This window comes from Spinacia oleracea, chromosome 6 (assembly GCF_020520425.1).
Source record: "Spinacia oleracea cultivar Varoflay chromosome 6, BTI_SOV_V1, whole genome shotgun sequence".
Taxonomy (NCBI): domain Eukaryota; kingdom Viridiplantae; phylum Streptophyta; class Magnoliopsida; order Caryophyllales; family Amaranthaceae; genus Spinacia; species Spinacia oleracea.
Genome location: NC_079492.1, coordinates 120,773,131 through 120,832,387, shown reverse-complemented (window position 1 = coordinate 120,832,387; position 59,257 = coordinate 120,773,131). Strand labels below are relative to the sequence as shown.

Sequence of the window (59,257 nt, the reverse complement as noted above, 5' to 3'; positions counted from 1 at the left end):
CTAGGAAGACATTTGCGCAACTCCACGTTACAACATATGTTTGTATTAACCTTGGTTAATCTCAGAACAAAATTCTTAACTGAAAAAGCTCCCGAAAATCATCATTAACGCATAGACTAAACAAGAGCAATAATAAAAGGGCTATAAAATGTATGGAATAACTTGTTTTGTCAGTTTACATAGCCGGAATAAAATTGAGGTTAACATTTTTTTTTTTTTTTTTTGACGGGGAAGAACAATTTCATTAATAATCAGCCATACGGCATCTACAATAATAAAATAGATCTGCATACCACAGATTCAAAGAAAATACATAACTGTTACAATTAAAACAATTACTATTCTGCATCTTAAAGCACATATCGTACTCCACCGCTTCTAGCTTAACGCGAGCAGTGATTTTCGATGTTTTCGCATCTTTCCAAGTAGAGCCTTTCGCAATATGCGCACGAATTGTTCTGATTGACGAGTTGATGATAAACCCTAAACCTGTATGAATCCAAATCTCCTTCCCTATTATTGAAACCCTAAAAAAATTCTCATCCATGGATGAGAATCAAGAACCTAGAAAACTCTAGGAAAAACCCAAATAAATTGGGAACAACCCAAGAATAAATAGGGAACAAATCAACGGAAAAAACAAAACAAGACAATACATAAAGAGAAAACAATGAAAAAACAAGAATAAGGGTCGGAAATAGTCTAATTTCTGAAGAAATTAGACTATTTCCGGCCTAAACGGCAAAGAAAACTGAAACCCTAAAAGATGAGAGAGAAGAGAGAAAAAGGGGAGAGAGAGAGAGGAGCGCGCGACTGTCCACCTTAGGTTAACATTGAGAATTTTCTTTAAAATAAATGACACGGAGTATATCATTATACATCCATCATAGGTCGTGACCACCAATGAATATTAAAAATCTTTAAATGCACGATGTCACGTGTCTCCCTCCCTTTGTATCTCTATTTTTGTTTTCTCTAAAAAAAAAAAAAAAAAAAAAAAAAAAAAAAACCATTTTCCTCTCATGATTACTCCGTATATTTTTATTAATCATTATGTTTTTTCATTCTTATATTAGTTTGACATTCTAATTTAAATTGAATAAATTTTAATCAACCTTTATATTCATTATTAACTGTTATTTCAATATTTTTGTATTTTATTGATGCCGTCTTTTAGTACCCAAAAAATCATGACCATTTTTTATGCCAAGCACTCGTGCCTCCTGCAATGCATGGGCTAAAAAGTACGGAGTAAAAACTACAGAGTAGTTGAAGGTAAATACGGAGTACAAAAATAAAAATAAAAAATGAAAAGATTTTCAAAGTTTTACGTGGTCAGTCATCACTCTCTCTCACACTCTGAGTCTCTGTATCTACTCGCCGCCGGCGAGAGAAGTCCCAAACCTCCTCCACCGCTTCAAGACCAGCATCTGACTCCCTTCCCACTGGACACCCTACCATCGCCGCGCCCACTCGCCCTCCACCTCTCTCGAATTCAAGTAATCTACTTTTCAAAATCGAATTTAAAATAATCTATTCCTCTTTTGCTTGTTGATGCTTCATATTCATCATTATTCCACCATTTTTGAGCTTGTTAATTGCTCTAATTTGTTGGTATTCTTATTCAATTTATCAAGTTCCGGTCTTTATGAATCATGATTTGGAGTTTGTTGGTGTTGTGTATAATTGATGATTGTTGTACACACTACAAAATTAGGGTTTCAAATTCGAGGGAAATCGAATTAATTGTGCATTTCTGATTTGTCAATTGGAATTGATATTGTTATTGGCATTGTATTGTATTGTATGCCAATTGAGAATCGAAGTATATAAAAATTTGGTAAATTTTAAAGGACTTGACCTTGACTTAAATTTTTTGGTAACTTGGGAATTGTTTCATTGTAACTGTTTGCCAATAAAATGACAGAATTGGATTGTTTAATCTAATTCAAATTGTGACTTACTTTCAAAAGGAAAGTTCATAGGTTGAGTGTCTGCAAATCCCCCTCCCCCCTACATGGAGTTATAATATTAGGGTATTTTGTCTGAAGGTATAGTTGCAGAGAGTTTGGGGGTTTGGAAGGGAGCTGGTATGGCTTATGGGTGTTTGACGGAGGTCAAGAGGAGAGATTGATAAGAGTTTTGGAGTACCATTTGTGCGTTTGTTGTTAGAGACCCTCAGTGGCAAACCCTCAGTACCATTTAAGGGTGGTGTGTCATTGCCGTCCACTGACAATTAAAAAAATAACCCTCCATGTAGAATTTGATAAACTATGTGGAATCATCTTTTATGTTGAAAAGTACGATCAGAAGGTGGAAAGGAGGAAAAGGAAATAGATTTTTGAGAAATTAAGAGTTTCTTGTTTGAATTTAGGTTGCTTCGAGTTTAAAGATAATGCAAATATATATATTGAAAGTTTAGTGACTGTAACGGCAACAATGGTAACATTTATAATACAGAATACTTGGGAATAATTACAAATTGCATATTGCTTAAAGCGGAAGGATACTTGAGAAAAATGACGAGGAATGTGGTATGTTGTGGAACAAACTACGGCCATTCTTACTGTCATAATATTTTGATTTTCTTAGCTTCTATTCAATTCTCTTTCTTTAGAGTTTCCATTCCATATCTGGTCTAGTCACCTTCTTTTCACAATTTGTGACTTGGTGTTGCTCAATAACTCAAAATTTGTCCGTCCCTTTTTGGCTTTCAGTTGCTACTAGTGTTCAAATTTTAATCAAGCAATTGAAGGACTTGTGAATCTAGTAAATTTCTTGGTTCTTTTTGTGGCCTAGCATTGAGGTGAATTTGACAATTCGTGATAGAGGAGAAGGTGGGGTGGGGGATGAGGAGAAAATATGGTTAGTCCCGGTGATTGGGAGATAGTGGCGATGCTGATGGTTGAGCTGGTGGTCAACAAGAGCATTAGAGAATTATAGGCAGGGAAGATACTACTCAATAGAGGTTATGATTGAGAAGGGAGTAATTAAAAGTGGTATATATAGGAACAAAAACTTACATTTAGTTATTTTTGGAATTTGTTTTGTCGGAATGGCTATTAAAGTAAAAAAAATCTAAACATATTGTTTTGTTTATGTGGGTCAGATAGGGAACTCATTGTTGTGATGGTGTTCTTAAAGGACATTACACCAGCTGCATCAAATAATATAGACACTAGATTCATACTTTTGGACACAGGAAAGATATCTGCAGAAGGCCAAAACAAGACATGTTTGGCACTTGTGGCAGATGAGACTGCTGCAGTTCATTTTCAGCTCTGGGGACAGGAATGTGATACTTTCCAGACAGGTGATATCATGCACCTCTCCAATGGCATATTTTCTTACCAGCGTAAAAATCTTGTGTTAAGGGCAGGCAAGAGAGGGAAGATTGAGAAGACCGGTGAATTTACATTGTCATATGTCGAAATGCCAAATATGAGTGAAATTAATTGGGTTCTTGATCCTAATAACCGAAACAAGTATATTCAGGGAACTATAATTTCTAATTACTCACGCATCTTTCCTCCGGTTCGTTAGCTTTGGTGTCCTTTTGTTAAGAGTTTGTTGTATAGTTTTCCATCTCAAGCCGTATTGCCTCTGTTACTTTGTGAAACATTCCTACTGCAAGAGTGGCATGACAGTGACTGTTCAGAACAGCTATTGGAAAACTTTGTTTCTGTCACTTGTGTGGGCTACAAATATATTATATAACGAGCTACCGTTACTTCTAGATAGACAGATGAGTCGTGTCAATTTTGTGTCTGGTACCTCGATCAGCTGTTTTTAGGAGTATTTATCATTGTACATATCTGCTATCGATGACATTTTGTGGAATGTTTTATTACTCCAGCATTGTTTATTCTTCGATGGTAAAAATTGTGTTTGCTTGATGTGAAATGGCAAGTGGTAACATCACTTATTTGGCACCAAAAGTTGTTTGTAAATATTGTTATTGCAAATTGTCATGCAATGCAATTCATGATTATACTCCTCAAGAGTCTACTACTAATTTCGTTGATTATGCAATTTTTTGTGAAGTTGAAATTTTCAAGAGTCACGAAAGCCTAAAATTTTACACAATCTTCCATCCAAAAGAATAAATTTCACGATATTTTCACTGACATTTCAATTTGATTGTCAACATTCTGTTATACCAGAAATATGTATTGTATATTTGTATCACTCTGCACATTGAACTCAACTTCATACGGAGTAATATTAAGTAAAATATGGGGATTTTTATTCGATGCCATGTTCCGTTAATAACGCCATAATTTATTACGTTAAAGTACGATTCTACCCTTTAAATTCAAATTCACCCCCCCTCCTTCATGAGCCTTCTCCTTCTCTGCTCTCTCCCTTCCTCCTACCGGCTATAAACATCTCCGCCGCCCTCAACGCCGCCCCATCTCCGATCCTTACCTGGCGCACGAAATTTGCATATGTTCCATGGACCTGGCGCACGGAATTTGCGCCAGTTCCATGGACCTGGCGCACAGATTTTGCGCCAGGTTCATAGAACTGGCGCAAATTTCGTGCGCCAGGTACATGTGAACGGTGCAAATCTTGTGCGCCAGAAATGAATAAAAAAAAAAAAAACACCATTTTTACCTCCTCCATTGAAGCTTACGAGCTTTCCGGGAGCGATTTTTCGGGACAACTTCCTCGACTATAAACACCGCCGCAACTCTCATACGGATTATGAAGATACTAACGTTTTCCAGAATTTCAGTTTTCCGGCGAATTATGAAGAAACAGGTATGAATATCAGTTTTACGGCGAATTATAAAAGGGGTAAAAAAATTCTCGCCGGAATTTCATTTTTCCGGCGATTTTCCGGCAGCCAGATTGGTGGGGGGGGGGGATGAGAGAGATGTGAGGTGAGAAGGGTAAAAAAGATGAAAGGGAGGGGTAAAAAATATGAGGGTAGTTCTATACTTTCGCTATAAATAGTAGGGCGATTTTAACGTGGGCGGGCGTCGAATAGCGATACACTAAAAATATTCAACGCAACTTTTTAAATCTCTTTTTCCCTAAAAGATTAGAAGTCCCTTGCAAGTTACAGGTTGAGGGAATCGGGAATCCCACCTGATTCTTGCAAGGGGTGAGAATCGAACCTTCCAGACAAGAACGGAAAGAGAGCCTCTAACAATTAGGATATGCAAAATGAAATAAATGCAAGGCATATATAACAAGCCCCATACTTAGTAATGGTATATATTCATATGGTACAAAAAACAGATTCAATCCCACACATCAATTTGCAAATAATACACTTTTAATTAATAAATTAATTACATGTAAATTTGATTTCATTTTACAATAAACAAACGCTCAAATAGAAAGCTTCTCTCAACTGCTGATGCATCTCCTTATGGCCTGGCTTTACACTACAATTCTACAAAAACAGAGAATCTATGGCTTAATGCATAAACTAACAAAAATGGAACTAACTCTTCAACAATACTGAAGCTACATGTACAGAGGATGAGGTTTATACTATCTAAAAACCTTAAATTAAAATGAGGCTTACAGCACAACACTGTAAGGTATATCACGAAGACTTGGTAATATGATGTTTTGGCGACTAAAGACTCTCGGTGTTAAGAGGGCACATAATGCTGGTGAATCATACAATCAACTTCAGATATAAGCAAGTGAATTACGGTCATGATCAGGCTGAGGCCGACCTCTAGTTGGAGTTGGCGGTCTTTGGATGTTGAGTTCCTAATCATCCAAGAAGCAATGTCAGTACAAAGCAAAGAGAATTGAGAAGAGAGAAAACTCCCAAGGGTTTTGTGGACTATACCTGCATCCACGTATCATCCATGGCACGTTCTGGAGAAGTCTCCGGTGATTGCATTGGAGGTGGCAAGGGATGAATCAATTTTGGGACCACTACCAAACCACGTCCAATAACCAATATTGCCCCAGCATTGTTGGCAGTCCCTGGAGCAACTCATAATCAGGAAAAAAGCTGAAACAGGATAATTTTGAAAACGTTTATAAAAGATGGTTGATAATTGTAGTTACCACAATAGTTCGTAGCAGAGAAGAGTGTGATCAACTGCCCTTGAGCAAATCGCTCAAAACCATCCATCACGCACTCATGGGCCCTAATAATGAGCTGCAGTTTGTTCTTTTTGCAAAACTCCGTGACTCGGTCAGGCTGTAAATGAACCAATTTGTTTTAGTAACAAATAAAATAAGAAAACTTTTCCATCTGTTGAAAGAGAAGAGAAGCATACAAACATCATAAAGGCTTGGAAGTCAGATATTACACAATCCACTCCACAGTGAAATAGAAAATGTATCCCATATCTAAGCTCAATGTGAAATTCACCCCCCCCCCCCCCCCCCCCCCCCAACCAACTTTTGATGGCTAAAACTTGTTTCAAGTTGTGTGGTCACACCATAATTTTTTTGAGAGTATTTTTTTTAATAGAAAAATATGTTCTATTGACACTTACTCGACCAAAGTACACAAGGTGTCGTCACAACGTAACAAAAATAATGCAACTACAGATTAGCCCAAATCATTCATATCCCCCACATAGAACAATATGAACCTAGCCTAAAAAGAAACTAACTAGGTGACTTCATCCTACAACAGATCACCACAAATTCGTCAACTTCTCTCTAGTTAGGTCCTCCACAAACTAACCATTGCTGCATTTCACCAAAGCAAATTCTGCTTTCTCCCCCACTGAACTTCTCAAAAGGTTTCTGCAACTGCTCCAGTATATTCGAAGGACTCACCCAAACCTCGTCATACACCACAAATCAACATTTTGAATATTTGACCAACCAGCTACTAGTTCCCAATAAATCAAATGAATTATAATATTCAATATAGCAGAAGTACATAATTAAGTCTGACAATAACTCTTTTTTTACAACCTCCGCCTGGAATTAATAGTCACGCATACTATTTTAATGTCTTCAATTTAGTGTTGTTAAACACAAGAAGTACATCATCGAGTAGTTGCAAAGCAAGTGAGAGAACAAAAGGGAGGTTCGAATATCACTCTCTACAAGGCAAGAGGTATGTGTATGATCGATCACATGTTGTTTATGATAAGACTTACCAATATGCCATTTCTATAAAGGGTGCTCTTGTAAATTCAGGCATGTACTTGTACACCTCACCGTAAAGATGCATTAATCATATTGCTTTGTACAAAACAGAATATGCCAACCATCCCTGACATATAACTCATCAATCTCTTCATCATATCTACGATCTCCCCCCCCCCCCCCCTATTCACCCACTACAATCAAAACCACCATCGTCAACTCAACTTTTCCTCAATACCTGATAGCCTAAGACCCTTCTCTATCCCAGATTTCCATTGATGTACTACCTCCGCTCCATTTTGTTCTTTACGCTTTCCACCTTAGTCCGGTTCCTTTTTGTTATTTACAGTTTTACTTTATTCCATTTTTGGCAGTGACTTTTACCCTTTTACCCTACACAATAGGGCACACTTCTTCCCACATGCTTATTTTTGCCACTTGCAAGTTGCAACCCCAGTTTTTCTCTCTCTTTCTTATTTTCTTAATTCTTGTGCAAATAATAAGCGTCAAGAACACTAAGGAAAGGGGTTAGTAAACTAGTAATTTACAAAAACATTCACCTTGTTTACCTAATAAATTTCAAAGGCTATAAAAGATAAAAGTGTCTCATAATTTTATTTCTAAACAGAACAAAACATTTAGATCCCTTATTCTCTCTTTTTAAGACAGGACTGATTACTGGTTACTTGATAAATTTTCTAAAAAGAAAACTGAGTAAAGTAAAAACTACTGTAGTAAATTTATGTAAACACATCTTAAGTAAAGAATGTAATCACCAGCAAAACCTCATCATTCTGGTCCCATTTTCTTCTGAGAATTTCACTCTGAAGACACTTTGCTCGGAAAATAAGATGGTGATATTCGTCAATTGCACATTGGAGAATAAAAATAAAGAACCAGCTCCAACGATAAGTTAAAAGGGATATCATGATCATAAGTTGTCAAAGCAATTTGCCACTTCCCACCCTCCAAATTATCAGCTATATTAGCCCTACATGTAGAGCCAAATTTGTTCAAAGATGTATTATGCGACTCTGGAACTTTGACTGATGAAAGAAGAAGACTGGGACAACAAAGGAAAATAGAGAAGAACTCAACGAGCCAACTTTTTTTCTTTTTTTGTGGGGGGGTCACATAAGAAAAAATAAAATAGATATCAGCAGGTTGTGCTGCTACCACTTAGGGGACAACCACAGAGAATGAATAAGATGGACTATATTTATCCTACACAAGAGTGACAAGACCTACGATCAAATCGTGTCTACAACCCTAGCCTATGTGGCTCTCTATCTCTCTACACCAAAAAGGAAAAAAAATAGAGATTGTCGTAGTGTACCAACACAAACGAAAACCTTAGGTTTGCTAAAGATTTCTCATTGGTGTAAACAAGATGGATTCCACTAAAGTATCTAATGACAGCGAAGACACCATGTAGCTAGTAGCACATAACTTGACTCCAGCACTTCAAGTATTGCAGATACTCAAAAAAAGAAAAGGAGTCCTCGGAGAGTAATTGTGTATCTATACTTGGTCTATATCTAGTATTTTAAAAGTCAAACCACTAGCGCCATGTGTCCGGTGTCCTTTCCCCTTTGATCTTCCATATTCTTTCCTTTTTACATTATTTTTTTTCCAAATTCCAAACAATATTGTAATATCCATAATCTATATCTATATCTAGTATTTAAAAACACAAATCACTGCACCATGTGTCCCCTCCAGCCCTTTGATTTTTCCATTTTTTTTCCTTTTAAATTTTTTAATTTTTACAAAAAATATATCGACTTCATGACTTGTCAATAATTCAACAAATGCATATGATGTTATTTCTTTCAAATTCCCCCTTACTTGATACAAGTAGTTTTATGACTTATGAGTATATTTCAATGTGCACCCCTTCTTCCTTCTTAAACTCTTCATTTTTCCCATAAAATAGGCATATGATAATGAGACAATATTTTTCCGCATGTGCATCGCACGGGCCAAAAAGCTAGTTTAATGGCAAAATTATGTTTTAAACATGACGACACGACAGTCAATTATGTGAAATGTAGCTTGCATAATACATACCCCAAATGTAACTAAACCGGGACCTCTAGCATTTGGTCTCAGACCTTCTATACTATCATTTTCCGTGGGATCAGACCTGCATAAAAGAATCTTGTGAGGCATTGGCAAAAAACAGCAGGAAAAAAAATAGAGATAATGCGTCAAACTGTATACCACAACAAATCCATTAGAACTATAGATCCGGCATCCATTGTTATGGGCCTCTCAAGTTTTTCTATTTGCTCCACCGCTTGAATTGATCTACCAATGCCGCCATGCATACAGATAATTTTCTTCTCAATAAGGGCAGCGAGTGGAAGATAGTTGAAGAGTTGATTGAACCGTGTCCATGCCCATATCCCATCATTCTCTCCCTGTCATTATTTGCAATGTTAGAACAAATCTAAAATACTATGGTAGAGCGTTTTCCGTCCCAAAATAAGTTACAGTTACACATTTTCGGGACTTGTTAAAATTTGCCTCTGTTAAAATTGTATAGTATGCCAAACAATCAATAGTTGAAGGAACATATTTGAGAATGGTTAATTAACATCACAATTTTGAAGAAGAATGTGGAACCTTTATAGGACATCCAAAATATTAATGCAGAACTTTATTTTGGTCAGATAGAATAAAATCAACCCTACCATTCTCTCAATGCATTCAAGACGAAACCCAAAGAGTGCATTGATGTCAGCAGCTTCATGATTCCCACGTATCAAGTGAACACTTTCGGGATATTCAATCTTCAAATAAATCATTATTGCAAATTCGTTAGTCCGTAGTGCACAACAAGATTTTGAAAATAAACCAAGCTAGCAAGAGAAGTGGAGAGCATGCCTTCAGAGCAAGAAGTAACGTAATAGTCTCTAAGCTATGCTGCCCTCGATCAACATAATCACCTAAGAACAGATAGTCAATATACCTGGAACAGAAAAACATCAATCTATTAACTGCCTTGTCAAAAATTTGATGCAACTACAAAAGGTTAACTTAAAAGTAAAAGTCAGGTTCACAGGATCAGTTCTATTCGAAGTAGATATTGAAAATTGTCCCTTGAAAGTGAAATGTAAAAAGGGAGAGGTGTACGAACCTATGAGGCAAACCATCCATTATTCATCTATGAGGATAGTACATATCTTATTCTTGAATTCAAACAAATCACTAAAGAGCTTTATCTACCACAACCTCAACATTGTCCTCAAATCACGCCAAAACAAAGAACGCTCCACATTTCTCTTTCAAGCTCGTATTATCTAAAGCAGCAATAACGTAGACCAACTATACTCAATAATCATGTACCACATTACCAATTAGCTCACAATGGATTCAAACATTAAAAGAAACATGAAATTCAAAGGCTAAAGATCAATAACTTAAAGGACATATCTTTTAGCAAATTCTTTCAAATTGTATGGTTGAGCTCGCACTTTCCAACCTTAAGGTTGAGAACACAATTCTCACCTTCACCAACTTCAAGGCTGGGTGGACGCCCAGTTTAAAGCAGAAGCTCATAGGGCTGGTCCTCTTGGGTCAGTAAAATAACCACACAAATAACCACTCAACGAGAAACAAAGGCAAAAAGCACCTTGATCAACATTTTTGGTATTAATACAAGAATACAGATCTCAGAAGTCAATGATTTTAGTTTTGTATAACCTCTAGTCCTCTACTATTCTCCTTCCTATAAGATGCATTGCAAATCAACACTAGAACAGTTAAGTTCATCAACTGTCATGCATAATCCAGCAACTACTTTGTATAAATTCAGACATGATTCAAACAAAAAGGAAACATGCTCAAATTTGCATTGGACAGGGAAGAAATGCTCGTTTATATCAAAATTCCTCACTTCAGTTTTACTAGGTTAAAATTACTCGAAATTAACTGTAACTTCTAATCAAAAGAAAAAACCTTTAACTTACGTAATGTCACCAGCAGTTGAAGGAAATCCATATTCATCAAACAACCGCATCAAATCTCCAAACTGTCCATGGAGGTCACCAAACACTTTGATTGGAGCTTTTAACTGAAGAACACTTGGCTCATGCATAAAGATCTGTTCTGCAGCATGGCAAATCTCACCGACTTCGTAAGAATCTAAGAAAAATTTTCTATTCACTGGAGGCTTCCAGTTACGTGGTCTGAGCAAATTAGAGATGACCTGCCAAAAATAGAAGAGCAATGAAAAAGAGAATCATGAATGACATATTTGTTCTTGTCCTTGATAAAGAAAATAAGAAAAATTATCTGTTGGTCAAACCTACTTTCTTATGCAAACCCTGAGGAGACTTGGACCTCGTGAATTTTTTGCCAAGAGTTGATTGGTCAGCAACAGGTATCATTCTCCTGCTCTCGTTTTCAAACTGATCAAGTGATAATTGCCGCACCATTCCACCTAAGTTCCCTACAGTTTCTTTCGCGACTACAACCTGTGCCAACCATAAGTTCAATACTGGAAAACCAAAAGGGCAATCAAAACACAGTGAAGTAAAAGTACATACTGCTCTGGGATGGAGGCGAACATCACCATCAGTATCACTACCATCTGAAAGAGTATCTGTGATAGGTGAGCTGCCTTGCGACAGAGGTGATTCGTCCGGGGGAGATGAAGATGCAGCCTGAGCAGCTTGCCAGACCGTTCTAACTGCTTCAACTTCAGCAGCAGAAGCCTCCACAAGTTTATCTACAGATTTCTTTTCCATGCTGGAAACAGAAAATTCGAAGTTCAAGAACATTGAGCAAGAATCCAACACAAACACTATTAAAGACAAGCTAGCAACTTTTACCTCACACCACCAGGTAGGTTTTTTTCATGTCTTCCATCAGTTACAGGTGTAGCGGAGGGCATAGTCAAACTAAGATTAATTCGTGGATCAGTTAAGCTCGAGGCTCTCTCAGATGCCAGTGGTAGGGAATTATCATCAGACTGTGACACCGTATTCTCTGCAACCAGGAAGTCATCTAACAATACATCTGCATGAAAATTGATATTATTCCACACCATGCTCATATAATCACCCTCGAGCCGAAATAAAAGCAGTATGCAATACAGAATGGTCCTCCATTCCAAAATAGGAGCCTACTTAACTATCTTTACTTACTCAACATTTCTCACTTAAAATATAATTGCACTATCACTTATCAGTTTTTATACCAACAAAATAACACAAATCAGTTTTGAAAACAATAAATAACTGATATCTCCTTAATCTACGTACGTCAGTTAAACAGAAACTCATTTTAAAAGGAACTAACTTTCAGTGAAAAGGTCAAAAAAGGCAGTAGGAATTAAATAACTGCAAATTCTCAGATAAGAAAGGTGTGTACAACAAAGCCACCAAACTAACCCCATTTATTCTGGTAATAATGATCCGATATCCCAAGTAAAGTCACCCCTCAGCGTAAAGGTAACTCATAAAATCATCGATATCATGTGAAAATCACTCATTCACTCATCTAACCCTTGAACGGCTGATTAAACCAAAGTCGTGCACTTACAATAAAGCCATTGGATTTTCAACTAGCCATTCACTAAATAGCCATTTTATAACACTGGTAAACTAACACTGCGACATCCGTCATAGACCATTTATTCATCAACCATGATAATCCGTAAAAACTTAAAACTCATACTTCAGGTCATTATAAATGTTTAGAACCTTGATTTCTTCATATATAATATAACAAGATAAGGTGCTGAATAAAGAATATTTTCAAGTATACTTTATACATCTTAAAACTTGAATTGCGATGATGAAGTAGAGTCTTTTTTAATTTGTCAATTCAAGTGGTGAAGTGCATGACACCTGTAAGACGCCACTTCCACAACTGTGAATGTTGCTGCAGTTAAGACTGCAAGTACAATATTTTTGTACGTGAGGACTGAGGAATTGTAAAGACCGTCCAAAAGAAAATAAGGCGCGAGAAGATGAGGAGAAAAGAAAGGTGTGAACCCATAATTCAATCTAAGAGACAAAATTTGTAGCAACGCAGCTCTCAGCCAAAACATATGGAAACTTCGTTCTTCGTGTGAAACTCTGCTGAAGTCAGGCAGCATTTAAATTAGGGCATATCATTCTAAAACCGTTACATTATCTGTATAAAGTTGAAATGTTTAATATCGTCGGACCCATTTGTAGAACTCCTGGCAACAGTTAGTGTTACCTGAATTAACAATTCCATAGAAGGATAACAAAAGAAGAGAAGTGGAGTAAGGAGTCTTCAAAAAACAGTAAACACCCTGCCACCTTGTCCCTACCCGTCCACAACACCACGAGCCCCCACTCACATTTACCCTGTCATTGACAAGCAGCAAACCTTCCCCTCCCTTAAAACAATTCCTAGTTTCCTACCCTCTTTTCTATAGAACATCATGTGCTCTTGGAGCCCGAAGCCTTAATGCCCTTGTTTACTCCTTCAACCCCAATTCATGTCATCCTCAGTCTCCATTGACTTCGTTTAGATACCCATTATTCCAGTGTTCCATTCCCCCGCACCTGAGCGTCCACCTCAAAACGAACATGCCAAAACAACGTAGTTGGTTCACTCTTAATATCGTCCTCAACTACATCAACTCATTTTCCATGCAAATCTTACCACTGTGAACTGTCATTCCTCGTTACCACAAATCTCTTTTCGCATACGCCTCACTGATACACTCACCTTAGTTTTTTTTTCTTGAAATCCCAAAGTGGCAACATATTATTTGTATAATACAACGGGTCTAATATAAATCCTATAAAATACTTCACTCTTAAAAGGAAAATTATGACCGCATAATTCTCCCACAGCTCCAGTCAATTTTACACCAACAAGCGTTATTATCTTGAACAAATCTATCTATACAACAAGTCAACAACCCCTGTATGATAAATCCCTCTCATTCAGTGTTACCACACTATGGTCCTTATCTTTGTTGGTACTAAATCCATACTCCATACATGTGGTTTACTTATGCTTAACCTATTACTTTGAGATTCTAACTCTTGTCTTTGTACCTCGCGAACTTAGAATTGGTACCTTGGTACCCTGCTTTAGTATATAAAACACAGTACCTCATATTCGAAAGCCCTCATTAACTCATTCGTGACAGTTAAAACAAGAAAGGGGCCAAGAACAAATCGCTGACGTATCTTTTTTATATAACTCATTAACATGTAATAGAAAATAATTTGAAAGACACCCACCCATATAGAAAAGGAAAGCTAAGGACAAAATAACCTCATGCCTTCATACCATGACAAAGAGATTAATCTGCAGAAAATATCAAGTCCACTTAGACCCAAAATTTTGACTCCAGCCAAGGCAGCTATGCAAACCTAAAAAAATGAACTTGAAAGCTTGCAAGAGGAAGTTTAACCCTACAAATTCTGTTGGTTTTCTAATTTCCAAGCGCACCTTAAAGAGGTTGTGAGATCTTTGGGGAAAAGCAAGGGAAATATAATAAAAATAGGAGCAGGATGTGTTTGCTTCTACAACCCACTCAAAAACTCCAACCAGATTAATAATAACAGGGATATCAAATTCTAATCACCATCAGTGAGCAAAAGGCTATTTATTCTGCACTGTTGGACCTTTCTTCTTACTCGCGTCATTTGAAACAAAGAATAGGTACATGTTCCCCCAACCTGCTTACAGCAGAATAATTGTCCCCATTGCATGATGTTGTTTCAACTTTTGTGGATTCATCTTCTCTTTTAGACATGACACAAAAGGAGTGATATGACAAAAGGCAGCCAATACATCTGCTTCCAAATTCGTGCAGTTACTCAAATTTGTTCTCTTCGCAATTTACTGAAAAAAAGGCCTTAAAAGGTACTGGAGCAGTAATCTTAACCTATAAAGTTTGAAGTCATGGATGTTTTACCCTTTTATCAAAAAAATATTATCAAGCAACCAGGTCCTTCCTCTTCATCCATTTGTTACCAAGGGAAAAATCATCCAGAACTTAAGGTGCCAGCCTACTAGGTTAAATTAATTCACGAGTAAGCATAAAATTTTCTTTAGCAAGCAAATTTTCACATAGATCAAGAGACCATGACATCTCACGTCTAGTTCATAAGGACCGAGAAATTCTGCACAAAGCCAGTTGCTCAATATTTTCCAATGAAACAACATTATCTCAAGCAATTCATTATTTAACTAGAAATTTCAGCATATCAAAAATCACTTAAAGATAAGCATCTGCATTTGATGATTAAAGAACATTATAGTAAGCATGTGTACATCAACTTTTTCAATGAAATTCATCTTTACCTCCTCTAAGACCACCGTACATGTATATACGAACACCAACAGATGCAGAAGCATGTCGACAACGACGCATCAACTCCAAGGAAGGATCATTTTCTGTTTGTCCCTTGTTAGCCTTTGAAGTAGTTACCAGCCCACTCCTATCCAACCATACTCCAGCAGCAGTGTCCAAAACTTGTATAAATCAAGCAAGCAGATAACACCCATTTATTATTCACAGTCCGTTTCACACATATAAATAGATAAACACAAGTCCCGGCGTTACCTGCAACAGCTGCTTCACCTTCAATGGCTCGTCCTCCCCTAAGAGCACCACCCGTAACATGCAATCTAGCACCTACAAAGACCTAAGAAGCAACAATTTTAGGTACAAACATGTCTTGGTAAACTCTGAACTACTTGGAACTAATGTAACAACTCAGAGTTTCGCGAATTAAGACTTAAGGTTTGGAGTTGGAGGAGTGGGAAATGAAGGAAGGGAATTTTATTTTCAAAAGGCACAAGGTCACCTGAAGAAGATCATGCCTAACGAATGTGAGGTGCCCAAAAGCAGCTTTCATGCAAAAATTCTTATAAATTAGTTTTACATTACTCCCCAGTCAAAAAACACTTTTGTGAAACATAGTAATAAATAATACCAATATTATTGACACTACTACATCACGATGATTCCATAAAATACAGTAGAGCATAAAATTTTGCTAATGTAGCTACCAACAAGTCAAGAGCATAAATAGGGTACGAAACCCCAAAAAAAAAAAACACACAAACGAAACCCCAAAAAAAAAAAACACAAAATTCATTAAAATAGATCAAAATGCAGCACCATATAGAAGGAGAAATGTAGATCCCTTCTTTCAACCATCCAAGCCACAATCAAATGTCAAAAATGATGGAGAGATAAAGAGAGAGAGAGAGAGAGAGGGAGTTGTAGCTCATATAAAAAAAATGAAAGGAAGGAGAGCATAAACCTAGGAACAGAAGATGAAAGTAAAAGATGAACTTACTCCGCAAATCAAAATCTTTAATTTGACTTCTCAAATTACAATCCCCATCAAGAAGTTTGGCTTTGCCCTAAAATTTTCTTTTCTTTTATATGTGAAGGTTTCCATTGCCACTCTATCTCATATAATTCAAGGTAGGTTAGGTAACTAATATTTCCTCCGCCTTTTTTTTACTTGCACCATTTTCCTTTTATGGAAGTCGCAAAATAGTTGCACTATTTCCTTTGATGGTATGTTTTCACATGCTTTTTGATGCGCTCACAAACTAAAACCCACTTTACCCTTACTCACATTTGACATTTACCATTGTTAAGTAACATTTTCCCTCTCTTTTGTTTGTTATCATATGGGCAATTTTGATCTTTACAATTCTTCTTAATCTTTGTGCCCAACCCAAATGGTGCAAGTTAAAAAAAAAATAGCAGAGGAAGTATAAGGTTACATACTTACTTTCCTCCCTTCTTCTCTTTAACTTCATAATCATAACCAATTGTTGATGAGGCAGCTGTGCAGCGCCTCAAGCTTTACTTGAGGCAGCCGGATGCATTGAGATCATTTTCTCACTAGTACACCAGGGGCGAACCAAGTTGGAAACTCACCTAATAACTCTCATTTCCCCTTGTTATGGTGGGAATAGAATGAGTATAAAGTTGGTATTTACTAAGGTCAGCCTCATTAATATCTCCCCTCCTTTTCATTCACCCTCCTTTATGGACAATTTTGTTTTGTTATGCAACTCCCATCTAATTACCAAGTACGAAACCCCCCTCCCCCCCAAGCCCCAAGTAACGGGGAAAAGGGAGTAGATAAACTCTATTCCAAATTCCACATTATTCCCAAACCCATGGAAAAATGGAATATATGTTATTTTGATATTTTTTAATCCCACCCTCCAAATCCCATGAACCATACACCTTACAACTTGCTGAACAAACAGCTTTCATAAACTGCTATACCACAAAACTTACCGCAGCATGTTGATACCTTGGAGAAGGAGAAACACCCGGCGCAAGAGTCCACTCCCATTGACCATTTCTATGCATAAGCAGCCCATAAGCATCTGCAAGGGGCTGTAGATGCACAAACTCAATCAATAACATATGTTTGCTATTAAGCAAGCCTTTTAAAATCTATTCATAAGAATTATAAGAAATTGGAAACAGAATAAAAGTAGCTTTACATAACCAATGTGTAACAAAGTGCCAAATGAATGTACATGAATTCCATGCCTACAAAATCATTACAACATGAGGTAAAACTGAATTTGATCAACCAATGACTGTTGAATTTGAGGGAGAACTGGAAATTATCATTGCCATTTTGCCTGACGGTACAGAAGTTATGCACAGTGCACGAACCTTGATAAGGCAGCTACACTAAATCATTTCTCATAGTCCTCAATTGCATTACAAAGCCAGCTCATTCACAGGATCCTCCTAGAATATTGAACATGAATTAGATTATATTTGTCTTCTTTATTCTTAAGATAGCCCTTACTTTGTAACTAGTGTAATGACGGGCACATGATTGCTTTGTCATTCTTCAGTTAGTATAAATGCTGTACAAGTGTACAAAGCCTCTGGCATACTCAATGAGAAATTATCAAATCTTCTTCTTACACCCTCCCCAGTCCCCCCCCCCCCTCTCCCCCAATGAGAAATGAGCAAATGATTTGCATGCCTTTACTTGGTGTTGCACTACTGCAGATGTGGTGGCCCTTTGCTGTCTGGAGAAGTTCCCGCTTTTGAGAACCCATCATACATCTCCCTCCCCCCTGCCTCTCTCTCTCCCTCTCCCCAAACCCCCAACCCACCCCCCTCAATGAGAAATTATCAATCTTCTTCTTACACCCTCCCCAGTCCCCCCCTCTCCCCCAATGAGAAATGAGCAAATGATTTGCATGCCTTTACTTGGTGTTGCACTACTGCAGATGTGGTGGCCCTTTGCTGTCTGGAGAAGTTCCCGCTTTTGAGAACCCATCATACATCTCCATCCCCCCTGCCTCTCTCTCTCCCTCGCCCCAAACCCCCAACCCACCCACCCACCCCCCTCCTGCCTCCTCCCTCCCCCCTATCTCTCTGAAGTTCATAACTAATCCTGTTGCATCAATTACTTTATATCAGTTATTACTTAATGATCCATTTACTTTTGCATCTGTATGGTTTATATGAAGGCTTTTTACCACACAATTGTCATCCTTGGAAAAACCCAGTGCACAATATGATAAAACGAGGAGTTAATTGAAGGATGTATGAAAGGTTTCTCAAAAGCGGAAACTTCTCCGGACAGGAAAGGGACACCACATCCGCAGCACCAAGTAAAGACATGCAAGTCATTTGCTTGAGGCTGAGTGTTCGGCAAAAATGCTTGTGATTATTCATTAAAAAACTTGGTTGAGGAATGATGTTTTAACAGTGGCCAGCGATATGGGGAGCATCCAATATAAAGAAAAGAAGAATGAAGCTAGGAACAATGAGTACACCTCATTGTTCTCATTGCACCAGTGTAGAATGTAGATGCTTTGGCAAGCTTTTATGATCCAAGGATGTATTGCACCCGGGTTGATGCCTCAGCAAGCTTTGATATGTATAAAGGATGCATTTACATACTCGTTATACTTCTACCACTAAACAGAAGGCATACACTCACTAGAAAAGAGTTCAATATTGATCCCATTTGTCTTAGCTGCCACATCATCCACAAAAAGAAGCAATTATGGTATATATCGGAAGAAAAACTAGACCTACAAACTTTATGTGGATGTGATTGTAACAGATAAGACAAAAAATCAAAATGTGAGATATTCGTAAACTCTTTATAAAGCAAGGCATGAATAGAACATAAATACAAAGGGAAAAGGAGACAGAATGAATCAGGGGAGTTCAGGAATATCATCACTGTGCAAGTGGTAAGGAAGTAGTCGAGAGTACAACTACCCAAAAACAGAAGCAACATACCGCGCCAGTTGAGTCTCTTCCACCACATAGCAAAAACATGCCATCTGATCGAGCACTTGCAGTTGCATACCTACACATTGTGCAAACATATTGTCAAATATATTTAGTTAGGTTTTCTGCATAAAAGAATGAGTAAACAAGCAGCGCGGCAGAAAATATAAAGTCAAGAATGAAAGGGAAAACATGCACCAGATTCAAAAACATCTAGACAAGCAACTGTTAATGGAACCCAATGACAAGCCATTGGTGACTGAACATAACAAGCAAGCTTTTCACAACATGTTAACAGAGATTTTCGTTCCTACTTCTTTCCCAACTTTTACCAAATATTATTTTCTGAGAAAAGATATAACAAAGCAGAAGATTTCCCATCTCAAGGACCAGCAGAGCAGTTGATACAAAAACTTGAAAACCAAATTTCATTAAAAAAAATTGAAAATTAAAGTAATCCAAGTAAACTTAAAATACTCCCTGTCACAGAAACATTTATACCTAACACAAATTAAATGGCACAGAGTTTAGGAGTTTTTAAGTGTCATTATATGCATCACTTTATGAAAAAGTGGGTGTACCAAGAGAAAGTTCGCTATTTTTTTATCTTAGAAGGGAGAAGTATATTTTTTTTTCTTCTTTTGACGTGAGAGAAAGGGACCATTTCTTTATGAAGATATAATATAAAAAATCTGTGGGTCCAATACTCCAATCCTTAAATGTAAAGTGTGTCAACTAATTTGAGAGAGTCTTAAAAGGAAAGTGTGTAAACCTTTTTTGGCCAGAGGGAGAAACAAAAAGGAAAACAACAAATGCAAAAATGAGGTTATCAATGTATGATCCTGTAATAATTTCATCTTCGTCCTGCATATGCACCCACGGCCGCCGCCACCCAACCAAATCACACCAACCAGAACCACCACTATCAAAGCCACGTCAAAAAGCAGATCTGAATTCCAGAAGAGGTTAATTGATGCAAACACAAATACTCAGCCATTGTCAACTTAGATACGATCTATGATTCTTCATCCATGGAAGAAACCATGGTAAAACAAATACGCTGAGGGGAAAACTGATAATCTCCCACAATCTATTCCTCCCTCAAGGAAAGACAAAGGAGGCAAATAAGGGCTGAAAATAAAATTGAAACAGGAGCCACTGCGGACAAATTTCAAAGCTTTAGATGATCAAGGAAATTGATGCACAGATCGTAGGATAGATGACAAGAATTTATGGAATTAGCTAAGAGTAGTTTAAGAAATCTGCAAATTTGTTGAGTTTAAGTCTAATAAGATGCAAAATGGAAAACCTAGAAAGGCAGTGGACGGTTCTAGGTTCGCCTCTTTCTCCTCCTCATATGAGAGAGGTTCAATTCATATCAGTTTTTAATGTGTGCTCAAATTTGTTCAATTTTTAATGTGTACTCTGAAAAGGATGGAAAAACAGCTTCTCCCACTATTACTAATTTCCCCCGAATGTTCCACAGTAATTTCCAGAATAAAAGGCCCACTATTCCACGCAATGGCTCCCAGCGTAATATTTTATCTACTACTGGTCTCCACTTGATGCCAACTGCTTATGCTTTAACTGAATTGAATGAGCGTTCATCAGCGATGAGTTTTATGGAGGAATCTAAAAGCCTCATCAATAATTTCTACAGTCAATAAGCACTAGAAATGTACATGAACTGTAGATCATTTCTCTGTGAGAAAAAAAATTCTTCTGGAGATTTTCATATTGCTGATGGAAAACAGGGACCATGATGCTTGTAACTAACCAAATTTGTAGTGTCATTGACCTTTAGCAGCAATTGAGGATCAGTCAACAAAGCTACATAAAAAATCACGGTGGTGACCTATGTGGCTTTGTTGAGAAGCAAAAGTTTCAATTCGAGCAAGAATGTCAAAGGAAAACGTAGAATGTTTGAGGGTGTAGCCTCCCCTCGGCCCTCGGCACGTATTTCTGAGCAATAGTTGTTGTTCCTTAATTTTATAGATAAATTGCTTCATGAAAGTTTGAATTCAAGGGCATGAATATATTGTCTTTTACCCTCGGGTGACACACTAACACCCATTTGGAGTCTTTCAATATTTGTCATTATATATAAAAAAAATAAAAGAGAGAGGAGATAACAAAACCTTATTATGTCTAGCATTCTTCCAGTGTTATGTAAAAAAATTGTTATGCTTTATAGTATTTATTTTTCATTGTAGTAAATATCCTGGATCCCCCACGTACAGTTAATCATAGAAAAGCTGAAGACAGCGGGAACACTAATTAAAAAGAAAATATTAACCCAAGCAGTGCCCATGGAAAACATTAAAATAGCTGCAAAACAAACCATAATTAAGGCAATTCAAATACAGTAAAGCGAGTTTCTCACAAACTACAAGCATCGCCCTTTGACCTTTCAAGCACCCAAGACAATGGGTATGGATTTCAGTATGTAGGAACCAGTCCACAAAATAGAGACAGAAGGTCAGCTAACAAATTCTTTTTCACTATCACATCATTAAAATAAATTCAACTCCTTGATTACAAAGTCATGTAACAAGCCTTTAATATCAACTACTAGAAGCAGATAAATATTAACACTAAAACTAGCATAAACAGAATAAACTCACATTCTAGCAGACGGTCTATCACCTTCAGGATTAAGCCGCTGCCAAACATATGGCTTTTGAGCAGTATCCAAAACCCAAGAATCTGACAGAACCCTTTTCCCTGAAGAGAGAAATAAATGTTACTACATGGATGATATTATTATTGGCAATAGCACACCCACAAACTATACACTAGATAAGCAGGATCGCACACAAGGGGTCAGCACATTTAGCAAGCAGGAAATCACGAGGTTATACGACCAAAATGGAGATGGCTTCTGACACATGAAACCCTATCTGAAATAATATAACTATCGATTTGCTAGTGACCCGTTAATATTAGCAGGAATTTCACATTTCATGGAACAAGAGTCAGAAGAGTAAATACATGGTTAGCTGGCTGTATGTTATTATACAAACAAAGAGAAATTATTATAAGGGTCTCAGAAGAAAACACCAGCAGATTACGACAACAAAAGTTAACAAGTGAAAATGGAATGGAATTAAAAGTCCACCATTCAGCTACATAATGACCATAGAGTAACAGATTCAGAACTTGCCGTTCCACGAGAAGAATACATCTTTGCCACGCCATCCTTTACGTAATGGTACTCACCACGTAAAACATTTTTCCCGTAATATCCTTTCTTTCTCAAGATTGGCCAAGAAAAATAGAGGGGAAAAACAACCATCACGACAAAAACATTTACACACCAAAAAAAGAAAAAGAACATGACGAGGGTATTCAAGTTGGGTATTGTATATGGGTTGTGTCAATTATTAATAAAGGGATGGGGGCATCCATGTGAAATTAATTTTAATTCACCACATACATAACTCAATCAAATTATGATAGGTTTGATCATATTATGTTGAAGTAATACTTCTTAAACTAGAAAATTGCAAATGCAATGTAAGAAATTCATTAATGTGAATTTTACGCCACGCTGGCCGCAATCCGTTCCATTCATTTGTTACAAGCCACTTCGGTGACATCACAACCATTACCGCAGCTACGTCTGCAATGACTGCAATTTTTTTCCATGGAAAATGGTAATAAAGGGAGCACTCAAACTGTTTGGAAAATGAGAAAATTGAAGTGACGATAAAGGTAAAGGTAAAGGAGGGTTAAGGAAAATGGTGGTGGAGACTTTTTCCCTTAAGATGGAGCATTGTTTTACTGCGACCAAGGAAGTGAAAGAGATGCTCAACTCTAACTTACTTTACCCCCTAACAAAATATCACCACGAAAGCACAAGCAATAGTCCAAAATCAGCCTTCATATTGAACAATCTTTAGTTCATTACTAGTTTTAAAGTCTAAGATAAAATCCTCACAAGCGATAACTCACATGACATGGTCAACTTCGTTCCCTGCACCGTCAATCCATAGCCTTCAACCAATAAACCATGCCACCACAAATAATCTTAATGGCCAAACCCTCCAAGCCTAGTAAACTACTATTCTCTTCATTCTTTTTTGTTCTTCATACTTCCCTATTTCATCAAATACCTCCTATTCACAATGTGGTTTTTCCCCCTTACAAAGTAGCCCAAGTGGGCCCCCTTCCCCTTCCACCTTGGTTTGAAGTACGAAGAAAAAAAAAGATCAACCATTACACACCACAAACCTTGACTGTTGACATAACAACACATCGACCACTTTCCCCGGTAGGCATGGAAAGTCCACAGCACTAATGAGAAATGAGAAGCATAACATGGTATCATATATTCCAATACTATTCTTCTTCCATATACTAAATACACGTTTCTTCAAAATCAAGATGTATTAAGGACACCATTTCACTCCTTTATTGCAAATTCCCAGTAGTTGTGTGAATAAATGACAAAAAATAACTGTGCACTACTCGTGGGTAAGCGATATAAATTTTCGAACGAACAAAGAAACAAATAAACCTCCAACTACATTACAAAGGGAAGGTTTACCCTGATATATCCCAAAACAAGAATCCCACAAAACTCAAAAGGCCTTTTGAAGATGGCATTTTAGTATTTTACTTTTTATGTCCTTCCATTAATATGTGAAAGAGAAGGGTGATATGACAATTAGAGACATAAACTATAACTCCATCCATTCTATTCTATTCTATGCATTCACTTAACTACATTTTCTTGCTCCATATCATTTGTCATTTTAAAATACCGCAAACATTACTGGTTCCTTTAAAATAATAAAAATAAAAACAATACGTTCATCTCCAATAGAGTTAAGTTTAATTGGGTTTTTTTACTTTTGGACTAAAAAGAATTGCTTTATGCTCATCTCAATTAGTTGAATCTGCTTTATGCACTTCTTGCACATTGTACAATGTAGTGTAGGAGAGTTGTTGCTTGCAGGATTAAGCACGTAAATCGAAAAAAAACTCACAATAAGCCGATTGTAAGGTTCAAAGAAAATCTCAATATAGTAGGGTAATATTGTTGTTTTAACCAAAAACATTGCTATATTACTTGTCAAATTTTATTTCAAGTCCTTAATGTGTGGAATAACCTTTACAATAAACCGATTAAGGAATAAAGAGTGTATTACAAAATATAATCAATAGTATCCACCAAATCACAAGTACCTTTTTTTTCTTCTAGCAAAAGTAGCAAACTAGCAACCACAATTGAATTTTGTGTTACTAGTTTCATTTCCATAAATATAATTTCTTAGTTCAAGAATACTGCATCACTATAACAACTGAACATAAAATGAAGAGCAACAATGCAGTTCCTTCAAAGTCTTTACTTGGTCTTGTAGGCTTGTAGCAATAACAATATTCCTCACATCGAAAGTTGAATGCATAGACGAAAACATAAGATAAAAGAACTAACCATCATTGCCACTGACGGTAACGAGGTATCTTTGTGCAACTAGGTCCATTACATGGCCATATCTAGGGCCAGGTCCTTGACCTTGGACGACTACTCTGCAAACACATAGTTAAAGAAAGAAGATAAATGCACTACTAACTTACTAAGTAGAAAAGACACTTAAATATCCACAAAATGAAAGCTCGTGTCATCATATACTTCAAAACAAGTAAATTGATGCCAAAGAATCCACTCACCTATGCCATTTGTACTTGTCGTTGGTCAAATCAAGCACATATAGATCATCTGTGGAATGCCCGGCAGGTCCTATGCCACCCTACCCTCCACTCCAAAGCACAACACCCACATCAATAAATAACACTACCAAGTACCAATTCATTCATTCATCCTCGGCAAACAATACTAAAAAAGTTCTAAATTCAAATAAAAACAACAAATAAATCCACAAATGGACAAGAATTAAAATGTCTTACAATACACTCACCTGAAACACAACCATAGTTCCAACGGCAGCAGCCGCGTGAGCCGCCCTTGGAGAAGGCGGGTCACCTGCCGGTCTAATCCTGTTGTTCACAATTTCCAACCACAATCAGAAATTCAGAAATGCCAAAGCAAGAAATTGAGAAATTGACAAGTAAGGAAGAGAAAGACACCTGGTCCATTTCTTAGTGAGAACATCATAAGAATGAACAGAATTCGTAACCCCAGCCAACCCTAATCACACAAAAAAACCGAATCAAATCAATCAATCAACCCAACAATTCAAAATCTAACACAGAAATGAAAAATCAATCAAGAAAGGTCGGAAAGTAACTGATGCCAGGAGCAGAAGAAGAAGCGCCGCCTTCAATAGCGGTGGCTCCACCGAATAGAATAAGACGAGGGCCCTGAGATTTGTTGGCGGCGACGGCGGTAAGGGTGTGACCACAGCGGGGACCAGGCGCATCTTCGTCAGAATCCCAAAACGACTCCAATTGGGTGTACGAAGGAGCAGGCTGTAGCCATGGCTTCGACGCCATTGAAGAATGAGCAGAAGAAGAGGAGAATTGGAAAACCCTAGGAGAGAGAAAGGATTTGAATCAGTTGATCATGGCGCTGGTTTGGTGGTGCTAGAGCCTAGAGGTGGTGGGTTCCTCGGTAACTCTGCATTTCTTTTTCTTTTTTCTTTTTTCTTTTTTGTTAAAGGATCAGATATTGCGGGGGTTTTGTTTTTTTTAAAATTTAAAATTTAAAATTAATTTAATTTTATTGTTGAAAGAGGAGAGAAGTGTGACAGGGTGGCAAATGAGTCAAACGTTAAGGAAGGATTATTGTAGTTGAGAGTTGTCACGACTCACTAGTACTACTGTCATTTTGCTGAGCAAAAACAAGTGGGGCCAGACTGGAAATATTTTTGACGTATGGATTGTCTTACTTGTGGAATAAATGGAATGTGAACAAATTATTTCTATTCAAATTGGTGTTTTTTGTATTTTGCGTAGTCCTCTCATGTTTTTCTTCTACTCCATCAAATTTCCTAGTTTCCCACTCCGCACGCTTCAGAAACTAAACTAAAGGTATAGATGGTCAACGTGTGTTTATAATTTTTTGTAATTATGAGTGACGATACAAATGACCGGTAGTGGATACTCCGTATCTACTAAAGTAGTGGTATGGTGAAGAATAGAGTGGATACATATATGTAGACTTGTACTCATTTCGTCTGGTATACATGTAACATATTGAATTTGTACTCATCATATGTGATGGATATATAAATTTCAGGTAGGTGTGGGCAAGAGGTATTATGTGCATTCACTTCGCCTTGCCACGATTGCCATATCTAATTAAACTATTCACTACTCATGCATTGCACTTATTATTTCTCGTGGAGTCCTGAGACATGTAACCTTCTATGGCAAATGAAAGGAATCCACTTATATGAATGAGTTGTTACTATATATCAAAGCAAAGACATTAACACATAAACCAAATGAATGCACAACGTACATAAATACATGTCTCCTTTCTATTAATTCACGTTTGGCCTAGTGAAAAAGTTGTATTTCACAACCATGAAATGCGTGATCAAACCATACTATTTAGAGTTCGGAAACTAATTAAACCATGAAATGCGTTAATCCCCCCTCTCCTCTCTAAGTTGGGTTGACACGAACGTTATACCTTTCACCTTATTTACCCAAAAAAAAGTCTCATTTATGGTTTTTTTTGTTCCACAAAAGTTTTCACATTAGGGGCAAATAATAAGGATAATTGTTAAAATTGGATACAAAAAAACTGTAATAAATATATTGTCATCAAATTTGGTCGAGGGTGAAATAATAAAAACACTCATCCAGTCATCCATGACTAAAAAATTTCAAAATATGATAAATTTTAGGAAAAAATGTCAATTAATTACTAGCTAGGTCTTTAGTTATTGTTGTCAATTGCTACCTTATCCCATACTCCGACCAATTAGTCAGTAATCATATTATAATCAATCGTTAATCATAATTTAATTATTTTAATTAAATAATAAAAATATAAAAAATCCAAAACTAATTAAATCAGAAATTTCAAAAGTACCCAATTTCTTTTGGTAATTTCGTGGGAATTTATTAGGGAGTTTATTCTTTTGTGGTCTTTTTGTTTGGGTAATTTCAGATTTTCTGATTTAATTAGTTTTGTTTTTTTTTAAAAAAGAAGTATTAATTAACTAAAATAATTAAATTATGATTAACAATTGTCAATTGATTATGATATGATTAGTGGCTAATCGGCCGAAATATGGGCTAAAGTAGTAACAATAACTAAACATCTAGATAGTAATAGTCAACTTTTAACAAACTAAGAAATAATTAGCAAAGTCACTAAAAACCTAGATAGTAATTGATAAATTTTCCTAAATTTTATGTCAAACGTCATCCCTAATACATGCACTATTGTTTGCATACTCCGGATTATATTTTCTTTGCTTCACCTGTTACAATCAACTAGTTTTTAGCCCGTGTAATACACAACTTGTATATCTTAATCATTCTATATTATGTATCTTGATATACGGCTTACATAAAAGTTGAAGGGACAAAGGACTAATTAATCAATTGTTCCTCATGGATAAATTAGGATGTTATTATGAATGTAAAAACGTTAGTTAAAAGTATTTGGAGAATCATGGAAGATTAAAATTAGGATTGTGAAGGTAAAACAATTACAAAAGTGGGAAAGGGAAAAAAACAAGAAGCTGACACGTAGAAAACAAAACTTTCTATTTTAAAATATCAGTAGAAATTACGGAGTAGTATAGATAATGAATTGACAATTGTCTAGAGTCTCTAGACTTGTAAAGGAAATCACAGCTAACATTACAATTTAGCCTTTACAACCAAAAAAAAGAAAATTGTCTTGTAAAATTGTGGAGTTTTGCATATTTGCATTTCACCTTGATGGTGAGATTTCAACTATACGGACTACTGGTCGTCTTTATCCAGTCGAGAACATTCAGCAACCTCTGCATTGAGAATGAACGCGTGATGCAGACTTCTTGTATTAAGTATCATAAACCGGCCTTCGCCTTCTTAGTTCTTCTTGTATTAAGTAATTCTGGTGGGGTTCAAGCCTCCACGAGGCACATCTACCTGCAAAGTGCAGTCATGTTTTTAATATATACAAGTTGTATTAGCCATTTCTTAACGTTCTTGAATGAAAGAAAGCATTTGCCATAAATGCGCATTTGAAATGTGCTCAAATGATGATAACTGATAAGTGTTTCTCATATTATTCCACTGCAGGATGCAGAGGCACCAGTGAATCAGTGATTTAACCTTCAAACGTGAATTCATGTTTTTTTGTACTAATACACAATTCAATAATCCCAATATGCACAATAGTTACAAGCAAAGCCAATAATTTATAAGGCAGGTGAAAAAAAAAACATTACCTCACATGATCATTGATCAATCATCAATCCTAGGGGCATGGATTTGGAAATCTTGAATGAACGTCGTTTATCTCAGCAATAACTTCAGCTGTTAGTTCAATGTGACATGCATTGACAATCTCCTGGAGCTGCCATATCTTGGTTGCTCCAAAAACAGCACTTGCAACAAGTGGGTGCTTCAAAACAAAACCTGCCAAATATAAGTCGGTCATTAAAGAGATTAATACAGTATACAGTAAGAACAATGCTTTTTTCCCTTCAGTTTTCTGCTTATTGAGACTAAAACATACTAGAAAAAGAGAACATTATTTGCACATGGAGATGTCATACTATAGACAAGATGCAAAGAGAATGTGCTCAAAATCACTAAACAGGGACTAGTTTGATGGAAAACTCCATAAGATTCAGTACAACAGCATGAAGACTTCCTCAAAAGACTACCCTTTCGGTTATTGTTACAAAAAACTGCTGCTTGGCATAGAACAATAACCAGATAATATTTGTGTAAAGTAGATCAATCTTTAGATATACAATTGAGGTGATGAGCTGATAATTCTTCTCGAACACTGAATGAAGTTAATGCATGCAATACAAACGCAGAGAGTCGTGATTCCCTAACACCAGAAAGGAAGAAAAGTGTAAGTGGGAGTAGTTAAGTACCAATTGCCAAAGAAACTGGATGAAGGCCATACTTCTCTGCAATTTGAAGGTATTCCTGCAGTACAAGAGAACACTTGACAAACAACTCTAGCTGTAAGCACTTCAACACCAAAGTTCTATAGCATAACCAAGAAATATAAAACATGTGATAACTTCTTTTAGCAGTGAGGTAGCCAACACTTCCAAGAATCTTGTCATTAAAAGCAAGGAAACATGAAGCTTGTTAAAGTTTTCACATAATTCATGATCAAACCAGTAATTGTTTCATGTTGAGTTTCGAAAAAGTTAACCAACATAGACCAGTAACAGGTTATCAACAGGAGTAACAAATTCCGTCACAATCTGAGAAGAAATATTTGTACCCTCGTGGCTGTCCTTGTAGCACCACTGGACAAGCTATACCTGGATTCCCCTTCAGAATATCTTCCTGCTTCCCAAAAAGGCAAATAATCAATATATGGCATATAAATTAAGTTTGATGAAATCATATGAAAGAGTAGAATATGAAAAACCTCTGAAAAGATTCATTCGAGCATCTGCAGGACCTCCATCGCCTCCAAAGTATTTACCGGACAGTATGCCCATAGCTAAAGGACTGTAGGCTAACAAGAAGATTCTGCCATGGGTTGAACAGGAAAAAGTCCATGATTAATTGGATTGAAGCATTTAAACAGCAACCATGAAGAAGTAGCAACCTAATAATATAAATGATAACTTAACAATCAAGGTTGAGAGAAAAATTGCACCAAAACAATATGAAGCTGAAGCTTTAAAGAGGGGGGTTTTATGGACGGCACTTGCTCAAACAGTAGACATTATAAAAACTAGGCAAAAAGATTAAAATGCTTACAGTAACTAATCCAAAAATACTCACATATTCACATCCCCTACCACTTGCTACAAAATTCTTCCAATTTCTTTTATCATAAAAACATCAATCAGACATGACAGCAGTTTCAAATGGATTAACATTTTTAGTCTTAACCATCAAGAATGTCTACTTCACAAGCACAGAATACACCCAAGATAGGATACCTCTCATGATGACAGCACTCGGCCAATGCAGAATCAAAGGTGCGGCAGAGCAAGCTGTATGAATTCTGGTAGACCAAGATTTACTGTTAGGACACATCTTCCACAGTTTTAGAGCAGCAGATGAGACTGGATAACACCAAATCTTGCTTAACATTCTTTTGTTTCCTACTTTTGTTATTTATTAAAGAAGGGGAGAGATAGAAAAAAAAAGTGGATGCGGTCGCGTTCGCGGTAACGGTCATGTTGTCGCGGAAACCGCTTGTAACGGAAGAATAGAACGGATCGCGGCTAACGCAGTGTGAATTTTTTGAAAAAAACCACATAACATATCGAAGCCTAATCATTACATTTTTAGTCTAAAAAGTATTATATCAACACAATATAACCAAATCTATCATAATACGAGTGAGTATTATATTATGTGAACAAATAAGCACTCGAAATATCATGTTTTATAAACTACATAACTAATTAAAAAAATATTTTTGATGAATTTATGTAAAAGAACGGTGCAACGGAGAAAAAAGCGTCTAACGCGGCGAGTCGTCGTTATGTAACGGACGACGCGGAGAGAAAGACGTGATTTTTGTCAAACCATAACGTAACGGGTTTTTGCGGAACGGCAAATCCAAAATAGGTTACAGAACGGCTGTTACGTAACGGAACGGCCGAGTTTTAATTCCATGGGCATGACCACTCAGATATCTTGATTTGAATAAGAGAAAAGAGGGAGCCTGAAGCAGAACACAGTCAGACAAGGATCAAGGCCTTTTTTTCTTTTTTTTCTTTTTTCTGAGGGAGTGGAATGGAACCTGCAAGGAGATAATTTTTGAACAGCCATCAATTATGCCCGCAACTTGTAGGAACTTCATCACACCATATGGTGTTTCATTACTGAGCCCAATATATCTGACCTACAACCAAGAAAACACCACTAACATGTAAGCTGCGCAAGTGATGCTGCTAGAAGTTTGACAAAGAGCTTAAATTACACTCTCTACCTTGCCAGCATCAACAGCTTTGGTGAGTGCATGAAGCTGCTCCTCGATAGGGGTAGAAAAGTATTGTCTTCTGGGATCATATTCAATTTCTCCGAACATGGGAACATACCTATAAAAGGAATAAGATATAAGTAATTACTGCATGCAAATGAAAGTAATGTCACTGAGGTACCTAGAAATGCATTATGCCGCCAATTACGATAGAGAGGACAAAGAAGACAACATACAAACCGGTCAGGCCAGTGAATTTGATAGAGATCAATATAATCTGTTTGCAGGCGTAATAGGCTGTGCAATGTTATTAAGAACATATGTTAGAGCAGAATACATAACATGAAAGAAATAACGAAAGATATGCAATTTAACATAGACCACTGGCGATAAGAACAAAGGGAAAATGTGAACGCATGGATGTACCTGTTATCTATGGCTTCTTCTATATTCTTAGCATCCAAACACTCCGGCCCTCCTCGAATCCAAGTCATCTGGCCAGAAGGCCCAGCAACCTGCAGAAAAGGAGTATACTAAATCCAAAGAACAAAACAACTGATATTCGAAAAACCAATGAACATTTTATTCTAGGGAGAAACATGTAATATAACTCCCTCTGTCCCAAATTATTTGCCCGGGTTTGACTGGACACGCTTGCTAATGCACAACTTTGACCACCAATATCTTTAACTATGTATTAGAAAAACTTATGAAATGTTAATATTTTGAAGATGTATATTAAGATGAAGCCAACAATATATTACATACTAACATTTTTTTTCACATACTAGAAATAAAATACGGTCAAAGTGATTTGTGTAAAGAGTGCATTAAGTCAAAATGGTGCAAGTAATTTGGGACATAGGGATTAGTTTGATAAAGTTCCTGATATGATTTGGAAACTGCAAATTCTGCCGAAGATTAATTCTCTTTGGAAGGTGTGTAGTGATGGCCTTTGAAAAGAAAGATTAATGTGAAGCAGAATAGTAATGTGTGTTTTGCAATCATCATGATGAAAAATTAAAAAAGCACTTTCACCTACTTTTAAATGCCACTAAACCAAAGATCTGTTACTTTTAGCAGATTTTGACAATATGTCAATATCTCCAGTGATGTGATTCACCCTAATAAAGACTGCTATAAAGATTGGGTTAAGAATACTGGTGGGTAAAACCGTAAAAGAAAAGGATTAAAACTTTGGAAGTACAGTATTTATCTGATGACTAACTCTAACAATGAGAGTCTCTATCCCTATTCCCTAACAAAGATTGATTTTAATTATTTTTTAATGGAAAAGGCATTTAAAAATAGACAAACCTTCTCATGTCAGAGAAGGTCCAAGTCTAATTCAAGAAATTTCTAAATCACTAGAGAAATTACAAGAGAACTCCCTCCTGACAATTTCTATAAGCTTAACTTATGGATCAAAGCTTCAAAATGGCATGTCATCAATAGGTATTGCGATTAGAGATGAAGAAGAAAAGACTAAAAGGTTATTTTGAATGGCTTCAAAGCAAACAAGCAACATTTTGGTGGTTGAAGCCTAGCTCCTAGAGAGGGATTTAGTGCAGCTAATGTTAGTCTGATTGGCATAGCATAAGCCTGCCATTGTTACCCTTTCCTAAGTTCTAAGAACATATTCATGGTATAAGAACACGGAGCACATTTTCTAACTTGTATTGTTCCCTATCTTTTGTAACAGATCACCATTTTTTCAGAATACCAAGAAACACATCATTCCCTTATTCTCCTTGGTGTATGTCAATCAAAATCATAATTCTTTCCAAAATCAGGTGTCGTTTTAACAATTCAAGGTCCAAGAGAAACGTAACATGTGAGACACCCACCATAAGAGGATATATAATAGAGAGGTGAGTAATCCATGATATAAAGTAAAGTAAACGTCTACAACAATACCAGGAAAGCATTTCAGGCTTGTTTTAAAGTACCACTTTTTTTTAATGAATGTGAATTCTTGGTGGCTACTTTTCCCTAGAGAGGGAGTTATTGCAACTAGTATTCTCATTAACAAAAAGTAGCTTAATGAAGAGGATAATGTGTGCATCATTAGAGCTATCAATCAGAGTTGGCAAATCCATTTCGAAACTCCAAACATCATCTCTGATGCAGTTACTAATGCAACGAAGATGGATGACTTGGATTCCAACCATTGCGACATGGAGGCCAAGATAGCAACAAACTTCATAGCTAAATAACTGATTGTAGCTAAACTTCATATTACTCCCTTCGTCTCTCAACAAGGCCGCGCATCCATTTTGGTTGTCCCAAAATAATCAATTCATTTTACTTTTCATGTTTTTGAGCAATAATCAAGACAATTATGCAAAAAAGTTCACAGTATCTTTGATTTTTATGCAAAAACAATTCACAATAATGTAAGAAAGCATAGAAGTGAACCTTAGTAGCCAAAATAAGACGATCCCTCGGAATTTTTCGGTCTTTAATCCATCGGCCCAAGTATTGTTCACTCCTTCCATGGGTCTCCGCACGCTGCGGCACCGGATACCTTCACAAATTAATACAGAACAAACTGAAACAAAAATTCCCAAGCAGATGAAGTATACTAAATAACAAAATCAGCAGCTTTAGGGCATACATTTCGGCAGAATCGAAGAAGTTGATGCCAGAATCAAAGGCTTTATCAAGAAGGCAAAAGGATTCCTGAAGCGTATTTTGTTCACCGAAAGTCATCGTTCCTGTGAAAAGACCACCAAATTCAACTGAAATTCAAAATTAGGGAATTTGATGAAAATTGAAAGTGGATTTGGGGAAGAATTACCGAAGCATAGCCTGGATACTGTGAGATTGGGTGCGAGATTGAAGAGGGGAACTGCCATTTTTGGGGAAAATTGAAGAAAATTGGAAACCCTAGTTTATGGCAGGCACTAAGGCAGCTTTGGCGGGAATTTGCATTATCCGTTTTGGTAGTTTAGAAAGGATGGGGAAAAAGACATGAGGAAGAGGAAAAATGGAGATGCAGGGTATCGAACCCTGTACCTCCCGCATGCAAAGCGGGCGCTCTACCATTTGAGCTACATCCCCTAATATGTTTCTAAAAACCTTTACTTGTTATAATAATTGCAAATATTATACCAAAGCCACCTTGACTTAATGGTTAAGGGTGTGTTTGGCGGTAGCTTTTGAGATAGCGGGTAGCTTTTTGCCCAATTTAAGATGTTCTTTGTAAAATTTGTGAGTCTTTGCCAAAGTAGCGGTTTAGGTAGCCTTTAGCGGTAGAAGTAGTGGTTGGGTAGCTTTTGTCAAATGTTAAAGTTAGTAGCTTTAGGGCGTGTTCGGCGGTAGTTTTTGAGGTAGCGGCCTAGCGGGTAGCGTTTTGAACTATTCAAGACACTACTTGTAAAATTTGTAAGTGTTTAGCAAGGTAGCGGCTTAAGTAGCGGTTAGCGGTTGGAGAGCTTTTGTCAAACGTTAAAATTAGTAGCTTATAAGACAATGGTTAGCTTTTGACAAATTTATAGTAAGTTTTAAACAATATTCTAGCTTTTTTTTATTCTACAATATCAACCGCTACTTTTACCAAACACTCATATTAGTTACCCGCTACTTTGACAGCTAACCGTTACCCGCTAATATACACCGCTATCCGCTACCGCTAATTTTTTCAAACAAGAACTAAGGCTAGAGCTCGTATACAATAAATAATTATACCATTACAGATTTGAATCCTCCCTCATTTGTAATTTGAATTGATTTGTGGCTTACTCGCACACACAAAAATGGTGATAAAGCCTAATTCAATTTAGTTTTTTCAATTCCAATAATAAATCTCGTTTAGATTCATGTACTCAGTCTAAAATAACATGGTCATGTATTCCCTAGCTTGTATCAAATGTAACATTCTTTCATAAATTCGAAACAAAAGGTCTCTTGCGTGCACACGGTGTAAAATAAATTTATCATACATCGGGTAACTTTTGGTAACTTTTAACATGTTTCACTTAACTTTTTTTATTATCTATGAAGAAATTTTTTTATGGATAAAATTTGTAAAGGATTGCATAATACATTTGTACCTATGAGTGATTTGTGTTGATAATAATGCAAAGCGTGTAATTCTTAGACATACTAAAATTGCATGAAGAAGTTAGTTAGGGGAAGTGATAAATCCAAGGAAAATTTTACTTCTTCCAAGGAAATCCACATTTTTTAAAAGTTGAATTCCTTGGAATTGAAGAAGTGAAATTCTTCATTGGATTTATCATTTCCCGTTAGTTAGGTCCGCAGGTATACCGCGGCATGTGACTATTTGTCGCGACTCAACCATGGAGTATACTGTCAATCGAAGACAATAAATCGCAAGGGTACGGATTTTGCCAAGGATTTTTTTTATTTATCCAAGGCAAAAGAGCTACCCGCTGTCCGAAATCTTCTATTGTCATATATGTCCATTATAAAACTGAATCAAATCCTTCTTATTATTTGATCGCCAAAAATACAAAACCTTAATAAACCAAAGGAACACCCATCGTGAGTTCGTTTCCCTTGTTTACGCTTTACATAATTGATCTCATAATTAAACTTTGTTTCCTTATTTTTATTCTTGGTTTTACAAAACTTTATTTTCTTTTTATAACATTCAGTTGTACTTTTTTAGTGGACCGTTGTACTTTGTTAAACTTAGCATTACAATGAAGAAAAATGTGTGTCAAGTGTCCTCCGTGGTGGAATAATGGATGGACTGAATCTAGGGCTCGTCCTATGTTCCATGGGTTGTTTTCGCTTATTTTGGGTAAGGTTTTTCTGTTTTGTTTGCGTATGTGGTGGTAGTACTTTTAATGGTGAAGGGTCAGTCTCACTAGTGCAGTATAATTCAAGATGTCCCTCTTTATTTGTTGTCTCTAACAACCCCTACATTATAGCCCCCTTTACTACCTCCCTCTGGGCAGTAGTAAAAGTCCTCCCCTTTTGCTTATATCAAATGTTATACTTCCTAGGCACACATACATTATACTTCACAAACCCGTGAATAACGGCTTCCCTAAGATATTGAAAACACATACCTGAAATTTTAGCTTTCTTTTTCCAATAATACCACCCACCATCATACATAATTAACTTCTCGTTCTTGAATTTTCTAGGTTTAAACCAACCAACCTAACCTAATCAGAATATCAATACAATCATGTTCTTCACTTTCCATCTTGTTGAAAACCATAAATAAAGCAAGAAAGGGTTCAATAATCAAAGTAAAAGCACTCAAATAAATCATATTCAATGATGAATCCTATGTCAGACAGTGTAAAACAACCCTAGTTTAACAACAACCATGAATAATCGAAAATAAATTAAGAGATTAATTAACCAATTATTAATCATCCAAATCACTGCTAACCTAAATTATTATTAAGGTACCAACCACATACACATTCCCCCAATTATCATAATATAGGGTTTAAGGACTCTCCATAAAGCTGACAAACATTAACATCAATAGGACAATTAGTTTTAATATTTACTGACCAAAAAGATGCAAAAGTTCAATGAAGTACCTTCCCTAGTTAGAAAACATAAAATCTATGGTCCCCTCATTGATGGAGATGACGATGCCTCCATACCTTGTTGGTAAAGATGGTTGTGGGTCGGGCTGGCTCGAAGCCCGACACGGCCCGGCCCGAGGAAAACCCGGCCCGACACGGACACGATCCAAGCCCGACCCGACCTGCTACTGTTTGTGCCGTGCCACGTGCCGTGCCTGGGCCTTGTTTTTTTGCGATCAGGCATGACCCGGCCCATGGCCCGAAAATTGGCCCACAGAGGCACGTTTTAGCCCGTGGGCTGGCACGGTAAGCCCGGCCCGTAATCCCGGCCCCCGGGCCTAAAGCCCGATAAAAGCACGACTTTATCATGCATGTTATCTTGATTGCCAATTTTGCATGTTATCTTGTATTGTATTGAAGAGCTTTATCATGCATGTGGGAGTCAAAAGATTCTTCACTTTATCAATTATCATGCATGTTAATACTTCCAAAGTAGTCCAACACTTCAACCTTGTCTTTTGTGGTTAAAGAAAGCAAAAGATGCTTTCACTTTATCAATTTGTTCCAACATTGTCAAGTAAAGTAAGAAAAGTAAAGTAAAGTAAAGAAATTCTAACATTGTCTGACAAAGTAAAGTTTGTTCATCAATTTATCATGTATGTATGCTAGCATGCATCGTTTGCTATATAAATCTATCATTTCATCTTCCAAAAACAGCAAACTCCAACGGCTCAAATGAAGGCTTCATCAGTTTATCTGTTCATCCACCGAAATTATCAACAGTGAATTCAGACTTTCAATTATCAACTCCAACGGCTCAAAAACAACGGTAATCACCTAGGCTTTTATTATAAATTTGCTATATTATTTCACAAATACTCTCACTTCAGTTTTCAATATCACTCTCACTCTCAACTTATTCATATATTACTCCTAAATTATTAAACTATAATTTAATAGATGTTTAAATCTTTTTTGTTGTAGAAATTATAAAAATAATAGGTTAGTAATTTGGTATTGGAGATTCAAAGGCTTGGAGCATTGGAGATTTGGAGGCTAAGCAACTGGGAATTCTCCGAATCGATCATTCTATCGTTAAGTAAGATCTAACACATCTTGTTTATTAGCTTTTTAACTATTAAAATTAAGTAACAATAATCTGTTTAGTAGTTGTTTATAAACATAAAATATTTAAGACATGACTTTATTGTTTGTTAACTATTTATATGTGACTTTGTGTACATGCATGACCTTTGTTGTTTGTTAATCTCTAGTAATTTAATAGTCTCTTGTTGATTATTAGTTAAATATAATTATAATGGCAGGTGGTTCAAAGCCTTCTAAGAAATCTAAAGTTAATAGTAAAAAACAACCTCCTGAGTCTAGTCAAATTCCCAATCAAATGATGCCCCCGTCATGGGTCCCGAATCCTCAATATACTAACCCGCAAAATCAACAAGATTTTCCATGGCAATCTTATCCACCGGGTTTTAATCCGACCCCCAATTATGGCAATTATAATTTTCCTAATCCACCACCTTTCACTACTACAATGGATGCAGGTGGAAGTGGTACTTCCCCCCCAAATTGCACCTTCCTACACCATGTCCACATTCTCTTTCGATAATCAATTTGCCGGCTCTAGTCAGATTCCACAAAATGTCAACCAACTAGACTTATGTCTTAATGATGAAGAGATGACTAGAGAATCTAGGAAGAGTGGTGTTTGGCCATATTTTAAACTTAGTCGTTGTCGTACTAAAGCTAAATGCAAGGCATGTGGAGGTATATTATCAGCGAAATCTGCTAATGGAACCGGACACTTAGGGAGACATATAAAAAGATGTCCCAGTAGAGATCCCGACGATACCCAGCCTAAACTAACTCAATTCCACCCGTCTGGATTAGGGTATTTTCACTATAACTATGAGAGGGATAAGGATGCTTTGTCAAAAATGCTTATTCAAGATGAAAAACCATTTCTCTTTGCTGAGAATGATAATTTTAATGAGTATATTAAGTCTGCACTCCAACCACAACACCGTAAAGTGTCTAGAAAAAAAGCAAAAGCAAGTGATATGCGACAATATACTTCATATAAACATGAAATTATTTCTGAGCTGTCTAACTTTGATGGTAAAGTTTCTATTACCGCCGATCTTTGGGATTCTGGAGTAAGTGCTTTGCATTATTTGTGTGTGACTGTGCATTGGATAAATCAAGATTGGATGATGCAAAAACGTATTGTCGGTTTTAGAGCATTAGAATATCCTCACAATGCAGTTAACATAGCTCATTTGATCATGAGTTGTATTGAAGAGTATGGTCTTAAAAATAAGATTTTATCTATGACTTTTGATAATGCTTCCACTATGACTTCATGTGCCAGGATGATTTCCCAAAATCTTTTAGACGTAGTTTTGGATGGAACTACTTTACATGTTCGATGTGCATGCCATATTTTAAACTTAAGTGTACAAGATGGTCTTAAGGAAAATAATCCGTATTACACCAAGGTAAGAGAAGCATGCAATTTTATTAACATGTCTGGTATGAGAAAGCAAGAATGGAAGCATCATCTCAAAAGCCGATGTCTAGCGGTAAGAAAAATTCCAGTTGATGTTATGAATAGGTGGAATTCATCATATGAATTGCTTAAGTTTGCAGTGGAATATAAGCAACCAATTACCGAGTTTTTTAATTCTCGATGTCCTAATTTAGCATTGTTGGAGTCTGACTGGGAGCAATGTGAAAGACTTATGGAATTTTTACATTTGTTTTGTGATTCAACAAATTATTTTCTACAGTTTATACTCCAACTACTCATACATTTATTGTTAATGGGGCTTTAATTGCACAACTTTTTAGCAAATTTCGTGATGACGAACAATGCCAAAGTTATCTTCCAAAAATGGAAAACAAATTTAAAAAGTATTATGATACTATTCCACTAGTTTTCATATTTGCTTCATTTTTGGATCCAAGGCAAAAATTTGAAACAACTTGTTCTTACATTGAACTTTATATCCAATTTTTAGGCCTTCCTATTGACTTTGAGAGTTACAAAAAAATTTAAGTGATTCTTTTTTTCAACTTTATAGTTGGTATGATAATCGTTTTGGTGAAACTCGCAATGCTCCTATTAGAACAAGTAAGGACTCCGGTAGTGGTAAATTAATATCTAATGTATTTTCAAAAGGTTCTACTTTACTTGGTCTTAGCAAAGGCAAGTCTAAGAAAGTACGTACTACTACTTCATCTGACATGTCTGAATTTCAAATGTTTTTAAATTATGATTTTATGCGAGGTGAAAGTGAAGAAACCATGAATGATCTAGACTTGCTTGATTGGTGGCATAAGCAATGCAAACAGTTCCCTATTTTATCAGCCATGGCACGAGACATTTTTGCTGTTCAAGTTTCATCTGTTGCTTCCGAACGAGCTTTTAGTGCATCTGGTCGTGTTTTGGATGACAGAAGAACTAGATTAAGGCCGGATACTCTTGAGATGTGTGTTTGCTTCAAAGATTGGTTAGATGCTGATAAAAGAATGCAAGATCGTGAAGAATGTGATGCTGATTCAGATGATGCAACTGCAACAACCGCATCGGTCCAATCACTGGCATCTGAATTAGAAGGCAACGAAGAACAAGATGATGAAGATGGTGAAGATGGTGAAGATGATCAGGAATATGGATATGAACAAGTGATGGACATCTATAATAAGTGTTTAAGTAATGAAGAACTATGAATGTAATTCTCGATTAATGTATGCATAATAAAATGTGATGTATTATCGTTTAGTGTTTAAGTCATGAAGAACTATGAATGTAATTCTCGGTTAATGTTCCTCCAAATAGTTACCGCTAAGTTTAGAACTTTAGTCTTTAGATGGTGACATGGTGTACCATGAATATTCGAAATATTTAATAAAAAAGCATGAGGTATTATTCAATAGTAAAAAGTCACTTTAGATACAAAGTACGTTACAAAAAAATAAAAGAATTAGCATCCTTTGTTTACATAATTCCTTGGCTTCATTTTCATAGTCTATGTGGAATTGTGGATGATTACAACCAAGAGAGACAACTTAATTAGATTACAAAACTATAAACATATAATTATAATCAAAATGCATTGTATAATGCTGATGAAACATCTATACTCCCACTGGCGCACAAGCAAAGCCAACTTATTATAGTTTAAGGTAAATTCTTTTAGATTCCTCTTCTTTTGAACATTATATAAAAAAGGGTCCAATAATTTGTGAGGATGCATGTTTTTTGATAAAGACTGCCAATTTTATTTATCTTATCAACTCCAACGGTAACAATCTTCGTACATCATAATCACTAATCACCTAGCCTATTTTGGTACTGGGTTAGGCACGTGGGCTTAGGCACGAAGCAGGCACGTGGGCTTAGGCACGAACTAGGCACGTGGGCTTAGGCACGAACTAGGCACACGGACTTAGGCACGGGCACGGGCACGACCCGACCCGACCCGCTTGGCCCGCGGGCTCGTGCCGTGCCTGGGCCGATGAATTCCCTAAATTGCCCCGACCCGACCCCACCCGCTAACACCGTGCCTGGGCCGTGCCTGAAATGACTATGGGCCCGCGGGCTCGACACGAAGCCCGACCCGGCACGGCCCATGGCCATCTTTACTTGTTGGTCCACCGACTTCAATGATTTTGAAGTTAAATTTCCACAAATAGAAAAAGGTAATCTTTGAATTTTGCTTTGTAATAGGAAAGGAAAATTAATTTTTGTGAGAATTTAATGATAAGCAGGAGCAGTACATACGTCGGGGAGCAGGTGAAGAGAAGAAAGAAGAAGCGGGAAACTAAATCGTGGAAGATAGGTTAAAGTTGGATAAATATATGAAAGTATGGGCCCCACCCCAGTTTTTCCTTACGAAAACCGTTAACTGGTGTTGAATTCTACATTTTACATTTTTTAAGGTGTTTAAATATAATTTTAATGTTTAATTACAAAAGTTGATTTTTGAAGGTGTTAAATGACAAAAAATCCGTAACGAAATATAAAGAAAAAGAAAAAAGCAATTACATCCGAAGCCTATTTTGGGGCGCCTGCGAAAAATCATAGGTCAAAATATGGGGAAAATAAAACTCTAACTATATAAATCTCGCTAATAATTCGTAGTAATCAAGTCCTAAGATCTGAATCTAGACGTATCAAGGACAATTCCTTTCTCAATTGAAGAAGAATTCACCATTTTTTGGGAGAGTTTCTCAGGAGCTTCACCTACAAAGACGATCGCGAATGGGATCCCCTTGCAACCTAATTCATTCGCTCTCAACCTAGTCTAATATCAAGGATAAATAATTGGCAATGACACAACTTCGGATACTATATAATTATGATCTTCTCTCCGTTCCTCTATATTTCTCTCTCCGTGAACTCAAATGAATATAATACGGAAGAACAGTTTGATTCATACATGTGGTGAAACCTTATTGGTGGCAGTGGAGGAAGTAGGTATTGGGAGGAGAGAGAATGAGATATAAAGTTTTGAGCTATTTGAGTAATTAGTGTGAAGATAATAATGAGGAGATAGAAAGAGCTACGACGTTTTAGAAGAAGGTTGACAACCTCAACATGCTACCAGTGAGGAACTTCAAACGACCATCATTAATGAAAAGTTGAGGATAGAGAAAGTGAAGAGAAGAAGAAGAAATGATTATTGCGACTCTATGAGTGGGGGAGAGGGTATTAAATGGATTTGAAATGACCACATTTCATTTCGGTTTTCAAATTATTTACGTAAGCCTTATTTTTTGAAAGCGTTGGATTTGGCCCAAAACCAATTCCAAATTCTATATACTACCAAACAAGGTAACTGAGCAAAATTCTGAATTTATTCTAGTTCCCAAACAGGCCATTATACGTTCACATAACCACGTCGCCCCCTTTTCCAAATGTGTATCGCTATTCGACGCCCGCCACGCTAAAATCGCCCTACTATTCATAGCGAAAGTACACAACTACCCTTTTAAAAACTTATCCCTCCCTTTCATTTTTTTTTTACCTTTCTCACCTCACCTTTCCCTCACCTCTCTCTCAACCCCCCCTCCCCCACCAAGCTGGCTCCCAGATTTTTGCCGGAAAACTGAAATTTCGGCGAGAAACTTTTTATAATAAATTATAATCAACTAAAATATTATATTGAATAATCTAAATTAAAATAGAAAATAAAATAATACAAAAAAAAAATTCAAAAATAAATTAAATTAAATTAAATTAAATTAAACATCAGCAATAATACAACAATAATAAATAAAATAAAATAAAAAAAATTAAATTCAAACTGCTTCTCTTCCCCCGCGCACACCATTTGCGCCACCATCCATGTCAGCCGCGCACAGGCTGTGCGCGACTGACATGGCTGGCCACGCAAATGGTGTGCGCCACCAATCACAATAAAATTAAAAATAATAATTCAATTACCTTAAACGCCGACGGTAATGGAGGAGACAACGGCGTCGATGTGGGTCTTCTCTTTGGAGCCCATTGACGTTTACACCTTCACTGGCGACAACCGGAGCCGTGGCCGTCGAAACAGGGGTTGGAAACCGCCGCGAAACACTATGCGTTTGCTCCGGATTATATTTCAACTCCGCCGCGAAACAGGGTCTTCAACGTCGCCGCGAAACAGGGTCTTCAACTCCGGCGATATGGGTTTGCTCCGGCGGCGGCGATATGGGCTTGCGAGCAAGAGGGGGGTTTTATGAGGCCACTCCGGTCGGGTTTGCGATGGGCGGCGAGAATATTGTGATGTTACTGTGATGGCGGCGACGTTGATGGAGGGGTGCTGACAGGAGGAAGGGAGGGAGGGAGGGAGGGAGGGAAAGAGCAGAGAAGGGGAAGGGTGATAAGGGAGGGCAGAATCGTACTTTCACGTAATAAATTAGGGCGTTATTAACGGAACAGGGCGTCGAATAAAAATCCCCTTTCCAAATTCATGAAGTTAATTCCACAATTGCCAATTTGCCACCTTTTGTTTTATTTATTTATGATATTGATATTGTAAAATAAAAACAAAAATTTATCTCAATGGATCAAAATTTTGGATTAACCACCGGTGAGTTAAATGGCCGAATTTTTTAAACTTAACTTCCTTAATATAAATGACATTATTAGACTCTTTATATTCGACTTATTTTGAACGTAGTATGATCTAATTATATTACTCCATATATGAATTTATATATTATCTGAACCTATTTTAACTTAATTTATGTGAAATAAAATAGTTGTATGTGACTATTTTTTCAAAACTTATTTTGTCTAAAATAACTCAAAATAAAACGAACAAAACATATCCTTAAACATTTTTCTCCTTGATGTCAATGAGCTACAACTCAGAAGCGTTTGATTCTACCAACAAATGAAAAAAGCCGAAACATTTCAATTTTGAAAAACCAAAAGACTTGGCGGGCAACTCAAATTTCCGCACTTCCCAACCTCCACGTTGGCAATCCGTGTATACCCAAACCAACCAATAGAATCATCGAACTTCTACCCTATAAATTCCGAATCCCCCTTTCTGCATTTACTCACTCATTCACAATATCTTCGCATTCCATTTCTCTCTCATAGTGTTCTTCCTCCAAATTCTACCTGTAAAATCAACCACCACCAAATGGCCGGCAAAGACGGAGTAACAACCAAGAGCGTCGGCGGCAGAGGCCAGCGAAAGAGTGGTGTAAAGTCGGTGTCTCGCTCCTCCAAGGCTGGGCTTCAGTTTCCGGTCGGTCGCATTGCTCGTTTCTTGAAGAAGGGTCGGTATGCCCAGAGGGTCGGTTCTGGATCCCCTGTCTACCTCTCTGCTGTTCTCGAGTATCTCGCCGCTGAGGTATCATTTTCGCTCTCCTCTTTCTATATTTTGACAATTTTTTTGATGAAATGTTGATTCGAGTAATTTGGTATGATGTTTTGCAATTAGTAACGAAACGGAGATGTTTAATTTGAATTCAAGATAGAAATTAGGTTTGTTTTGTCAATGATTTGTCTGTTTGAAGGTTCAGATTTTAATCTGGTCTTGAATCAGCACTAAATTTGTTCTCCACTTCCAATTTGTCTGACAATTTTTTGTTTGATTTTTTTCCCAATTAAATTCGGATTTGAAGTGATTTCTGAGGCTTTTTTTTTTTTTTTTTTTTAAAAATTTGCGGGTGCTTTAGCATGTAATAACGACGAATGGTGATTGTAATTGGAATCTACATTGAGAGGTTGTTTATGTTGTGAATCTGATTTTTTTTGAATAAAACGTAAAATTCAGAGGACTTCATTTGTTTGATTCATTAATATGAAGATATTTGGTTTGAATTTACAGTGACTATTGTTAAAATTTGAATGATTGAGTTTGAAGCTGATTAGAAATTGGTGATTATCAGGTTCTGGAATTAGCTGGAAATGCAGCAAGAGACAACAAGAAGACTAGAATCATACCAAGGCACATTCAATTGGCTATTAGGAACGATGAAGAATTGGGCAAACTTCTAGGATCAGTGACAATCGCAAGCGGAGGTGTTCTACCCAAGATTCACTCTGTGTTGCTTCCCAAGAATAAACCTAAGGGCGACAAGAGTGAAAAGGGAAGCGTATCTCAGGAATTTTAGGGTTTCTGATTTAGGTGTTTGAAGAATTTACTGGATAATATTAGTAGGTTTTTGCGGAAAATATGTTAGTAGAATTTAGTAAATTTGATGTGTGATTAGCGTTTTAGTTGTTCGATTTAACTGGTGTAATCTTGGATGTATGCTTAATGAACAGTTTGTTCATATTAATGAAAATTCCCAGTTTCTAACATTTCAACCATTGTGTTACATTTGTTATTTTGTTATCAATTAATCAAGGCTAGGAGTTACATGATGGCATACGATTTATGTTGCAATTTGACTGCTTGCAAAATCCTTGCTGATTATTTTAAAATCCTGCGTGCCTATATGGGTATATGCAACATTAATGGTGTATCCAAGGAATTGGAATTTCTAGTATCGATATAATGTTACTTGCTTGGAAAAACCAGTCGAGTTTTTATCAAAAACCATATCTTCATAAGGAGTATTGAAATCAATCAAATTAATTTAACATTTTGTTAATCACCCTCTATTTACTCAATGGATCACTGGTTATTCATCAATGCAAGAGATCGAGAACTTGAGAAGCGCAAATTTTTGGCTATACCCGGGTACAACCAAAGCTGGCTGTACCCTCATCCAAAATGATGTCGTTTTGTGTTGTTTGAAATGAACATTAATATACTGGTACAAAAATAAACATTTACTATTTCGGAAATGAACATTTATTTATTTATTTGGAATAAACATTTACTATTTTGGAAATGAATATTTATTTATTTATTTGGAAATAAACTACAAAAATGAACATTTACTATTACGGAAATGAACATTTATTTATTTATTTGGAATGAACATTTACTATTTTGGAAATGAACATTTATTTATTTATTTGGAAATAAACAATATAGGCGCTTGTAAAAACATAAAAGACCAATGAAGTGAACAATTTCATTATGAACATTAACCATATATTTATTGTGAACAAACAAATAAACAAGAAAGAACAAATAATTCAACAAAAAAGAACAAACAATATAAAAAAGAACATAAAATTCCAGAAAAAAGAACAAACAATACAACAATTATGAACAATTTTATGATGAATTTTAAAGTCAACATGAAAGAACAAACAATACAACAAGAAAGAACAAACAATAAACAAGAAAGAACAAACAATAAAGCAGATAATTATTATGAACAAACAAATAAACAAGAAAGAACAAATAATTCAACAAAAAAGAGCAAATAATATAAAAAAGAACATAAAATTCCAGAAAAAAGAACAAACAATACAATAATTATGAACAATTTTATGATGAATTTTAAAGCCAACATGAAAGAACAAACAATACAACGTGCAATAAGTTTGATGAATGAATTTAAAAAACAACAAGAAAGAACAAACAGTACAACAAGAAAGAACAAACAATACAAAAAGAAAGAATAAAAGATTAATGAAGAGTTTAATTATGAACATTAACCATATGATTATTATAAACAAACAAATAAACAAGAAAGAACAAACAATATAAAAAAGAACATAAAATTCAAGAAGAAAGAACAAAAAATACAACAATTATGAAAATTTGATGATGAATTTAAAAAACAACATGAAAGAACAAACAGTACAACAAGAAAGAACAAACAGTAACAACAAGAAAGAACAAACAGTACAAAAAAAAAAAGAACAAACAGTACAATAAGAATGAACAAACAGTATAATAAAAAAGAACAAACAGTCGACAAGAATGAACAAACAATATGAGCGCGTCGTTTTTGGGGTACAGCCAGAGCTGGCTATACCCGGGTACAGCAGTTAGCGATTGCTCTGGTTGTTACTTTTTATTTCAAATAACTAAAATTCGAGATTCTTCTTCATCTTAATATTTGACCAAAATACATGTAGTCCATAAAATTGAAAAGATCATTAAGTTCATCTACTACACATGCACACTACGTCATTTATCATGCCAAATAATTTTTCAATTAGACCGTCTCACGATTCTTTTAATTTATTTTCTAATACAACTAAGTGTTTCGAAATAATAACACCATATTAGATATATGCAGAAATAAAAGGTAACCTAAATATTTAGTTGTTTTAGACTTCGTGTTACATGTATTTATAAGTTAATGTGTATGGATAAACAACAATTAGTGGTTGGTTAAGATGGTAATGAGATTTAATCTCCAAACTTGAGGTCTTGTGTTCGAACCTTCTTACATGTATTGATTTTTAGTTGTCCACGGCATCACATTATCTTAGTCAGTGGGTGACATGGCGTAAACATGAGAGTTATACGTGACATGTAGACTTTTTTCGTAACGCCTTTTAATATATTAGTATAGATTGAGTACACATGGGTGATGTGTATTTTAATATACTTGTACTTCGTAATCGGTAAATGTATAAATGTCTTAGGATCAAGGGTTATTCATAAATATAGTACGAAGTACAAGAGATCGAGAAGGATATGCAAGTAAGAGCAAGATTATTAGAGAGGAGATATATATCCTCTCTTTTACTCTCTCTTCTTTTGACACATCATATTATCTTTTTTCCACATCATTTCCCACTATCTCCTTCCTCTCCCTCTTCCTATTTCTATTTTTTTCCACACATCAAAGAGGATCCTCTCTTGTTTCCTCTCTCCTACTTTTACATACCCCACCATATATTATCTTTCTTATTAAAAATATTTAATTTAGGAATAATGATAATGGCAAGTGTTTAAAAAATAATTTAGCCTATTTTTCCATTACTATTGATAAAATAAATCTATATCTAACCTTTAAATAAATTATATTATAAATGAAATTTGTATTACATAACGGATCATTAATTACTTATTAAGACGGTAGTACATTAATTACTAGAATAACACGGTAGTACATTAATTACTAAAATAACGAAAAACATGAAAGCAATTAAGCGACTAAAATACATATTACTTTAAAAATCTACTTCGCAGACGATCTCCTGGACCTCCCCCATAAATGTTCAACCAAGTCGTTTTTCAATGAGAAATGAGTTGTTCTATCACGAACCTCTTGTCTTGTATCCATCAATCTACGGAAATTTTGTGGATCATAATGCCCGGGTGTAACAGTGAATGTTGTAGCGTTTTCGGTTAATGATCCTGCCATATTTTCAGGTTGTTCTAAGGCAAACTCGCGTGGATCTTTATAATTCAAATACGTATCACACTCATATTCAACAATCATGTGCATGATGATACATACCATCATGATTTTCCATAGCATATCAACGTTCCATGCCAAAGCAGGTTTCCTAATTATTGCAAATCGAGCTTGTAGCACAACAAAGGCACGCTCAACATCTTTTCTAGCACTCTCTTGGCATTCAGTGAACAACCTTTGCTTAGCAGTTTGCGGGGCAGTAATGACATCCACAAAGGTGGACCATTTTGGATAAATCCCATCAGTGAGATAATACCCCTTCTTGTAAGTATTTCCATTCACGGTGAACCGAACATGTGGAGCTCGGTTGTTCATAATATCATCGAAAATCGGGGAACGTTGATCGAAGTACGTTTATGTCATTGCACGACCCTGGTGTCCCGAAGAAAGCATGCCAGATCCATAAATCCCTTGAAGCAATAGCTTCTAAGATCACAGTCGCTGTTTTATATCTACCTTGGTACATACCTTTCCACCTAGCTGGACAATTTTTCCACACCTAATGCATGCAATCGATGCTCCCCAACATGCCAGGAAAACCTCTTTCCTCCCCTTCTCTAAGAAGACGTTGGACATCTTCGGGTGTTGGTTTACGAAGGTAGTCAATGGAAAAGAGAGCAATCACACCATCAACAAATTGTGTAAGACATTCTCTAGATGTGGTTGCACCAAGCTTTAGATACTCATCAACTTGGTCAACCATAGGCTAACATCCTTATTGCCGCTGTGCATTTTTGAAGAGCTGAAGCACCCAGTCGCATCGTTGCATCTGGATGCTGTTGAAAGTAGCGATTACTTGCACTTAACGTGTTCACAATGCGAATGAAAAGAGGTCTTCGCATGCGAAACCTACGTCAAAAATTATTTGTAAATACTCCTCCGCCATGAATCTGGCCGCCATTACTCATCATCAATGATATCATTTTTAGGATTTGTAAATAATTTATATCAAATTCTTCTATAATCAAATCGGGTCTACTTTGATGTTCCAATTCATAACCTTTGGTATGCAGAAATCTCCAATTGGTAATCTTGATGACTGAATTTAAGGTTCAATTGATAATCTTCAATTGCATTTTGTGTATGCCGAATAGTCGATCCCTTTCCATAATTTCACCTGCACGTTTTCTCTCTCTCTTTTTTTGTTAGTGTTTTTAATGTAACTTTGGGGATTCAATGATACGAATAATTATGTAAATTATACTACAGTACTACATTTTTTTTACTTTTTAAGGGGGAAAAATAATTTATTGGTAATTATGATTTAAAATATCACTTATTTCACAAACACTATACTGGAATTGAAATTATGGAATTGAAATTATTGGAGTTTGCCAAACACTTGATTTGGAATTAAATTTCAGCATTTCAATTCCCATATTAGAATTAAAAATTTTCAAATGAAATCCAGTTACCAAACACTACCTAAAGGTTATCCAAGTAAGTGTTATTTTGGCATGGCACCTTTTAACTCAATTTTTAAAGTTTGGAACATAAGGCTCTTACGATGTTGGTTAGATTTTAAGTGAACTAAAATCCTTAATCATGCAACATAATTAAGCCATAATCTCATGCATAGTTAAGACATATTTAAACCAATAAATAACTTAATGCATGCATAAGATATAATTGTGATCTAGTATGGCCCGACTTCATCTTGAAGCTTCAACTTCAAACTCCGTCTTGAAAATGGATTGGAAACTCCGTCTTGAATTTCACCATGGGAGGCGCCATTTTCACCAAATAGGATAAGCTATAATTTAAACTAATTGCAACTATTTGATGGTACACAGACCATATTTAAAGCAATAAAACTTTGGTACTTTAGACCAATATTACATTCAAATTAATGGTACGCAGACCATATTTTCTATCCTATTTGGGCCATACTAGTCACTTTCCATAACCTGCAAAACAGTACATTTATAATATACCATTCACCCATTCATTTATCAATGAATGGCCCACATAGCTGGTTAGTAGAACATATTATGCATCACATAAATATTTGCATCAATTAATCAAGGGTTCCAATAATCTACCAATTATTCAATCCTTATTAATTCTAATCAAGTTGTTTTAACCTTAAAGGAATGTAGACCTAATCAAGAGTTTATGACTAAAACGCTCCCACTTAAACCAAGTAATTTACATGCTTTACTAATTTTAAACATAAAATTGTATTTCCTAGTCTAACCGGAAACATACAAATTTAATTAAAATTTAAAGCTCATATAAATTATTATTTGAATCCTTTAATTTATTTTCAGTTTATTAAATTAATTAATTTAAATTTAATCAAGGTTATTTTAGTAAAATAATTAGTATAAATAAAATTTATAATAATTAAATTATTCATAATTAAATTCCGAGAAAAAATAAAATTACGAATTTTAAATTTAATTTAAATCGTTTTTCCAACTGAAAATCAAAATTAAATTAAAACGAATCAATCTGGTCAAGACGAGGCCATGGGCTTGCGCCCATGCCCCGTCGAGTCCACGAGGCAGCATCACCCCACTCGACTGATCGCACAGCAAGGCACGAGTAGCCACGCGTAGACGCAGCAAGCCGAGCCACGCCTACGCGCAGCAGCAGCTCGCTGCTTGTGGCGAGGCAGCGCTCGCTGGGCGAGGCTTCCTTGCTGCCCGCGTTGCGGCCTGCTTTCTTGGTGCCTTGCCTCTCGCCCCATCCGCCCATGCACGTCGCAGCACTCGACGCAAGGCAGGGCTACTTCCTTGATCTCTCGTGCCACACGTTTGCTCACTGCATACGTACCGCATGGGCGACGAGCACCCTTGCTCGTCGTCGCATGCCCGCACTATACAACACCCCTTAAGGGTAACACTTAGCGTCCATTGCTTTGTGCGTGCAAGATTCGTGAGCGATTTTTATAAAATTCAAAACTTTTTAATTTAAATTTATAGATGAATTAATAAATCATATTAATTTCATAAATTTAGGGCGAAAAATCGAAAATTTATTATTCAAATTAATTTCCGATCAAGTTTATTTTCACGGATTCAAATCTAGGTCATAAAATTTTAAAAATTTCCAAATTTAACAAATTTTATGGTGGTTTTTAATCATGGATTCCTAATTAAATTGTCAATTAATTATGAAAATCAAATCAAAATCTAAATTATTCGAATTTCAACAAATTAATTACAATTATAAATTAGGTTGTATAACTAACAAGCTTAGGCATTAAAATTGTTAAACATATACAGTAGGTCAATCATAGATTCAAGATTTACAAACAAGAATAGCAAATATTTAATTTAACATCTTAAAAATTACAAATTTTGCGTTCGAAAAACTAAAACCTGCGAAAAGTCATAGTTAGGCTTCGAATTTGGGAATTCTGGGTTTGGCATCAAATCTTTGATTTTAGTAAAAATTTTAAAACGCCATTTACATGCGAAATTCACTATAAAATTATACAAATTTTTTAAAACGACCGACTGACCTGTCTGACCGCCCACCCATGGGTGTGGCGCGGGTCAATTCTATTTTTGCGGGTCGAAAAAATTGCTTACCGGGTCGCGTATAACAGCTACATTTCTTTCTCTCTCACCTCAAACACAACTTTCTCTCTCCTTCTTCCATGTCGCCCGACAACTTCTGGCCTCTTTCTCCTCCTCATCTCCGTCACGATCTATACCATCTCCGGTACTCTCTCTTTTCTCGCTCCTCTAGAGATGAAGAGATGACGGCGTTTTGTAGATCAGAGGAGCAACCGGTGACGGCAGAATTAGGAACCGCTCTTGCGGCGGCTGCACCGGTGGCTCTGATTCGCTGCTTATATATGGTGGTCACATTCGTCGTTGTTGGTGGTGGCTTGAGGTAATTCTTCCATCTCTCCTTTCGTATCTCCTCCTTCATTTAGTTAGGTTTTTTATTTTAAAGTTTATGCGATTTGGACTGTCTATCGAGTGTGATTGAATTTTGAGTTCAGATGTTATTTCGCAACAGCTTATTATGATTACGGTGCGAGTGAGTGAGGTGCTTAATTTGTGAATTTTGCTCATTATGTTTGACTGGTTTTGGCGTTGTTACGTTGCTGCTTCAGTAATGTTGTTATTCTTGCTGGTTTATTATGTTGTTGTCCTGATCATTAAGCATATAGAATAAACTGATTGCATTGTTTATGCTTGTGAGTTTTATTCCAGACTTATCTGTTTGGATTTTACATTGAGAAAAAACATTAATGATTGTAATTTTGTAATGCTTTAGACTATAATTGGTAGGCCTAGCATAAATCTGCAGGTCATTGTTCACTTGGAGTTGGATGATGTTGTCCTTTTTGTTAAGAAAACAATGTGAACCTCCTGATTTCATTTTCATAAATTTTTCCTTTCTGTGATATTCTTTTTAATATCCAACAAATTCTTTTGAAATCTCTGGAATGCAGCTAGTGGTTCAGCATCTGAAGTTAAACCTCGTCTATGGAGTGACACGATAATATTTCAATCAAGGAAACACCAAGGAGTGTCTCAAGTTGAGCTGTTATGTTTTCAAGAAGGCTTTCTCGGGATCAGACTCAAGCTAAACGTATTTTGGATTGCAGCATGGCTGAGGCATGAAGCGCCTACTTACAGTAGGGCGGTTTGGGAGGTATCCTGCATAAGGATACTGCCCAAAGTTGACAGCAGCATGCAAGGCAGAAGCTACCCATATGATGGTGGTGCATGTACTTGTAAGAGCATGCCTGGTTTTCATTTCTAGCCACCATGTTTCATCTTTTTTTATCACCATGCCCCCACATTTCAGATCTTATTCCACCAAGATTGAAGTTCAGGATCAATTTCTACTAGGCTGTCTGTTGGATAGTAGAACCAGCAATAATCATTCACTCATGTCTCAACTGCAAAGGGGTAATCCTCAATCAACAACTTTAGGCCATGCGGGTGGCTGGAATCCTTAACTACCATCCCTCTAGAATGTTGCAAAAATCCTATACGATTTGAAATGTAATATTGCAGTAAAAGTTGCAATGCATGTTGTGGCTTAATGATACATGTAAATGAAACTACCTATTGGGAAGATCAGTAGGAAGTGCTTCATCAGCGAAAGCTCAACTTTTGTATACAAATGATGACAATTCCAAGCGAATTTTTCTTGTTTCACCAGCATTTAATGAGGATTTGCCTAGCCAATGTGATGATTAAACTTTATGCTGTTTTAGTTAAGTGTAACTTTGTTTTAGTTAAGAATAATTTCTTTTTAGTTAAGGTTAAATTTGTTTTAGTTGAGTTTAGTTAAGAATTTTATTCTTAGTTAAGTAACAGAACCAATTGGTCAAGCAATAGAATGAATTAGTTAAAGCAATGAAACCAAATAGTTAAGCCTAAAATTCAATTAGTTAAGTCTTAGAACTAATTAGTAAAGCATTGGAACCAATTAGTTAAGCAATGAAATCAATTAGTTAAGCACTGTAACTAATTAGTTAAGCGTTGACATTCAATTAGTTAAGCATTTGAACCAATTAGTTAAGCAATGAAACCAATTAGTTAAGCATTGGAATTAATTAGTTAGGCAATCGAACTAATTAGTTAAGCATTAGAACCAATTAGTTAAGCAATGAAACCAATTAGTTAAGTACTGGAATTAATTAGTTAAGCAATCGAACTAATTAGTTAAGCAATCGAACCGAATAGTTAAGCAATGAAACCAATTAGTTATGCAAAGAAATCTAATTAGTTAAGTCGGAAATCCAATTAGTTAAGCAACAGAACCAATTGGTTAAGCAATAGAATGAATTAGTTAAAGCAATGAAACCAAATAGTTAAGCCTAAAATTCAATTAGTTAAGTCTTGGAACTAATTAGTAAAGCATTGGAACCAATTAGGTAAGCAATGAAATCAATTAGTTAAGCACTGTAACTAATTAGTTAAGCGTTGAAATTCAATTAGTTAAGCATTTGAACCAATTAGTTAAGCAATGAAACCAATTAGTTAAGCATTGGAATTAATTAGTTAGGCAATCGAACTAATTAGTTAAGAATTTGAACCAATTAGTTAAGCAATGAAACTAATTAGTTAAGCATTGGAATTAATTAGTTAGGCAATCCAACTAATTAGTTAAGCATTTGAACCAATTAGTTAAGCAATGAAACCAATTAGTTAAGCAATCGAACTAATTAGTTAAGCAATCGAACCGAATAGTTAAGCAATGAAACCAATTAGTTAAGCAAAGAAATCTAATTAGTTAAGTCAGAAATCCAATTAGTTAAGCAACATAACCAATTGGTTAAGCAATAGAATGAATTAGTTAAAGCAATGAAACCAAATAGTTAAGCCTAAAATTCAATTAGTTTAGTCTTGGAACTAATTAGTAAAGCATTGGAACCAATTAGTTAAGCAATGAAATCAATTAGTTAAGCGTTTAAATTCAATTAGTTAAGCATTTGAACCAATTAGTTAAGCAATGAAACCAATTAGTTAAGCATTGGAATTAATTAGTTAGGCAATCGAACTAATTAGTTAAGCATTTGAACCAATTAGTTAAGCAATGAAACTAATTAGTTAAGCATTGGAATAAATTAGTTAGGCAATCGAACTAATTAGTTAAGCATTTGAACCAATTGTTTAACAATGAAACCAATTAGTTAAGCAATCGAACTAATTAGTTAAGCAATCTGTAACACCCCGACAATTCTCTCTTTTCTAAAATAACCTTTTTATATAAAACGTAGAGAATTATCAAGGCATTATCGCCCGTGTGAAAACGTAACGGCGTATTCAGAATTTTGCAGCGGAAAACATAAAACTAACTTTAGGTTTATAAATAATCGATTACAGGTTTAATCCCAAAAACCAACCAACGAAAATAAGGAAATATAAATAGTACGGCAAATTTAAAGTCCAAATTAACAAACCAAGTCACTTAGCAAAACAAAACTAAATACAAGCTCTCTAATCCCGATCCCAATGATGCATCATCTTCAAACCTGTAGCTGGGCAACGCTTATTGATCCTTAGAGACTTCTCACCATAGATGGGTCATCACAGGATCAATAAGGCATAGCCATGATCAACACACACAAACAAAGCACGTAATAAGCAAAGCTGAGTATTACATACTAAAACAATAATAATCCTAACATGATACTATTAAGCGAACAATCCTAACATGATACTAATGAACGTAAATAAGGGCAGACCAAACATGTTAATTTGAGGACCACACTTGACAAGACTAGGCTAGACTGGACTAGACTTTTATAATAACAATATTATTTTAATTGAGATAGTCAATGGACCGAGTTTTCTAGCTAGAAACTTCTTCACTAAGGAAGACGAGGTACGGGTGCGACTCCGTAAACCCCAATGACCTGCGATATAGAGGGACTTTTAAATAAAATAGAACACGGTGATCAATCCGGTCCGAGAAAAGGCTATGGGCTACCACCATGAACCTCAACTCCTGTTTGTCCGTCACTTCAGACGTGCACAGTCTAAAGCTATTGCTATTCAGTTTCACTTTACATGATTTACATATTAAAACTCTGTTATGAATCAACAATCACATAAGTCATACAATCAACAATTGTTCACAATTTTTTTTTTATCTTGGAATTAAGTAAAGTGATCACAAAGGTATCAATCAAGACTAATTCCAATTAAATTCAACCTTTCCTTTAATACTGATCAATCCCTCTATATGGGTATAAGGTTCCAACTTACAAAACAAGGTCCACGGCCCTCATAAAGTAGTAAAAAGCTAAAAGGGAACAACGATCAATCGATCTGAATCAATATATATAAAATAATCTAGTGTTCCCAACCAACATGTCTGTATCAATCATCCATACTAACATGTTATAATTCTCATAACGAAACATATGTTCAACATGTCCATCCAACAATATTAAACATGCGATTCCAACACAACCAAGTTCATCAACAATTTCAACATATATAGTTTCAACAAATCACACACATTCCAAGCACGCAGGTATGTACGTACCTTGTGTAAACAAACTGATACGTCACTTTAACACTTTCAAAAGTTGCCTAAAGAGAATTCTCCGCCTAAAAACAACCATTAACATTCCCCAATCAATATCCAACAATTTACAGCAATACTAAAGTACTCTAAATACACCCTAAACATATTTTGAACCATCCCAAATATCGAAACTTAACTAAATAACCTCCAAGCATAATAACTATTAAACTAATGATCCCAAAACGTTCTAAACTCCAATAAAACATCCCTTTTAAAATTTCCAGCAATATAAAATAATTTCAAACGTCCACAAGACATATTCAACGTTCTTAAAATCATAAAAAAATAATAGCTTTAATAATATATAATAATTCTATTATGATTTTAGAATATTAAAACCTTAAAAATCCATGCTTTAATAATTAAATTCCTTATTTCAATTCACTTACATAATCTGAAAATTAAATTTTTTATTTAAACATAGTATATAATCTGAAAATATAATTTAATCATAATAACTTATAATTTACATTCAATAAACATGAATTAAATCACTAAACTAATTAAAACCCTAACTTATATATTAATCAACCAAAACTGAAAATAATTAATTAATAACATCAACACCAAATATGCAAATTATAATTTAGCTATAAAGATTAATAATTTAATTTCAAGAAACATAATTTCAAATTAATAAACTTAATTAAAAGATTTAAATAACTTAGGGTTTAAGAAATAACCAAAAGGAGAGGAGGAGTGCTGGCCGGCGGTGACTAGGGCACGGCGGGGACAGCGGCGGCTAGCGGAGGTGGCGCTGGTCGGGTCAGGTGCCGGCACGGGTGGTTGCTGGTGGTTGGGCCTGGCTTGCGCAAGGAGTAAACAAAGAGGAGGAGAAGCAAAGCGCGACCTGACTGCAGCGACGCGACAGCTAGTGCGACGGTCGTGGTCGGCGGCCACGGCGGCGCTGGTTTGAGGTGGTGGGATGACGGAGGAAGGAGCAAAAACAAACAGAATCACAATTAAAGAGAGTAAAACGAAGGAGAAAAAGAAAGGAAACACGAGGGGAGAAAAAAAAGAAGGACGACGAGAGAAGAGAGGTTACCGGCGGTGCAGGTCCGGAGACGGGAGTGGTCGCAGGTGGCTGAGTCACGACGTGAAGGAAGAGGAGAGAAAAACGGCAGTGTGAAGAGAAGGGTTTTGGGGTGTTTGAAATTCACGTGAAATAGCAAAGGGATAGGAGTTGTGTTTTTGGTTTTATGTGAAATAGAAAAGGGGAGGTATAGGTTTTTATTTTGGGCTTTTCCCATGTGGGCTAGGATTAGGATATGGGTTTTAGTGTTTGAGCCAAAAAACGAATAGGATTGTTTTTCCGAATTCCACGAGTTTTCCTAATTCAAATTATTTTCAACATAAAATTCTAAAATTATTCTTGATTGCACAAACCGTTAAAATATTTAGAATATATTTAAATAAAATTAAATATACATTAAATATATAAATATAATAAAGTTCAAAATCGTTAAATATTTAGAACGTACTTAAAATAAAATAAATATATGTTAATTATGTATTTATTACTTAAAATTCATAAATTCTATTTAAATATAAATAATATACGTTAAAATATATTAATAAAATTTATAAATTTACGGGGGATTACACAATCGAACCGAATAGTTAAGCAATGAAACCAATTAGTTAAGTCGAAAATCCAATTAGTTAAGCAACATAACCAATTGGTTAAGCAATAGAATGAATTAGTTAAAGCAATGAAACCAAATAGTTAAGCCTAAAATTCAATTAGTTAAGTCTTAGAACCAATTAGTAAAGCATTGGAACCAATTAGTTAAGCAATGAAATCAATTAGTTAAGCATTGTAACTAATTAGTTAAGCGTTGAAATTCAATTAGTTAAGCATTTGAACCAATTAGTTAAGCAATGAAACCCATTAGTTAAGCATTTGAATTAATTAGTTAGGCAATCGCACTAATTAGTTAAGCATTTGAACCAATTAGTTAAGCAATGAAACCAATTAGTTAAGCATTGAAATTAATTAGTTAAGCAATCGAACTAATTAGTTAAGCAATTGAACCGAATAGTTAAGCAATGAAACCAATTAGTTAAGCACTGAATTATAGTTACGTGTTTTTCAGTTTTAGTTAAACTTTTAGGAATTTTAGTTAAGATTTTAAGAGTTTTAGTTATGATTTTATGTGTTTTAGTTAAGATTTTTTTAGTTTTAGGAGTTTTAGTTTATAGTTTCTGAGTTTGTTTTAGTTAAGATTAAATATGTGTTAGTTAAGAATAATTTCGATTTAATTAAGATTTGATTTGTTTTAGTGAAGAATAATTTGTTTTAGCTTCATTTGAGGCATTTTAGTTGAGCTTTTGTTGTATTTAATTACATCTTAGTTGAAGGCAATGGAACCTTCATTCAATTAGTTAAAGTTGAGCAATGAAACCAATTAGTTAAAGCAATGTAACCAATTAATTTAATTAGTTAAACATGATATTCAATTAATTAACCAATGTAACCAATTAGTTAACCAATGAATCCAATTAGTTAAGATCTGAATCTAATTAATT

The 59,257-nt window shown here is 35.8% G+C and overlaps 5 protein-coding genes, 1 long non-coding RNA gene and 1 other non-coding gene across 8 annotated transcripts; 3 read left to right on the top strand and 4 right to left on the bottom strand.

The window, feature by feature from the left end:
* The first annotated feature begins 1,295 nt into the window (after positions 1-1,295).
* LOC110803973 (uncharacterized) lies at positions 1,296-4,024 on the top strand. Its single transcript, XM_022009522.2, has 2 exons — positions 1,296-1,499; positions 3,110-4,024. Exon 2 carries the CDS (start codon positions 3,130-3,132, stop codon positions 3,541-3,543), a length of 414 nt encoding a protein of 137 aa, XP_021865214.1. The 5' UTR covers positions 1,296-1,499; positions 3,110-3,129; the 3' UTR covers positions 3,544-4,024.
* Positions 4,025-5,173: 1,149 nt separating this feature from the next.
* LOC110803961 (serine/threonine-protein phosphatase BSL1) lies at positions 5,174-25,997 on the bottom strand. Of its 2 annotated transcripts, XM_022009511.2 has the most exons (21): positions 25,594-25,997; positions 25,433-25,493; positions 25,264-25,342; positions 25,016-25,095; positions 24,780-24,874; positions 21,964-22,063; positions 19,349-19,418; positions 17,360-17,461; positions 15,653-15,734; positions 15,391-15,561; positions 11,922-12,108; positions 11,637-11,838; positions 11,400-11,564; positions 11,058-11,296; positions 9,973-10,057; positions 9,780-9,878; positions 9,307-9,506; positions 9,154-9,229; positions 6,040-6,175; positions 5,816-5,955; positions 5,174-5,733 (listed from the first exon to the last, which is right to left on the bottom strand). In XM_022009511.2, the coding sequence occupies exons 1-21, from the start codon at positions 25,796-25,798 to the stop codon at positions 5,650-5,652; spliced, it is 2,658 nt and encodes an 885-aa protein (XP_021865203.2). In that variant the 5' UTR covers positions 25,799-25,997; the 3' UTR covers positions 5,174-5,649. The 2 variants fall into 2 exon arrangements, with proteins under 2 accessions (XP_021865203.2, XP_056686798.1); XM_056830820.1 differs by lacking the exons at positions 25,433-25,493; positions 25,594-25,997 and having other exon boundaries at positions 25,016-25,105; positions 25,264-25,321.
* A 2,016-nt stretch (positions 25,998-28,013) lies between these two features.
* LOC110803975 (uncharacterized) lies at positions 28,014-34,346 on the bottom strand. Its single transcript, XM_022009525.2, has 13 exons — positions 34,189-34,346; positions 34,006-34,105; positions 33,807-33,915; positions 31,815-31,903; positions 31,629-31,685; positions 31,398-31,506; positions 31,209-31,310; positions 30,397-30,461; positions 29,874-29,977; positions 29,724-29,788; positions 29,362-29,416; positions 28,702-28,891; positions 28,014-28,399 (listed from the first exon to the last, which is right to left on the bottom strand). Exons 1-12 carry the CDS (start codon positions 34,244-34,246, stop codon positions 28,731-28,733), a joined length of 1,074 nt encoding a protein of 357 aa, XP_021865217.1. The 5' UTR covers positions 34,247-34,346; the 3' UTR covers positions 28,014-28,399; positions 28,702-28,730.
* Positions 34,347-34,378: 32 nt separating this feature from the next.
* Positions 34,379-34,451, bottom strand: TRNAA-UGC (transfer RNA alanine (anticodon UGC)). The gene has a single exon. It is a non-coding gene; the product is annotated as a tRNA-Ala (tRNA).
* Positions 34,452-44,474: 10,023 nt separating this feature from the next.
* On the top strand, positions 44,475-45,746 carry LOC110803965 (uncharacterized). The gene is made up of 2 exons (XM_022009515.2): positions 44,475-44,784; positions 45,326-45,746. The coding sequence occupies exons 1-2, from the start codon at positions 44,572-44,574 to the stop codon at positions 45,548-45,550; spliced, it is 438 nt and encodes a 145-aa protein (XP_021865207.1). The 5' UTR covers positions 44,475-44,571; the 3' UTR covers positions 45,551-45,746.
* Positions 45,747-48,475: 2,729 nt separating this feature from the next.
* LOC110803962 (uncharacterized) lies at positions 48,476-49,030 on the bottom strand. The gene has a single exon (XM_022009512.2). The coding sequence runs from the start codon at positions 49,028-49,030 to the stop codon at positions 48,476-48,478; it is 555 nt and encodes a 184-aa protein (XP_021865204.2).
* Positions 49,031-52,104: 3,074 nt separating this feature from the next.
* Positions 52,105-53,869, top strand: LOC110803969 (uncharacterized). Its single transcript, XR_002537611.2, has 2 exons — positions 52,105-52,561; positions 53,130-53,869. It is a non-coding gene; the product is annotated as an uncharacterized lncRNA (long non-coding RNA).
* The last annotated feature ends 5,388 nt before the right edge of the window (positions 53,870-59,257 follow it).

What these genes read in the sequence shown, in the direction of transcription:
- LOC110803973 (XM_022009522.2), top strand. Translation starts at nt 3,130, where the DNA reads ATGGTGTTCTTAAAGGACATTACACCAGCTGCATCAAATAATATAGAC.
- LOC110803961 (XM_022009511.2), bottom strand. Translation starts at nt 25,798, where the DNA reads ATGGCGTCGAAGCCATGGCTACAGCCTGCTCCTTCGTACACCCAATTG. An exon ending in GTACGGTGGTCTTAGAGGAG is followed by an intron (nt 12,109 to 15,390) that starts GTAAAGATGAAT and finishes ATTTTCATGCAG; the next exon opens with ATGTATTGTTAGATGACTTC. An exon ending in AACCTACCTGGTGGTGTGAG is followed by an intron (nt 11,839 to 11,921) that starts GTAAAAGTTGCT and finishes TTCTGTTTCCAG; the next exon opens with CATGGAAAAGAAATCTGTAG.
- LOC110803975 (XM_022009525.2), bottom strand. Translation starts at nt 34,246, where the DNA reads ATGGCAGTTCCCCTCTTCAATCTCGCACCCAATCTCACAGTATCCAGG. An exon ending in GAAGAAGCCATAGATAACAG is followed by an intron (nt 31,686 to 31,814) that starts GTACATCCATGC and finishes AACATTGCACAG; the next exon opens with CCTATTACGCCTGCAAACAG. An exon ending in CTACAAGGACAGCCACGAGG is followed by an intron (nt 29,417 to 29,723) that starts GTACAAATATTT and finishes CTTGTACTGCAG; the next exon opens with GAATACCTTCAAATTGCAGA.
- LOC110803965 (XM_022009515.2), top strand. Translation starts at nt 44,572, where the DNA reads ATGGCCGGCAAAGACGGAGTAACAACCAAGAGCGTCGGCGGCAGAGGC. An exon ending in TCGAGTATCTCGCCGCTGAG is followed by an intron (nt 44,785 to 45,325) that starts GTATCATTTTCG and finishes GGTGATTATCAG; the next exon opens with GTTCTGGAATTAGCTGGAAA.
- LOC110803962 (XM_022009512.2), bottom strand. Translation starts at nt 49,030, where the DNA reads ATGAACAACCGAGCTCCACATGTTCGGTTCACCGTGAATGGAAATACT.